The 65,193-nt window shown below is 36.8% G+C and overlaps 1 protein-coding gene across 1 annotated transcript; it reads left to right on the forward strand.

Moving 5' to 3' along the window:
• Nucleotides 1-2,424: 2,424 nt before the first annotated feature.
• LOC131072502 (uncharacterized) lies at nucleotides 2,425-49,409 on the forward strand. Its single transcript, XM_058008670.2, has 7 exons — nucleotides 2,425-2,708; nucleotides 2,855-2,929; nucleotides 13,452-13,509; nucleotides 18,297-18,352; nucleotides 41,141-41,203; nucleotides 48,595-48,660; nucleotides 48,888-49,409. The coding sequence occupies exons 1-7, from the start codon at nucleotides 2,661-2,663 to the stop codon at nucleotides 49,149-49,151; spliced, it is 630 nt and encodes a 209-aa protein (XP_057864653.2). The 5' UTR covers nucleotides 2,425-2,660; the 3' UTR covers nucleotides 49,152-49,409.
• The last annotated feature ends 15,784 nt before the right edge of the window (nucleotides 49,410-65,193 follow it).

Below are 65,193 nucleotides of genomic sequence, written 5' to 3' on the forward strand. Positions count from 1 at the left end.
TCACCTCTAGCGACTAGAGGATAGGTTATGTTTTTTTTTTCAATTAAATAAATAACAATATTTTTATTTTATCCTTCTTTTATTTTTAAGGTTACTTAACCTTTCTGAGATTATTGTATAATATATATTCATATATTTACATATATACACATAAATATATAAACATATAAAACATGAGCCTTTGCGAGATTTAAAATAATAATTAATTAAAGATTCCTTAAAAAATAATAATAATAAGTTACCTTGAAACACAAACATAACCTAGGGTTATGTACCCTAAAACCTTTGCATGGACCATCTAGGGTTACCTGACGCGACGACCAACAAGGTTTGACACAGTCAAACATAAGTCTACTTGGCTCAAGTTAGGGTTTCAGATGACATTGAGTTCTTTCTTTCCTTTATCTCCTGACTTGATGATACTTTCCCTCCTTGCGGAGGATGACGATCTTCTGCACACACTTGGCCAATTAGATCAGTTAGATCCAAAATCTTGTCTTGTTCTGACAATTCATAATTCATTGACAAAAGTAAAACATCTTATCAATTCATCAATTTACCAATTAAGATTCACCAAGTCATCATTATAAGCATAGTTGACATCATTCAAATATGCATAAACATCTAAACATATACATTCAATTAAAGCATGAAAAACTAGGGCACACTCATTCCATTTAAACATGAAAACTAGGGCACGTTAAACATCTTGCAAGTATAGCATAAATGCACTAGGGCAAACATATAGCAGGGTGTAAATACTAAATATTAACAACTAGGGTACAAGTGGGATGTAACATTGGCATTCTTTAAAAACTGCCAACATTACATCAGTACAACGGATTTCATATGAAATTTACCAAAAATGAAACCCAAACTACCAATGCTATCCAAAACTACAAACTGTTCGAACCCTAGACTTCAGAGACATCGTTACATACGACTGTTAAACCATGAAAAAATGACATAAAAGCAGAGTATACCAAAGCGAAATTTACATTATTTTGTAAACAAAAAGAAAGAAACACATGCCCTTGTCCTCCATGGCGCCATCCTTTCTAGAACCAGGGCACTCTTGAGGCGCTTCCACTCGACCCTTCACTCACATTGTTCCATACACCACCACCTGCATCAGCTTCATTGTACACTTTTGCCCTTTTTTCCTGCTTTACCCTCCGCACACCCATCACCTTCCGCTTGCCCTTACCCCTATCCTCCTTCATTACAGAGACACCAATTGCAGAGCCTCGGGATTCCAACTCTTTCTCTTTCAAGTAGAGCTTGAGAGAGTCCCACCCAATGGTTGCTTCCACTTTATGCTCATCTCTATCGAAACCAAAAGGCCAATAGATAAAGGGAACCAATTCCCTCAGTTCATGGATTTCATTAATATCAAGCCTATCACCCACATCAAAACTAGCCTTGAGCATTGTTATCTCCAACAACTCCATCAATCCACACAACCAATCATCCTCCACACACTATCGCAAGACTTGGATCACAATGTCCTTCTGTTCACCTAGCTCCAAGCCCCATGCCAAAATCATCGTCACCACATCCACATTTGTTATGTATATATGCATTATTTTGAGGAAGCACTCCCCTAACAATCTCTCCTTTATTTGGATAAAAGCATCATCACAAAGCTTAAAAATGCACTTAATTCTCTATGTAAAGACGTCTCCCACAAACGCAAACTGCTGCTTTGTAGTTTACAATGTAAACATCGCCTCCATACCTGTCAACATCTTAAAACAACCTTCATTGATTACATCCAAACTTGGCCCAAACCCCTATAAATAGCACCCCACCACATCCCCACATTCTCGACCTTACCAAAAAATGAGTGCATTTAAATGTCCCATCGTACTTCGCCATCCACCTTATTCTCCATTAGATCTCTAAAATATTCAACATGCATTTTGTGCACTTCCTCAAATGATGTTGCCCATTTGGACAATCCATCAACAACTTCATTTCCACCCCTTCGCACATGTGAAATGATGTAATTTATGAACAAATTTAAATCATTTATAATTTTGCAAATAAATTTATTTAAAAAATCACGGATTTGTTTCACCTTTCATGATTGCATTGGTAATAATTTGTGAATCTCCTTCTAGATGTAAATTTTGCACACCCAGTTTAATCCCCCATTGAACAGCCAATAGGGCCGTTTGAACCTCTGCCTCATTATTAGTACCATGCACTAGCTTTTGAGCTCCCATCACCAAAATATTCTCCTTCCAATCTTTGATTACAAATCCCGCTCTTGATACACCCAGATTACCTTTTAAAACACAATCAAAATTTGCCTTATGCCATCCATGTTGTGACTTTACTAAGACCTTTCAACCAAGATCGGATTCACCCCATCAGGCCCGACGTAATAGAAAACTTTTTAATGTCGAGAGAACGTAAGTAAAGAAAAAAAACCTATAGAACGATAGACCTTGCTAATTTAACATTGTGACTTCAAGCACTTTAGAATGATTCCACATCTTAGGAGGCCTGGTTATTTGTGCCCCTTAAAAAGATTTAAAAAAAGTAGCATTCGCTGAGCTAATTACAACGGTTGTTCTCCTTGTTTGCCTCTCTGGAATCGCGTGAAGTTATCTTCCGATTTCTCAGTTGTATTGACAACAGAAGCAAAATAAAACATGGCGGAACCTCCCCTTAGGTTTATGAACTTCATCTCTGAACAACAGGTATGCAAATAAAACCCCCGTTTTTTTTCAGTAGTTTCATATCAATCCGTGCTCTTTTGGGGGACTGAAAATGATTCAATCATTTATATTATTCTTATATATTCTCTGGGTTTTGTTTGTATTACTGAAATGTTAATGTGGGTCAGTTGGAGGAAACTAAGGAGAAGCGTGGAGAACGTGTTGAGGACGGGTCTGCTCAGAGAGACAGACCACTTTTCGAGGTAAGGTTTTTGTAGGTTATTATTGGTTAAATTGTTATATATTCGTAATGAATATATAATGTAATTTGTATACCCGTGTTGTGCATGCTTTTTAAATTTATTATTAGGTTTATTTTTCCCCATCTGCCAGCATATACCATTGTCTGCATTGTCTTCAGGGGTTTGTTTGTTTTCTGTACTTTGAACTTTGATCCCCACTTCAAAGTCCATTTGTTCTAATAATTGAACTCATTTTATTCAGCTTCAGGGGTTATAATAAGTTCAAAGACATGGTGTGCTTTTTGTCTGTGATGTTTTCATTTTATTCAACTTCAGGGAATTGGTTTTAATTGTGAAGGCAAAATGTTCTTTAGCCTGTGGTCTGCTTTTAACAACTATGCCGCTTGAACCCTTCAGGCCCCAAATCACATAATAAAATGACTGGGATGATTTTTTTCCTTCTGAATGCTATTCCATGTTTGGAGCCAGACACTTTTCCTGGGTGTGCACACGTGAGAGTTTTGGGTTTGTAGTTTCTGACCTATCGTGCCTTTGAGGAGATTCCTCTTGGGATTAGTGTAATCCCCAGATTGTTTGAATTGGCTATTATCCTACAAGCAGTATGTATCACTTGTTAGGGACATTCTGTACAGGTGGTATTTGAACTTGGGTACCCCAATAAGTGCTGGTAATCAGAAGGAAAACATAAAGATAATTTTTAGGTCTATACCATATTTCACAAATTTGTGATTATTTTACGAAATTTCCCAACATGTGATCTTTTGTAAACTCTCCAATATGTTTTTAACCAAACTTTTTTCTTTTTTGATTGATAAATGTGACCAAGGGGTCCACCGCAATTTACGGTAACAATTGGCACTATATATGAGCCATTACAGCCCTGCGCCATAATATGATATCAAAACTGACACAAAAGTCATAGATATTACAAAAATGCAGAGACCATTCCACCTCTCCGACCAGTCTGACTCCCGTGGAAGCCTTAAGAAAACCAATACCACAAGTAGCTTGGTGGCCTCTAAGCTCAGCATTCATTCCAATTTCCCACGTTATGAAAGGAATCCAGGGGCCCTTGTAGAGTGAGTTGACCTGTGTCCATTCTCTTCTGTTTGGTTGCAGGCCGAAACCCATATCACGCGTTGAAGATATTCGCACATTCCCCATCGCCATTGAGGCTAAACCAGAGCCGCTATCATTCTCTCGATTTCTGCAGTCTCCTCCCTTGCCTCTTACAGCATAACCATGAACATCGATGCAACATCTGTATCAACATGGTATTTTCCAGCCAAATTGACATATATGTTGCTCAAAACTAATCAGATAGCATGTAGGACTATCCTCGCTTTGGTTTTGAAGATCTCCATCAACCTTTGTGTAATGTCCCTTATTAGGACTTAACTTGCCCTAGAATTCTTTAAATGAGGCCTGGATTAATGCCTTGATTTAGAGCCTGCAAAAAGGTTAGTTTTCAATAGATAAATAAACATATATTTTATCATTGTTTCAAAGATATTTTTAATCATTATCATAATAGATGAGCAAATATAGGTAATTCTACAATGTTATTGAAAGAATCCTAAACATTATTATACTTAATATAATATATGATTAGGATTCTCTTAAGATCTTTCCCAATAACCTACCCACATCATGAAGTACCCCGGGGATCATACAAGGTTCCTTGAGCTTGTCCATCAAGCCCAGGAGCACAGAATGACACTTGTCACTTAGCCTCCTGGTCCCTCTCAGGTCACCACTACTCGAATGGACCTTATGCTACTTGCCTTCCTAAGTTTCTTGTATGTCCTATCCCCCCTCCATAATGAGACAGTTTAATGGTGGTAGGTCTTAAATGAACCTTATCATCATTACACATACCTACTATATTACTAATTATGCATATATTAAAGGCAATTGAAATATCTGTCCCCCCTCCATAATGAGACAGCTTAATGGTGGTAGGTCTTAAATGCACCTTATTGTCATTTCACATGCCTACTATATTACTAATTATGTATATATTAAAGGCAATTGGAATATCTGTATTTATTAAAGGAAGACATTTAACAAATTAACCAATCTATCATGTACTGCACTATTCTTCGTACCAAAATATCACACACACACAGATATATATATATATATATATATATATATATATATTGAGTTTGCAGATTATATTGTATTGCTGATCACTGGTGTATATTGAGTTTGCAGATTGTATTGTAGTGCTGATCGATCTTCCTTTTCCTTCAATATCCTTTTATACTATACTATTTTATTGAGGAGACACCTCTCTTTGGAAAGAGAAATCCATTTAAAGGGTCATGTCTCCTCTTTGCTATCTTATTATTCAAATCAGATCTACACTTCTTATTTAAATCAGATCTGCACTTCTTATTCAAATCAGATCTGCACTTCTTATTTAAATCTTATTTCACATCTCTCCATAAACTTCTGATCTGAATCTGCTCTAGATCTCCTCTAATTCCACTTCATTCCCTTTCATGACATTTGATCCTTCTTCCCCTTTATATCTTCCAATGTGGAAGAAAGTTCACACTTTTTCATCATGTGTTCCTTTTGGCAATGTAAATTTTTGTGTCTCAGACCAGCAATCAGACTTTCAGTATTGAATTTCAGATTAACATTAAGTAAATGATAAGCAAGTAAACGAAAGAAAGAAAACAAGTGCACAAGAGACCAACTCAATTACCCTGGGAAAACCTCTAAGGAGGAAAAACCCAGCACTAAAGACCCACAGGTCTGATTATGTATTCAATTCTGAATTGCAACAATACAATATTTAGCTCAAATCACGTGACTCAGATCTGGGATCTTCAAACTGCACACTTGAATGAAACAGATCTGCCCCTTTTAATACACCAGGTCTGCACTTCTATATTCACCAGGTCTGCTCTTTCATTACAACTGAATCTGCACTTTCAAGTTTGCTTCAGGTCTGCAAGTATGAGTCTCTCAGGTCTGCACTTTAATGCAGCATCTAACAGCAATAAGGAGCACCAAAATTCGCTATATCTTCCTTGGATAAATTTGCCAAGTTCACTGATTATTTTCGCACACCAAGAGGCAGATGAATTTCGCTAAGAGCATGAATGAATGATTGTATTTAAACTTGCCAAATAGCCTTTATTTATATGGTGCATATACCCTTTTAAGTTGGCTTATTTAAATATATATTTTGGCGCCAATTTGATTTAGGACTTTATGAGTGTGGTGTGGTCATTATAGGGCTGGCCCTATTTAGGAACACGCTATCTTCTTTGGCATGAAGGGTCCATCTCTACATGTTACCCTTTGGCAAAAGGGCCCAGTCCTTTAGGGATTCGGATGTTGAGAGCATTCACTGAGAGCATTCACAGCATAACAGATATCTGGTCTAGTATTGACTAGATACATCAAGGATCCGATCAACTGCCTGTACTCAGATGGATTTGTAAAATCAGAGTTAGCTGCAGAAACATTCAACTTGTTTAAGTTAGATTCCATAGGAGTAGACATAGGTTTACAATCTATCATTCTAAATCTATTCAGAATATCAATAGTGTACTTTCCTTGACCTAGAAAAATTTCATTGGATATTTGCCATACTTCTAACCCTAGGAAGTAATGCATTAGACCTAGATCTTTCATTTCAAATTCTGAGGCTAATTCTTTCTTACATCTCATGATCAGTTTATTTTCACTAGTGAGAAATAAATCAACCACATAAAAAACCAGAATTAGCTTATCATTATTACATATTTTCAAGTAAAGGTTAGCAGCAGCATCATTCTTACGAAATCCTAAGCTTAGTAAGTACTTATCAATTCTTTCATACCAAGCACGAGGAGCCTGTTTGAGCCCATATAAGACTTTCTTCAACCTGCAAACATGAGAGTCTCTTTTATGGATTACATAACCTTCTGGCTGCTCAATATAGACTTCTTCCTCAATAACACCATTAAGGAAAGCTGTCTTAACATCCATTTGATATAGCTCCCAACCTTTAGCTGCAACAATAGCTATTATAGATCTAATAGAAGAATATCTAGCAATTGGAGCAAATGTTTCCTCATAATCTATTCCTTCCTTTTGAGAAAACCACGAGCTACAAATCTAGCTTTATATTTCTCAATACCACCATCAACATTATGCTTAATTTTAAATAACCATTTGGAGGAAACAACAGACTTACCTTTGGGTCTAGGTACAATGTCCCAAACATCATTCTTGATGATAGACTCATACTCTTCATCCATGGCTAACTTCCATGCATGATGAACCATAGCTTCTTTGACATTGTGAGGCTCAGACTCAATGAAGTTGCACATTAGTGCAATGTAGTTGGCGTGGTTTTGAGGTCTCTTGCTTTCTCTGAAAGTTCCACTAGGAGCTGCAAATCTTTCAGCATCTTGAATGGTATTTCTAACCCAAAGTGGTCTTTTCTTGTTGACCACAATATCTCTAGGAACATCTGTTGGATCCATGGGTTCAGATGGATCATCCTGCACTTCCTGTTTTGGAGGATCAATAGACTCCCTCTGAATCTCAGGGTTAGGATCAACATTTACTTCTTGATTTTTAGGCAAGACATTATCATTATCAGACAATGAACCTTTAGATCTCTTGAATGCAATATCCTCTTCAAAAGTAACATCTCTACTTACCTCGACATACCTTTGACCTGAAATGTAGATCCTGAAGGCTTTAGAAGATTCACTGTATCCTACTAAGATACCTTTCTTTCTGGAAGGTTCCAACTTGGTTCGTTTTTCCTTAGGCACATTAACATACACAGGGCTCCCGAAATTTTTTAAGTGGTTGATATCAGGTTTGATTCCTGTAAAAGCTTCTTCAGGAGTCACATTCTTTAGAGCACGATGAGGACATCTATTTTGAATGTAAACTGCTATCTTGGATGCCTCAGCCCATAAGAAAGGTTGCAGGTCCTGATCATGAATCATAGCTCTTGCTGCTTCAACGATAGACCTATTTTTTCTTTTAGCAACTCCATTTTGCTGTGGATTGTAGGGAACACATAACTCCCTCTTAATTCCTGTTTCAACACAAAAATCATGGAAACTACTCGAGGTGTACTCACCTCCATTGTCAGACCTTAAACATTTAGTTCGCTTTCTAGAAATATTTTCAACCAAAGCTTTGGATTCTTTAAATCTATTTAAGACTTCATCAGATTCTTTAGACTTAAGAAAATATATCCATGTTTTTCCTAGAGAAATCATCTATAAAGATAACATAATAAAGAAATCCACTAGGAGAGGTTATAGACATATGACCACATAGATCCGAGTGAATAAGCTCTAACTTCTCTTTAGACCTACTATCACTTTTATGAAAAGGACTCTTAACATTCTTACCCATTGCACAACTTTTACATGAATCGTCATGAGTTAAATTGAGTTTAGGCATACCTTTAACCATTTTACCAAGAGTGGGAAGAGCCTGGAAGTGCAAATGTCCAAGTCTTCTGTGCCATAGCTCGCACGATTCAGGGGCCTCATTAATGAGGGCTTGAACTGGGTTAGCTGCAAGCTTATACAAACTATCACATCTATTCCCAATAACACAAGCAGATTTGAAACTAGATTTCTTAGACCAAGCAAGTACTTTACCTTCAGAAAATGCTACTTGCAAACCCTTATCTTCTAGAGCAGAAATAGAAATGAGTTTTCTTTTAATTCCAGGAACAAAGAGAATATCACTGGGTTGTAAGGAAATACCAGAATCTAGTTTTAAAGAGGTAGTATCGGAACCTTTTACCGAATATCGAGCATCATCACCGATTACCACATGAAGGTTGGTATCCTTTTCTATCAGATCTGAAAGATGCTCACGGTAACTTGAAATGTGTCTGGAGGCTCCACTGTCAATTATCCAAGTATCACTATCCGTAGGAACATTGCTCGATAGAATAGAGATAAGAAGATAGTCCTCATTTTGTTCAACGACTTCATTTAAATTGGCTTCCCTTTCCTTAGGATCATTCTGACAATCTCTAGCATAGTGACCATACTTATTGCATCTGAAACAACGAATGTGGGAGGAATCTCTTGACTTCTTTCTTGGATCGTAAGAAGAGGGTCTAAAATCTTTGCTTCTCTTTTCTTTCTTCCAATGCCCACCTTTCCTAGACTTAGTTGTGAGAACATGATTATCATCTTTGTGAGAGTTCTTGTGTTTTCCTCTTACCTCAATGCGAGATTCCTCTTCAATGCAATCAGATTGGAGACGCTCAAAGTTGGGTCGTTCAGCTCTTCCACCAATGCTACGAACGAATGGTTCATCAGGTAGGCCATTTAATGCAATCATAGCAACATCTCTATTTGAAATTTGGCAATCAAGAGTACTTAGCTTATCCTTCAGTTCATTGATCTTCATGAAGTAAGCCATGATTGAGTCTTCTTCTTTCATTTTGATGTGAAGTAGCTGCTGCCTTAGAGCAAGAGCCCTGCTGAGGTTGGTAACTTCATACATTCCTTCCAAGTGTTTGATCATTTCCCTGGCTGAAGCAAATTTTGATATGACAGTGACAAGATGATTCTTGACTGATTCAATTATGATCTTCCTGGCCTTGAGAGTGTCTTTCTTGAACTGCTTCAGTTCTTCAGCATCTTCATGAGGGGACAGCTTTTCTTCTTCTACAAATTTAAGTAGCTCATTCTCTTCAAGAATCAATAGAATACGAACTTTCCAAGCAGCAAAGTCAAGGGCTCCATCAAGTCTATCTTCAACCCTCAAACCTGACATTTTAATCTGAAAACAAACAGCAACTAGATGCAACCAAATAATTTACTGAAATCTGAAGTTAGTAAAACCTTAACTCTGATACCATTTTAAATTTTTGTGTCTCAGACCAGCAATCAGACTTTCAGTATTTAATTTCAGATTAACATTAAGTAAATGATAAGCAAGTAAACGAAAAAAAGAAAACAAGTGCACAAGAGACCAACTCAATTACCCTGGGAAAACCTCCAAGGAGGAAAAACCCAGCACTAAAGACCCACAGGTCTGATTATGTATTCAATTCTGAATTGCAACAATACAATATTTAGCTCAAATCATGTGACTCAGATCTGGGATCTTCAAACTGCACACTTGAATGAATCAGATCTGCCCCTTTTAATACACCAGGTCTGCACTTCTATATTCATCAGGTCTGCTCTTTCATTACAACTGAATCTGCACTTTCAAGTTTGCTTCAGGTCTGCAAGTATGAGTCTCTCAGGTCTGCACTTTAATGCAGCATCTAACAGCAATAAGGAGCACCAAAATTCGCTATATCTTCCTTTGATAAATTCGCCAAGTTCACTGATTATTTTTGCACACCAAGAGGCAGATGAATTTCGCTAAGAGCATTAATGAATGATTGTATTTAAACTTGCCAAATAGCCTTTATTTATATGGTGCATATACCCTTTTAAGTCGGCTTATTTAAATATATATTTTGGTGCCAATTTGATTTAGGTCTTTATGAGTGTGGCATGTTCATTATAGGGCTGGCCCTATTTAGGAACACGCTATCTTCTTTGGCGTGAAGGGTCCAGCTCTACACGTTACCCTTTGGCAAAAGGGCCCAGCCCTTTAGGGATTCGGATGTTGCCTTAGGCAATCCGAATCCCCCTTTTTCTTAGCCTAGTTACAAACAACAGGCAAGAGTCGCACCTTTTCACAATTAGCACCCTTTGAAAGAGTACAACCCTTCATAATTTCTGCCCTTTTGAAAGAGTAGCTTCCTTATTTACTTCCCATCCTCTTCTTCTTCCCTTAATCCTTCCTTGATTCACATGCTCCCTTTTTTCTTCCTTTCTCAATATCCCCCATTCAAATGAAGTTCTCTTCTCCCTTTTATATCTCATGTTTGAGAGAGTCACAACTTTTCATTTTATGCCTTTTTACCATTCATTAAACTTAATTAAATTTTAATTATTTTAATTTTATTCTTTAATATTTTAATTTTATTATTAGCATTTATTATTAAATCCTATTTTAAAATGGGGACATTACACGTCACACTGAAATCATCTTGAGGAAATCCATTTGCCTTTTCTTGGCTCTCAGGCAATTGGCGGTCTCCATCTTGTAGGTGCTTGAATGAAGAAAATTCATTTCCATTGGGCAAATTTAACATGGATCTGCCATTATGAAGTTTTATGTTGGCATACTCCTCTGCATAATCCTTTACTTCTCATTATTTACTATCCTTAGCTATCTTTGTAATCATGGTCTCTAACCTTTCGGCCATATTTGCTTCATAGATTATCTCATGCCAAATATCCGTCAAGTCCAGGATCATTTCATTATTTTCCATATCGATCACCCAGTTTGTAGCACAATCTGCCCCATCACTCCCCTCTCTGAACACATGAGAAATGCAGAAATTGCCCATCTGGCTTTAACTCCTCCCAAATTGGTGTTAACCATTTCTTCAATTTCCAGTTTGGTTTGTCTTTCTTATGAAGGGCATTAATTTTAATCTGTGAGTCACCTTCTAGGTGGATCTTCTTAAAGTTAAATTTCCTGCAAATTGTTAGACCTGAAGTGCTGCTTGGAACTCAGCATCACGTCATTTCATTTGGGAGTTTTTAAACAGATAATACTAAAATTTTGCCCTCATGATCCCTTATTACACATCCTGCTCCTGATAAGTCTGGATTACTTCGAGAGGCACCATCAAAGTTAATTTTGATCCATCCTTGATCGAGGGGATCCCATCTAACATTGGCTTTAGGGTTTGAAGCATGATCAACCGGCTGAACCCCATAAACTGGAGGTTTTTAACTGAACTTTCATTTAAATTTAAGTGTCAGATAAAATTATTAGCCAAAATAAACATATATTCATATACATTGATTTTTACCTTCAACACCAACCAGTGATATGTATATTCTGTGCTTTTTGAGTTGTTAATGTTTTGCCACTATTTTTTAGTTTTACTTGTAAAATAAGTTCATCCCTTGAAAGCTAAAATTTTCTATGCAGTCTTATTAGTTAGCTTGCTGAGATGTAATCCTGGACCTCTTGCAGGAACATAGAAACTTTCTCACTTTACTTTAAAAACGATGCTTCAAATATGCAAACTTGTGTTTTGGGACTTCATTGCTGTGATAAAAATGAGGAGTACAGTAACCATTTCTCATCCACCCCTAAATGCCAATCGATCGCTTAGCCTCACAATTAAATCTAAAAATCATAGTTACCAGGAGACCCGTCTCCTAACCCCGGGGACCCGTACTGGTACCGGAGACGTGTCTCTGGTACTGGAGACTTCTTCGGAAACTTCTTGATGCATAAGGTGTTTTTGGCTGCCATCTCCTGCCGTCTCTGAAGTCTCCTGACCAAAAATTGACATCTTCTCCTAGAAAACTTAGGGCAAAATGCAGTAAAAAGGCAAAAAAAATAAAGCAAACAAATAAGATAAGCTTCCAGCAAAGCAAAGTTGTAGGGAAATGACTAATAAGGAAGGTGTTTCGCAGGAAGACAAAAATCCATGCAAAGTTATAGTGATCGGATCTATTGACAGTGTAGACTTTTTCAGAGGACTGATTTCTTATCATTGTAATAATCTAAATAGAAATTGCCTGTACTATTTAGCCAACAATATTGAGTGTACTCAACATCTATATTACCTTACTTTCATTAAACAATTTAAACTGGCTATGGTTTCAGCAATATAAGCAATTTTAATTTCAATCTTTGTTCAATTTTAAAGTTAATGTTAAACTTTACCACTATTCTTGTTTTCAAAGTTCTCTTGTCATGATTTGTTTTGGAAATAATTAAATTATATTTAAAAAAATTGGCGTCTCCAAGTATCCCCGTCTCCTATTTTTGAAAATTAGTTGTACCAGTACCAGTACCAGTCTCTGGAGTCTCCAAGTACCCCCGTCTCTTGGTAACCTTGCCAAAAACCAAGTGTGATTCACACATATTAGGTGGATGCTTCAGTTTGGGGAATGAGAATCCTTGTCCATTTCCCCTGATGACCATATTGTTTTAGTTTTTCTTGTGTTCTCTTTCTGAACTGCAGGTTTCTCCCATTACTACTTTGCCAGTTTCAAAAGTTGAACTATTGAAAGAATAGTACAAGATAGATCCTAGTTGGTACTGATTAGCTGCATGGACCATGACGAACCAGCATCCTAATTTGTGGCATGCTGGTGAACAAGACAATAAATTGTATTTTTTAGCAATTCACAATTCTGAACTATTATTTGAGATTTGAACAATAAATAACAAGCTTCAAATTTTTTAATATTTTCCTAGCAAATAATTGAATTATTCTACAATGATCTTTCGAGTTTCTAGTATCTAGATTTTGTGCATCAACAAGACTATTATTATTCTTAGAAAGGGTATTAGGTTGATTGTTTCTAGGAGTTCAGGTTTTAGTTTCATGTTACATAAACAATATTTTGTTCCTTTTCTTGTTGCTAGTTTGATTTGAGGGACTTCTATGGTACAGATTTTGGATTTAGATATACGGTTCTTTTTTCTGCAGATTCTAAAAGAGAACAAGGACAAGCAACAATCAGAGTTCAATGAGCGATTGAAGCACAGTAAGTTTCATAGATGGAAATAAACTTGAAACTTTTTGTTTGCTTGACTTTAAGGCATCGCAGGGTGACTGCTGAGTGATGCTGCTTGAAAAAATCTTTCAGTTGTATATGATTTTACATATTGTGAAAGTTGTATGGAAGATATGTTCTTCTTAGATAATCATCTTTACAAACTTCGACATCAGACCCTTTCTATGTTGGATAGATTATTATAAAGTATAAACAATAAAGGTAACTTTTTTACTGTGGATTTTATCAAATGCTGTGCTTCTTTCTTCTTGAAATCATTCTTTACTATTTATTGAATTTCACAGTGCTTCTTTCTTCTTGAAACTCAGAATTACTGTGCTAGAATATTTGTTTGCTTGACTGTAAGACATTGCAGGGTGACTGCTGAATGATGTTGCCTGAATAAATCTTTCAAATTGGCAGCTTTCTTGTATATGATTTTACATATTGTGAAAGTTGTATGGAAGATATGTTTTTCTTAGATAGTCAATACGAGTCATCTATACAAACTTCGAAATCAGACCCTTTCTATGTTTGATAGATTATTATAATGTACAAACAATCAATTTTCCTTTTTCCCGTGGACTTTATCTAATGCTGTTTTTCTTTCTTCTTGAAACCATTCTTTCCTATTTATTGAATGTTACAGTGCATTTTAAAACTCGGAGTCCTGTGTTGAAATATTTCATGTAGAAGTTGCCTACAAATGTATAAAGATGAAAGAGCTAGGGCTCACCACATTTAATGGTTCATAAAGCACAAAACTAGCTTAAGGTTTTGAAATTGGATAGCAATCTAAGTGGACCTGATTGGGAGGGAGACTCCATAATTAAATGTGCCTGAGCTGGAATAGTACTGGGATGTGATCTCTCTGTACGTCTTGATGCCTCATCCCATTGAACATCACACAGAAGAAATAAGTGCCAAGTGGACCATTCAAATTCATGAGAGATGGGTTCTTGGTAACTACTAGTTGTGAAAGGTGTACTGGAACTTCACTACTCAATATTAATGCATGGCTGAATCTATAAAAATTATATTACATGATGATGCACTGCAGAAACACAAAATATGTAAAAGCATAGTTTTAAAACCCTGTGAGTATTCGCTCAGAAAATTGGCTGGTGAGTAATTGCTTGGAAAACTCGTGGCTGATTTATGGTTAAATGGAAAGAATGGATCAAAATCGCTCTGATTCATGGGAAATCACATACTTGGCCAGATTTAGAGATTAAAAAGTATCTAAAACTTTGTCTTTTTCATTCATTTTTGTGTGACAAACCCTTCAAGCAATGGACAGAAGAAAAAGATGATGGCTAGGGCACAATTTCAGGGCAGGATTTTGACTGTGCATTTAATTTTGATTATTTACAATTGTGCTTGGCTGGATTCTAGAGTCCTAACTCTCTAGGAAAAATTAATGAAGAAAAAAGGCTTCAATTGTAACGAATAAGTTTGCATGAAATCTGGCTACAAAATGCAAAGTTTTGTGAATACGTTATATAGGGTTGTTTGATTCCTTAACTGATTCATATGTAACACAAAATTAAATCCATTAAAGACTTGTATTCATTTGGAGATGTAATAGGATCCTATCATGTGATCCATAGAAATGTACTGCATGTGAAATCTATTTTGATTAGAAATTATGCTTAAAATAATTTCAAGCTTCAGAGTATACCGTGTACTGCTGGTAAAGCCTGGGTCCTGGCATGGGTATGGATTGGGTTCAGCCTTGGGAATGGCTTGGGTACTCCCTGGGTGCTCAGGTTTGCTGCAAACCTGGGCACCCAAGAAGTACCCAAGGGCGTTACCCATGCGAATATACCAAAATATGTGCATGCATATGAAATAAAATATGCAATACTTTTAAATTCTCATCAAATCTTTGTATGGATCATTGAATATAGCAAGCAAATATCTGTATGAAGCCTTTAAACATCTAGAAGCAAACCTGGGCACCCAAGAAGTACCCAAGGGCGTTACCCATGCGAATATACCAAAATATGTGCATGCATATGAAATAAAATATGCAATACTTTTAAATTCTCATCAAATCTTTGTATGGATCATTGAATATAGCAAGCAAATATCTGTATGAAGCCTTTAAACATCTAGAAGCAAAATATGAAGTACCCAGGATTGTGTATGATGCTTAAACCTGGGCACCCAAGAAGTACCCAAGGGCGTTACCCATGCGAATATACCAAAATATGTGCATGCATATGAAATAAAATATGCAATACTTTTAAATTCTCATCAAATCTTTGTATTAATCATTGAATATAGCAAGCAAATCTCTGTATGAAGCCTTCAAATATCTAGAAGCAAAATATGAAGTACCCAGGATTGTGTATGATGCTTCAGATGAAGAAGAATATGAATATAAAATGTCGATTCTAATTTGAACTTTCATCGTGTAATGACATTTTGGGACTTGAGTATTTTCATTTTGGCAAATTATGAAAATGAGGTATTTAAATATTCAATTTTTTGGTAATTATGAGTATCACTGTTCTTTTAATTTATATTTTTGAACATAATATATATACATATATTCCCATACCTGTACCCAAGTGAAAAAAAATGTGCCGTGCTGGGTTCCGGTTCCTGTACCTGCACCTGCACCTGCACCTGTACCTGAATCAGCAACTTACAAATTAATGTATTTTTAAATTTATTCATGTTTGATAAATTTGCCGTGTTATTTCCTAGTATCTCCCCAATTTTTTGCTGAGTTTTTCTGAGTTTTAAAATTTTTGGGTCAGCTGAGTAATTGCCAAGTCCAAGTTTTTAAACTGTGTAAAAGCAAAAGTTGTCTATTTAATAGTTACGAGGCTTATCTGGGGGTTCTACTTTTTGTACAGTGAGAGCCTATACATCCATGCTGCTTGGTCTATAATTTAGATTTAAACTTTGTGTTTTATTTGTCTTAACAGTAACTGGGAAGACATATATTTGGATAGGTAATTGATGGAGTCTCTTTTGGATGCCCCTACCATTGATCAAATATTGGTGGTTATATAAAGGACAATCCAAGAAGCTAAAAAATAAGGGAGGTTCGGCCAGTAGGGCGAATCATTGAATTCATGGCAAACCTGAAAAAGTCCCTTTATAGCTGAAAGAAAAAACTGAGACTGAAGCTAATTGGGAAACCAAGTTCATTGCACTTAACATGTCAAATTTGTAGCTGTAGCATATTGTTGCCTGTGGTGGATGACTTCATGCTGCTAACAAGACTTTTGTAAAAGTCGCATGACATGGTTCACAAAAGATTTGCAATTTTGTATCTTTCTGTATGACACTGTTGAACCTTTCCATATAAAACTGCATATAGATTTTTTTTGGATTAAATATAAGATAAACGCCAATACATATCACCCAGCTCAAAAAAATGAAGTGCCACGGAGGCCTGAAGCCATCACACAGACTGTCACAGCAAGTACATAGCGTAAGTATTACAAAATTATCTCACAAGGATGCGCAAATTGTTACAAAGAGAAATGACATCAGGTGAGTTCTATTTCACCCTCCGGAAGACTGTTCTTCCCAACTGGAAGAACCCAAGCAACCCAGCCATTGACCCCATCATTCCAGACCTGTACTCTTCTTTGTGTAATCTGCTCGATTGGAGGGTGGACCATTATTGATCTGATCTGATCTTCTTACTTTTTAAGCGCATCCAAGTTGTCTTGCCTCTGCTCCAGGAACTTCACAAACCTGTGCAATGCTTGCTCAAATGGGGACCTATCACTGTCCAGCCTGTCCCATGGGAAGCCATGGGATAACTCTTTGGTGTGTACTGTGGTAGAGCCATCCTCAATCCACTTGAAATGGGAAGGGGGCAACTTGAAAGTACAGGAAATAACATCCCAAGAGATCAGGGTCTCATTAAAGAAAATGTCCTCAAAGTTCCTGATGCTGTAGTTAAACCATTTCAAAGCAGAGCAGCCTTGCAGAGTAGCAAACAACTTATCCTTGTGCAGCGTATTCCACCATATAGATCTATTTGCTGCAATCTGACCCACTGAGATACAGCATTCCGTATTAGTCAAGAATTGGCTGATAGCTTCCCATTCTTTCCATAATGATTTGAATACCTCAGACCCATAAGGGGAGACAACAAATTTACCTGAGAGGAGGTCCTCGATTGGCAAGTTCTTCCATCTTTTAGCATACTTTGGGACAGACCTTTGAATATTATTTCTAATAAGGACCTTCCACGGTTCATCCCCTTCAAGAGCCCTGCAGATCCATTTTGCTGCAAGAGCAATGCCTTGACATTTAAGATCCTTAAGGCCCATGCCTCCCCTAGATTTACTCATCACACACTAATCCTATTTAACAGCATGGCATTTTCTGTTACCCTTGCCATCAGACCACAGGAAATTTCTGATTTGTTTCATAATATGGTTGGATTGATAATTGCAAAAGAGCCATGTAGAGGAAAAATAAATATTGAAGGACAACAATATTTTCTGACACACTTTATATCTGCTTGCTAATGATAGGAAGTTCCTATTCCACTTGGTAAGCTTCTTATCTATCTTGCTCGTAACCCATTCCCACATCTCCTTTAAGTTGGGTGAGACAGAAAACGGGATGCCAAGGTACTTGACAATTTGATTGGGCCCTTCCCACTTTAGAGAAAAGCTGCTTATAGATTTAATTAAACCCCTACTGAAATATGTTTTTTAATATATCACATGTAATTTGTATTTCTAAACAAGAGAAGCCTGTGCTATCCATTTTGATGTATACGATGCTTTTCTTTTCAGGGCCTCCAAAAGCACTCGATGATGACGAGACAGAGTTTCTGGAGAAATGGGAGATGGTGAGCATGGATTTTAGAGCTGTTCGTTGATTGGGTATGGATAAACTAAAGGCATTTATATATTGGGTTGTTTGGAAAATTAACTGTGGATCCCTATAAGTATATTGAACATAGAATTGCAGGTAGGTGATGATTAGAATGGGCTTATGCAACTATTAGAGAGAATTGCAGCTAATTGAAAATAAGAAAGGTCGACTACAGAGAATGAAAACATTTTGTTGTGGTAATGAAGAAGAAGGCATATTTTGGAATCTAGTTCTCAGAGTAATGTAAAGAAGTTGCAAACCATGCATACAGGTCCTCAATGGTTGTCACTCTCCTTAGAAGATGAAAATTTAACCCACTGTGACTGATTCAAAGTTTCTTCCACCTATTTAATTCAACAATTGATAGTATGAACTTTTGACATTTTTCATTCTACCTTTGTTTCAATGTTATTGTTGACGAGGTGATTTGAGGGAGAGAAATTTTCATGTTATGTGAAATGGTCTGATTCCCTTGTGAGTTGTGCGGGATTTGTTCAATTTGTAGTTGAGGGTAGTAGGGTCTGGATTTATTTCTTGCAGCTCTATATTTGATGCTTGGTGTGTTTCACTATCGAATATCTTTTTTATTCATCACTTCATTAGATAGATGATGCCTTGAACGCTCATGTCATAAACTTATAAAGGATGCTTTTCCCTTTACTTTTAACTGTATTTGCTTTCATGCACATTTCCAGTGGGATGCTTTGCAGTTTAATTACGTCCAACTGACTTTGAACCTTTCTAAGAAAGTGACTGGTGTACAAACAGACCATTCATGAATTGATGGACACAATTGTTTGACATCTTTGGAATCCATCAATTTCTGAAAGATGGAAGAAACAGTCATATTGAATTACAACAGTTTGCATGACATATCAATGTCATTATTGGGGATTTCACTCCCTGGCTACCCCAAATCGGCTGTTAGAATCCCTGATTGCAGATGGCCAGTGTTTTAATTCTGGTTGAGTGTCTTGGCTCTTAATATCTGTATCATGTGATAAAGGGGCCGTGATATGATTGAAATAGCTGAAAACCTCTTTTAATTCTATTTATGCATCTTTGACATGCAGACCTTATCATCATCCCTTTCCTATTATGCCAATGCTGCTAATCTTTTGTTGTCTTCTCACATTTGGGTTGCCTGTCTTGCTTCCTTTATCTGAAAAGTGTTAATCTGTTGACAGTGTTGTCTGCTTTTGTTTTTTGTTTTAAACACTTTCGAATGCCCTCACAGTTGCTCTTTTTTTCCCACCACAATTTCCAATGCCTCCGATGAAGCCACAATTAGTTTTTCACCTTCTTGTTTTTCCCAGTTGAGGTGTATGATCAGTCAAGCTGTTGCACTTCTTTGTATTAACTGCCTCAAATGTGCTCCGATTGTGCTCTCTCAAAAGCACTATAGAGTTGGAACAAAATGTGGATGATGAGGGTTTGGAGATTAGGTGTCGTTGCACGGAATTTTATCTACCACAAATATGTAATGACAACATTTATAACTTTGTAAGCAACTTAGTAAACTTAAAGATAAACTAAAATTAAACATTTAACTTAAGTCTCAGCTAACAGAGATTTTTAATTTGGCTATAGAGTTGTTCTCCTCTAAATACATAGAGGTGACGAAAACAAACTCCAGTCCACACCCTTATAAATTTGTGACCTATCATAAATAATTTCTCTAAGAGTTTTGCTAGCAACTAACCTCTCCATGTGTGTGTTGAGGTCATTCATAGCCTCCACATTTGCCTTGAATGATTTGGAGAAGAAAAGTTTTGGGTTCCAGGCAACAACCTGAATGTGTTAGTGGGATTGTTTGTTTCATCTCTGATCAATAATGCACTAAGTGGGTTCAATAATGCACAAATGTTGGATGACTTCCTTGGACTTGCCCATCACTCCATCTAGAAAAACCATGGGGGATTTGTCCCAATCCACTATATATCAATGGTTTTGAGTCGGCTTTTGACACCTAAAACAAGAGAATATGTAAAATTCAAATCAGAAAAATAATAAATTAGAAAATAAAAAAAATACAACAAACTGTAAAATAAAAAAATTAAATAAAAATAATCTATCAAAAAAAATAAAAAAATAAAAATCAGGTATTTTTTAATCTAAGCTTACCTTGATAATCCCATCCTCTTCGTTATCCTCTCCCTTTCAGCCTTTTTCGATTAAGGATTGTCCAACCACATGGCATTCACAAATATCCACAATGAAGCTGCAGTACTTCGCAATGTGATGAAATTGGTGGCAAATTGTGACTCATAGACCGTTCCGTTCATTTCTGTTGGTGTTCTCTCTCACAAGATTTAGAGCCCATGTGTGATTATGGATATATTTCATAATGTTCCTGCCATTCTTCACCACAGTTTTGATCCATCCAAATTTCCATATATCTTCAAGAAGGTAATTGCAATGAGTGATACAAAGGGTCTAAAAGGCGCCTCGCTTCAAGAACCCTACTAGTTGTCATATATGCAACTACATTGCCCATTCCAACCTCCACACCCACCTCTATTAAAACTTCATCCAACATATTGCATAATGCTGCATTTTTCACTTACTTGGAGGCATCGATTGCCCATTTGAAGCCATGAGGAAGTTGATTACTGATGGGTTTCCACCATCCATTTTCATGTCAAATAAAATAGTGCGGCCTCTCTTTGCTAAACCTCCTTTTGTTCTTGAATTAGAATGTGTGTTTTTTATGACATCCTCCAACAATGACCTATATAAGGCATAAGGGCGTGGTGCCTTGAGTGTGAAAATCAGATTCACTGGTAAAATACTTAATTCATTAAAATGAGGGAAAGTTACATTTATAGAAAATTAAAATACTGTAGCTATTAATTAAACTAACTAACTGCTATTGTAAACATTTAAGATGTCTGACAACACTAATTTGACCATTAACAGTACATAGAATTGTTATTCTAACACCCTCCCTTAATGGTCAATATGTCAAAAACACCAAGTTGCCCCTTGAATTTTAAAAATTTATCTGGGCTCAGAGAATGTCAAAAACACCAAGTTTCCCCTTGAATTTTAAAAATTTATCTGGGCTCAGAGATTTGGTGAGAATATCTGCAATCTGATCTGCTGTTGGCTTATACCGCAACTGAACTGGTCCGTTTTCTACCAGCTTGCATATGTAATGACAATGAAGTTCGACATGCTTGGTACGGTCATGGAAGACTGGATTTTTGGCCAGTTTGAGCACCCCTTGATTATTAGTATACAAGGGAGAAGGACTTATCTGTGGCATGTGCATGTCAGAGAGCATCCTCTGGAGCCAAATTGCCTCACATGTGGCCTTGACTGTTCCTCGGTATTCAGCTTTGGTCGAGGAAAGAGCCACGACCCGTTGCTTCTTGTTGCTCCAAGTGACGGCACCAGTACCCAAACTGAATACGTACCCAGAAGTGGATTTTCTGTCATCCACTGATCCTGCCCAATCCGAGTCAGTATAACCAATCAGCTTTGGATTGTTGCACCTTCCATACAGAATGCCATAGTCTGAAGTACCTTTCACATATCGCAGTACTCGCTTTGCTGCAATCCAATGATCAGCTTTTGGGGCTGTCATGAAGCGAGAGATGTAGCTGACAACAAAACATATGTCAGGTCTAGTGGCAGTGAGGTAGATGAGGCTGCCTACTAGTTGCCTGAATTCGGTTTCATCTACTGTAGGTGAATCAGACTTGGCTGATAACTTCAACCCTTTCTCCATAGGTGTGGAAGCAGGTTTACAATCTTGAATTCGAAACTTGTCAAGCAAAGTGCGGGCATACTTGGACTGTGAAATAAAGATACTGTCACTAGTCTGCCACACTTTGACACCTAAGCAATAATGGAGAAGCCCCAAATCTGTCATGTCAAAAGCTTGGCACATGTCTTGTTTGATGGCTGTAATCAAATGTGCGGAATTGCCAGTAATGATCAAGTCATCCACGTAGACAACAAGAAAAAGGATATTAACACCGGAGAGTTTGACGTACAGATTAGTGTCAGAGGGAGTGCGCTAAAAACCATGTTCAACCAAATACTGATCAATCTTGAAGCACCAAGCTTGAGGGGCTTGCTTCAGGCCATAAAGGGCCTTTACCAATCTACAAACCTGATGTTCCTTACCAAGAACCTTGAAGCCAGGAGGTTGAGTCGTATAAACTTCTTCTTGCAACTCACCGTCGAGGAATGCACTCATATCGTCCATTTGGTGAAGGTTCCATCCAAACTGAGTTGCAATGGCGGGAAGAAGACGAATAGTGCTCATCTTCGCAGTAGGAGCAAAAGTCTCCTCATAGTCAATGTCCTCTTGTTGTGTAAAACCCTGAGCGACCAATCTGGCCTTGTACTTATCCAAAGTACCATTTGCATGATACTTGACTTTGTAAACCCATTTACAGCTGATAGGTTTCTTCCTAGGAGGCAAATCAGAAAGAACCCAAGTGTTATTCTTCAAAAGACTATGGTATTTTGTCTCCATAGTCTTTTCCCACTCAGGAATGCCTTTAGCTTTGGAATACGTTTGGGGCTCATGGATGCTGTGGATTTTGGCCATAAGTGCAAGGTCCACTGTATTTTGCTGCTTTCTCTTGCGGTGAACTGATCTATCCTCAAGAAGCTCATCATCACGAAGATCTCCTATAGTCTTGGCCCACCATTTAGGCCTAAGGGTAGAATTACCTGAGCGTAGAAGTACCAACATCTGGCACTGGAGGAACAAGATCCCCTGGAGTTGCTGGAACAAAGTCTTTTGGATGCGAATCTTGTGAAAAATCAGGTGGTGCTGGATCAATAGATTCCTCATCTTCAGAGTCAGATTGCTTTGAAGTGCTCCCATCATGGGAACCAAGAGGAAGACGAACACCAACATCAGGAGTCTGCATAGACGTAGTCGTAGGACTAGGAGTAGTAGGCATGAATGGGCTAGTAGTCTCATCAACCACAACATCACGACTAAAAATGAGACGATCTGTCTCCACATCAATCAACCTATAGGCCTTGTGGTTGTTGCTATAACCAGTGAACATAAGTGTTTGGCTCTTTGAATCTAGCTTAGCATGCTTAGCGTCTGGAATCCATACATGAGCCGTAGAACCAAAGACTTTCAAATGGCCCACTTTAGGCTTGCGTCCTGAGCAGGCTTCTTCAGGAGTCATCTTCTTAACGACATGTGTAGGTGATTGATTTAGAAGGTAGACTGCAGTGTGAACTGCTTCAGCCCAGTATTTCTTAGGAACATTTCTATGTTCTATCATAGAATGAGCCATTTTAGTGATGGTGCGATTCCTACGTTCAACGACACCATTCTGCTGAGGGGTGTATGGTGTGGTGAGTTGGCGTTTAAAGCCATGTGTAGCACAAAATGTAGAGAAGTCATTGGAACAAAACTCCCCCCCATTTTTAGACCTTAGAGTGACAATCTGAGAACCGGATTCTTTCTCAACTAAGGCTTTAAACTGCTGAAATGTACTGAACACATCTGATTTATTTTTTAGAAAATACACCCACATTTTATGACTGAAATCGTCAACAAATAACAAGAAGTACCTACAACTAGTAACAGAAGGTGTATTCATTGGCCCACATACACATCATCGTGAACCAACTGAAGGACCTTGGAGGCTCGCCAAGAATCACCATCCGAGGAATGGTGTCCGATGCTGCTTCCCAGCTTGACAGGCTCCACAAACTCCATGATTTTGAGGTTGGATCTCAGGTAGACCAGCAACCAAACCCTCCCGATATAACTGAGAGAGTTAGTGCACGTTTAAGTGCCCATAACACTGATGCCAAAGTGTTCTGATGGATGTAGTCCTAGCAACCAAAGCGTGCTCCTGAGAATCGTCGGAAGCAACAAGTCTATACAAACCATGATCCTCAAGTCCCATATCGATTGTAGTATGAGTCTCCCTATCAACAAATCTACAAATGGACGAATTGAATACAACATCTAATTAAGGAGAATGTCTCATGATCTGACTGACGGAGAGGAGATTATGTTCCATGCCTGGAACATAGTAGACATCAAGAAAAAATAAATTTCTACCTCCTGAGTGAATCTGGATAGTGCCCTTACCAGCAACTATGTACTCTTCTCCTCCGAAGATTACTGAATTTGAGAATGGTTCAAATTTCGTGAATCAATCCCGATGATGAATAAAGTGTCGCGAAGCCCTTGAATTGATATACCAGGCAGAAGAGTGGACTGGATCTGTTGTTCTCTTGGCCATAAAAGCATAGAAAGCAGATTCTTTCTGCTCAGAGTGCTCTGCAACATTTGCCTATTGTTGAGGCCCTCCTTGCTTCTTCTGTTCAGAAGCCAAACGAATTCGACACTCGGCCTTCATGTGACCAAACTTATGACAATAATTGCACTGAACATTCTTCTTCTTCTTGCTGTCGTGAGAAGAACCAGAGCCTTTCGGCTAAGGAGATTGAGCCTTCTCTTTGTTCCTAGCAAAAGATGTGGTAGAGAACGCTTGCTTGGTGGAGGTGGAATGGTACTACTTCTAAATTGTTGGCACCACCGATCTTGTTGTAAAAGCTTGTTACAAAGATCAGAAAACTTCAAATCGACGTTAGTGGAAGTGATACTCAGCATTTCAATGAAATGCTCATAAGATTTGGGCAAACTCTTTTGTGTGATGATGACCATGTCCTCTTTCATCTTTCTCCATTGTGCAACCAATCACCTCAAGTTGGTCATGAATGTCCTTGATCTTTGTCAAGTGATCCTGTAGAGGGTGTCCTTTCGTCCATCATAATCGAAAAGGGCATGTTCTTCAAAAAGAATGCTCTGCTTTTGTCAAAGGTTTCATGTAGACTCTTCAAATGATCCCATATCTCTCCTTCTGTCATGTCCCCTCTTTAGTATGACATGACACTTTACGTGGATTTGCTTATTCCAGACTCTCGTAGGCAGATGGTTGTGATGAGAGAGTCATTTTGGCGTTTATTTGGTGATTGGATGGCTCATTATGCTCTTGGAGACATTATATTTATTATTACTTTTTATTTGGGGCCAAAATGTTATTGAGGTGCACTTTTTATTTTATGAAGTAACTTTTTATCTAAAAAGTGCAATGAGGCTTCTAGAAGATTCTATTATGGATACTTCTAGAAAGTCATGGATACTTCTAGAAAGACTAAGAGGCTTCTAGAAGATTCTATTATGGATACTTCTAGAAAGTTATGGATACTTCTAGAAAGACTAAGAGGCTTCTAGAAGATTCTATTATGTGTATAAATAGACCCCATGGGTCTCTCATTTGGCATCGAAGTCTATTTTCTCTAGTGCATCTACTTGAGCATTTGTGGAGCTTGAAGGTTTGCAAATATCATTGATCTTTGGGAATGATAACTCCCTTAGATTAGCATAACTGAGGAAGTGAAATATCTTCTGAAGGGTTGCGTTATTGGAGATGGTACTCAGCCATTTCATGTTGGATTTCAATTGAAGGTTGATTTGAGGGCTTGTATTTGGTAAATAAGGGTTTTGAATTCATCCCAGCTCAAAATTTGGTACTGCAGCGGCACAGTACGACCCAGGTACGACCTGCAGCAAGGACAGTACGGTAGTGACAGCAGGGCATTCTTGGGACAGTCCAGTCCTCCTTTCATCAACATTTCATAATCGGAGTTCAAGGAGCGATTTCCAGGTTCCATTGCATGGTTTTTGTTGTCAATTTTTATGATAGAAGTGCACAGTTGTAACAGTCATATATGTATTCAGAAAACAGTCCATTGTAATCAGACATTGCTATCTTGTAGTTGGATTGATATAGTAGAGAAGGTGCATTGCAAGGTCATTGTTCATGTGTGATAGTTTATACATTCTCTTGTCATAAATTCAGTGCTCATGTGTAAGAGTTTGTAACAGTCATACATTTTTAGAAAATTAGTCTACTAAACAATGCAATCAGAATTTGGGAAATTCATGATATATTAGCATTGAAGTCCTTGCATGAATATTTAGAGTTTCATTTTTGTTTATTGTGTTACATTTCAATATTGGTATTGTTATCTCAATTGTACTTGATGCTCAAAACAACTATCATATTGAAACACTACATCACAAACAAAACAATTCAGTGCATGCCAAGTGTTTGACAAATTGTCTCAGTTCAGATTTGGGGTTTATTAGTGGCCTTTATAGTAAGGGTCATTACACCTTCATTATTTTGCTGGATAGTACTTGAGGTAGTTGCTCATCGGTGACAGAGAGTTTAATGAGCATGATAGCTTCTCGGTTGCGCTCATCCCATTTGTCTTGATCTTTTCCGGTAGTGGTACGTGCCCAAAACAACTGCATCGAGACATCGATACTAAAAAATGGTCAGCATATGCTGCTTCCGAGTGTTGTAGTTGTGATCGGTGAATTTCTGGTTGCTTTCGAGTATTATATTTGTCAGAGATGCCATCACGTACCTTGAGGTCGAATTGGTGAAGGCACGAATTCCAAGAGACAGAAACCAGCAGATGAAAACTGAGGGTTTTTATTCAAAAATTTTGCAAGTCAGATTTTTAAGGCAGAAACTGAAACCTTGGCACGGTTTTCAAGGCAAATTTTTTTCTAAAGATCCAAAAAAAACTGATTAAGACCTAGAAGAGCACTCAAAAAACCCACAAGGAATTTGTAATTTTTTTTTGATCGGAAACGAGGGAGAATTACAAAACCTTAGCACATTTTTCGAGGTAAAATTTCCGAAGACCCAAAAAAATCTGTCGACAACCTAGTTCAGATCTCGAAAAACCCACCAAGTATCTGAAATCGTTTTTTTTTTTTTTAGTTGAAACAGAGGGTTAAGACCCTAGATGAATTTTCTAAAACCCTAGGCAACAAAAAAATCGCTATGTTACCCCAAGTTTCCGGGACAGGGGGACAGGGGGACGAGTTTCCGGGATGGCAAAGGGGACGACTATATAAAATATAGGGAAATTTTAAAATATATAGGAAAATTCTAAATGTTCATATGAAAACATGGATAAAGCATGCATCTATACATTATATTCATATGAAAACATGGATATAGCATGTGTATGATACTATGAAAACATTTTAGAATGCGAACATCGAACATACAACATTATCAATAGACTCAATACTCAATATGCACTCATAATTCGGAATTTCAATTCATTCACATTGTCAATATGCATATCATAATAGATATTAAAGAAATAACATACAAAAAGCCCAAAGGCTACATTGCTGCCATATTGTTTCATTGTCAATTGCAATATGGAAATCAAAATAGTACTAAGTAAATACTAAAAAGCTAAGTATAATATTTATTATTTAATTTATTTTCTATTTATAAATTTTAAAATTTATAATATGAATTAATTTAAAATTATAAATATTTGATATGAATTAATAAATTTAATGTTGCCTTTTAATTTTTGATAGAGGGCCCATATTAGAAAAATATAGATAGTTGTATTTTGATTTCATAACCTAAGTCACAGAAATTGGCGATTTTCAAAGACGAGGGCCGATTTTTATCGAATTTCAAACTAATATGAAAAATTCGTTCAAGTTCGACCAAAAAATCGGATGGCCATGATGTCATTTTTGTTTAATTAAAGTTAAAATTTTAAAAACATTTTTCTAGGGTTTCTGAAAAGCGTTTAGGGTTTTTTTTAAAGATTTTCAACGGATTCTCTATAAAGTGCTGTTGCGGGTATGCTTTGTATCTGCAACTGCTGGGTCGTGATTCGCTGGTATTCTCCGCAACTGCTAGGTCACACTCGGGTATTCACTTTCGTGGCTTCAAAGGTCGTCGTGGCCGTCGGATTTTCTCCAGTTGCCGTCACATTTTCTCCTAGCTGAGCCGTTGCCGTCGCATTTTCTCCTACTTGAGCCGCTGCCGTGCTGTGTTCAGGTTGAGGTAGGCGCCCGAGCTCATTTCGGTTTTTTTTTGTGTGCTTTCATTATTTCGTATATTTTAAAGAAATGGTTTTTTTTGTGTGCTTTCATATGTTTTGTTATTACCCATATTATAATACTGTACAGAGATTTTATTCATTTCGTTTTTTTGTGCGTTCATATATTTTATGTTTTTAAAGAAAATGGTATTATTTTTTTTGTGTGCTTTCGTATATTTTATTATTATCCATATTATAATACTACTGTGATTTTTTATTTTACTACCGTTCATGATCATTTGTAGCTTATTTTGCTATAGTGATTTTATAATAGTAATTTTATTACCATTTGTAGCTTATTGGACTCCGATATATTAAAGTTAGGCTGATTTTACTCCAATGATTTTAATTTTTAGCTACGAATGGTCTTGAACTGTAGTGCAATATTTTACTACAGTGATTTTATTCTAAATATTAAACATATTATTATATATAGTTCAAGACACCATTATATTTTAAAACATATAAGTTATTTTATTATATATTTTGCTTTTTAGAGTTAAAAATTAACATATTATATATTTTTTGTTTTAATGTTTTTAAATAAAATTTAATCCATGTTTTAAATATTAAAAATCAATTTTCTTCTAAATTGTACAGATTGTAATGGCTCCCAACAAATCAACTTCAGAGGGATGGAAACATGTGACCCGCAATGGTACTTATCTTCATTGTAACTTGTGCCTGAAAGTTTATACTGGAACTTTAACAAGGATAAAGGACCACTTGCTTGGTATTTCAGGGGCTAAAGGTGGAGGTGTTACTGCATGTCCAAATGTGTCCAAAGAAATTAGAGAGATTTTAGAGAAAGAGCAAGCCTCTTTGATTTCAAGAAAGATGCAGGTGGCACAAAAGAAACAGAGAATTGAAGAGGATGTGTCTAGATCCACATCTATTATGTCTTCCTCTTTGAGTCTACTCAAGGCCACAGAGACATCCAAAGAGAGTGGAACTTTGAAGAGTCTTTGGAAAACCAGTAGAGAAACAACAGGTGGATGATGCACTAGCAGATTTGTTTTACACAAGTGCTATTCCATTCAATGTAGCTAGAAATCCGCATTTCGCAATGCAATTCAAAAAGTTGCAGAGTTTGGCAAAGGGTACACACCTCCCACTTCTAAGGCTTTCAGGACAAGTCTTTTGGAGAGGTCAAAGGAAAGAGTGACTGAGAAACTAGCTGAGGTAAAATCCTCTTGGAAGGCAACAGGTTGCACCATATTGAGTGATGGATGGTCAGATATATGTCAAAGGCCATTGATCAATGTTTTGATGGCTTGTCCTGAAGGTGTTGCATTCTTGAAAGTGGTTGACACCATGACCCACAAGAAAACTTCTGAATACATATTTCAAATATTAGAGGAAGCCATTCTTGAAGTAGGGGTGGAAAATGTGGTTCAAGTGGTAACTGACAGTGCCACAAATTGTGTGGGAGCTGGAAAACTGATTGTTGAGAAATACCCACAAATATATTGGAGTCCATGTGCAACACATTGTTTGGATTTGTTGCTTCATGATTTGGCTAAGTTTCCATGGATACATGAAGCAATTCATAGAGGGAGAGCAATTGCAAACTTCATAAGAAATCATCGTCTCACATTGAGTCTTTACAGGCAGCATGCATCTAGGGAGTTGTTGAGGCCTTGTGACACATATTTGCTTCATTTTATATCACTTTGAAAAGAGTTGTTGAAGAGAAAGCAGCTTTGAGATTAGTTGTTTGTTCCAATGAGTGGGAAAATTCAGTGCTTTCTAAAAGTGCCAAGGGCAAGAACATAGAGCAAATTGTTTTAAATAGTAGCTTTTGGGAAAGTGGAACAAAGGTTTTGAGTATATGTGAGCCAATTGTTGATGTGCTTCGTATGGTTGATGGTGACAAACCTTGCCTTGGGATGCTTTATGAAAGCATGGATCGTTGTAAGGAAGCTATTCAGAGAGCACTAAATAATGTAGATGCAGAGTACATGGAGATATGGGCAGCAGTTGATTCCAGATGGAAAATGATGCATACACCTTTACATGCAACAACTTGCTATTTGGAGCCTAAGCTATTTCATATTGATCGACAAGCTGATTTTGAAATTATGGCAGGGTTTCATGAAGCCATTAGCAAATTTGAACTAGATCCAACAATTGCATGTCTAATCAGAGACCAAAGTTGGCTGTACAAGAGAGCAGAAGGGTTGTTTGGAGTAGCAGGAGCCAAATATGATATGAAACGAGATGTAGTACCTAGTTATAGATGGTGGATGAGCTATGGAGATGAAACTTCAGCGCTTTGCCATTAGAATATTGAGTCAGGGAGCAAGTTCATCAGCTTGTGAGAGGAATTGGAGTTGCTTTGACCACATCCATTCCAAGAAGAGGAACAAATTGTTGTCTGGAAAGTTGGGAGATCTTGTCTATGTTCGCAGCAATTTGAAATTGTTCATGAACAAATCAGCAAGCGACTCCACATCTTCACAACAACGCATTCCACAAGACATAGAAGTCCCAGTTGCAGATGAGCCTGACTTTCTTGATGAGGAATTGGATAGTGATACAGATGATGATGCTACACCATCTGAGCCAAGTGCTCTTGATGACTTAGAGCTTTTCTGAAGTTCTAAAGTCTTAACTTTTTATTGTAACTTTTTGAAAAGAAAACATCTTCGCAATCGTGATTTCACATGCTTCTTATGGTTTATATTTTATAAATGTGCCATCTTTTTATAATGACTTCAAATCTATTTAGCAATGTTAAGTTATTTTGATAATTTATTAGAAGTATACATATATTTAAAAAATAAATAAAATTATATAAGGCAATTTTTATCCGATTTTTTTTTCTTCGAATTTTTCCCTTGTCGAATTTCATCCAAATTTCATGGCCGTCGATTTTGAATTCGAATTCGAACCTTGTGACTTAGTTCATAACTATTCAAATTCAATAATAAAAAAATTCAGTCGTTTTTAAAATTTTTTCAATATAGAGGGCCCATGTTAGAAAAATATAGATAGTCGTATTTTCAATATTTTTTTATAACTAACATGAAAAATTTGAATTGATAGAGGGCCCATGTTAGAAAAATTAAAAGAAATTAAAAATACGACTTTTTTTTTTTTTTTAATATTTTTCCCTAGCCCTAGATGTGGGGGACGTCTAGCCGTCCCCGGGACGACTGGGACGTCCCCAATCTATCCCCGTGATGTACGGATGTCCCCCATAGCTAGATAAGCCGTCCCCCCGTTTCAGGGACGTCCCCTCAAAATTCTGACAATTTGGGGACGGGGGGGGGGGGGACGTCCCCTGGCCGTCCCCGGGACTGGGACGAGGGTTTTCAGGTAGAAGACGCGTCCCTGAGTTACGTAAAAAAATTGTGATTTGTAGACACAACGGCAAAACCCTAGGCACTGCAGCCGAAAAATCGTGGAATACAGAAAAATCGCACGAATATTCGCAGGTCGCAAGTAAAAAATCGTTTTTTTTGAGAAAAATCACACAGAAAATACCAGATAAATCGCAAAAACGTGATTTATAGGTTGTGAAAATGTGATTTACAAGTCGTGAAAATACCAGAAAAAATGGAATCGCGTACAAACAGGAAAGAAAATGCCTAGAAAAGTTGACGCTCGGGAAAAAAAACAAAAACCGCGCAATCTAAGAAAAACACGACCAGAAAAATTGCGGGTTGTAGGTTTCTTTTTCTTTTTCTTTTTTTTTTGGTAAATTACCAGTCACGTGAGTTGCAGGATTAAAACAGACACGCGAACCCTAGCACAAGAATCAGGTACAGAAAACCCTAGATGGGTTTTTGAAAAATTTTGAAAATATTATACTCACAGAATTTTCGAAAAATTTCCTAACTTGGGGCTGTGATACCATGTGAAAATCAGATTCATTGGTAAAATACTTCATTCATTAAAATGAGGAAAAGTTACATTTATAGAAAAGTAAAATACTGTAGCTATTAATTAAACTAACTGACTGCTACTGTAGACATTTAAGATGTCTAACAGCACTAATTTGTCCATTAATACTAATAGTACATAGAATTATTATTCTAACATTGAGCTCCTTTCTTACTACTGTCAATGTAGGGACCAATTCCTCCCAATAATGGCTCCTCGCAACATTTAACAGTATATTGTGGTACCAAAAATAGGCACACATCAACTTGGCTCAATGATGTTTTTCTTGATTCAACACAATACCTTCCAGTAAAGGATGTGCTTTTGGAGTGTTATCAGAAAAGTAAAAAAGTTGAACTACAACTACTTGTAGTATGAAATCCTTGTATTTGTGGGCCAATGCAAGATGGAGAGGCCCATAAACTTTCCTCTAACCTTGTGGAACTCATGACAGCTACCAATGCCTTAACTGCCCACTTTTTCCTTTTCTTTTGCATATAAGACTAAAGGATAGGTTTAACCTGTTGCTCAACCTCTTCAACGTTGCATTACATATTGCAATCTCTTGGATATTGATCTATGTAAGATGAAATTTGATACAATATACACATATTATATATATGTTCAAACAATGATACAATAAAATATAAACTGTCACTCCCATTATTACAATGATACAATCCATACAATGTAACTTTCCCATACATAAATCCATAATTGCCAATAAATTTCATAATTTGCAAAAATGATAATATTCAACTTTCAAGTCTCTAAATGTTATGACTTTACATTCAACATCATTTGAATCACAATCCATTGGTTTGCCACTCCCACTAGCTACGTCTCTGCCAAGTTCCACAGCTGCTTCATCTATAGAGACTTGGGCAAGTTGTGCAATTGTAGCATCTAAATCAGCACACTCAGGGTCTAGATCCCAATTCCTTGTCGCACCCACATTTTATTAAGGTTTCTTATGTGACAATAGACAAAGGTTGGAGTTTACGTAAACCAAATCCTTTGCTTTTTTTGCACCCAAACAATTATGCTTGATTGAGTGGATGAAATGTACTCCAATTTCGCTTTGCTGAAGAAGAACTTACAACCTGTTAAAACATAATTATAAATTTATAAATTATAAAATAAAAATATTTTAATATGATAGCATCGAATGGAATTGGAAAATGATAAAAATAAAAAATACATACTTGGGAGAGAATATTAATTGCAAGAGGTTGCAAAAAAATGGAGCCTTGACCATGTACAGACCACCACTCATCAACATACATCCCATATCTGGCTTAAGAGCTACAACATCATGATATTTTGTAGATACGAATTGGCCAAACTCTCTCAAGATAATATTTCTATTTGCCTCAATTAAATATATCTTCTTAAATGCAGCCCTATAGCCAGTAGCAACATCTGCATCTATATATGGTGGCACCCTCCTTGGCAATGCAAGCATCTCTACGCTATAAAACTTTGGCATCAAAGCAAATGCTAAGAGATGTAAGGGGGTTGTCATCTTGTTCCAATGGTCAACAACAATTTGTTGCACAACTTTGAAAAATGTTTCTATTGGGTCATGTTCATTGGCCTCTATTATTTCTTTTATTTTATCCACCATGCAGTCCATGCCATCATAAATTTCACCCAAACATGGGCAATCGGTATCAACATACCTAATCATGCTCATGATGGGCTCGGTGAAACTCAAAATATTTTACATGATCCCACCAATCATCATCAAGGTTCAATGCTCTTACTTTTGGGCTCTTTCTGTGTTTGACTATTCCATACACTCCACAAGGTGTTGATGACCAATAACACTCAAGGCCTCTCGCACCTTCACAACTCATCTTAAGATGAGTGTGTGAGATGCAAATCCCGTTTTGGCAACTTAACATGGCATAAAAAAATACATGTCATATATCAACTATAAAAATTAATACTAAAAAAAATATATATTTTTTTAAATTACCTTCAACAACTCCAACTTGGAGAAGGTCTTGAATAAGGCTTGTGACATGTGATGATTAGTCCCAAACATTTGAATCTCCTCGCCCTTTGTGTAAACTTGTTTCACCCAATCAATTTGTGTGCCAATCTTTTGCATGATTAAATTGAATGAGTGGACTGCACATGGTGTCCAAAAAATGTGACCATATGTAGCCTCCATTATAGACCCAGCTGCCGATCAATTTTTAGCATTGTTTGTTATGTCTTGGACAACATTTTGAGACCCCACCATGTTAATGGATTCCATAAAGATATTGGCAGTGAAACTTGCATCTTTCATGTGCCCCTCACAATCCACCGTTTTCAAAAACATCGCCCCTTTAGGGGACACTGGTATAACATTGATCAAGGCCTATTTTTGCAATCTTTCCATCCATCAAAAACGATGGACACACCTGTTTCCAGCCATGTATTTTGATGACTCTCAATTGTGTCTCTACGAAAGCATTCTCCTTTGCCAATAAGGTGGTTCACACCCTTTCATACCTGAGACAAACATAATCAGGAGGTGTATTGCAAAGGGTATGCACCACGTCCCAAAAATAAGGTGATCAAACAATGTTGAAAGGAAGCCCATTGCCATAAATGCAATGGGTGATGTTGTGATCCTCAATCTCTTTGATTTCATTTTCGAAGGCACTATCCAATGGGCCTCTTTTTTGTGTAGCCACAACATTCTTTGGTTAGAAGGTGGTGCCATTGACATGAAAGGATGTGGGCCAGCCGGTCTTGTGGAGCCACTACTACTAGGAGGCCTCTTCGAGCTTGCCTTGGCAAGAAGATGATCAGTCTTTAATTTGTTGCTTTTCCTCTTGGCTTTCTCTTATTCTCTAATATATTTCATAATTAGAGCTTTTGGTAGCCCTTTGCCATTGGACCCCTTTCAAAATTTTATTCCACGTCCAAGGATGGCACAAAAGTGACCTTTTACTCAATAGTATGAGCTGGTATACTCTACGCTAAAATTTTTATACCACGAAAAAAAACTCCCACCACCATGCATTTGCTTAATCATTGTTGTATAGTGCCAAAGTGGCAAATCGACACCAATTTTAGAAGGGTTCTGTTGAGTTCAAGCCTAGTCAATTGAACTAGATCTTGCACTTGCACTTCCAGCCATTATGTATGAATAATGAAGCTAAATGAAAACGGAAAACTCATTATTATTGAAAAAAAATCAGCATTATAACCCCTATTATGCATTCAAAGTGTAAAATATTCAAAACTTCTTAAAATTGTTTTAAAAAACAATAATTTTTTTTTAAAAACTTGATAAAATATTGAAAACTTGAAAAAATGAAGATTCACTCACCTTTGATGGCTAAATCTTCCTTTTCCAATTATTCCTACGCCTTTGATGCGTGTCTCACACCTCTGTAGCCTTCACCTTTGAAGAAAAATGCAATCACCTTCAAAACCTACTTGGAGAGAAAAATGTGAAAAATGCAAGTATAATGTGAAGAATGAGTAAAAAGAGTAGATAGAGGCATTGTTAGGACAAAATTAGAATTTTGCAAAAATTTTTAAAAATTGTTTTTAAACTTGTGGGCCCCACTTTTGGACACCCATGACCATGGGTTCCCCTAGGTACGCCCAAGTTAGCCCTCAAGTTTGTCCCTGGCAGCTGGGCTCTCTATGGATACGACTTAATTGGACCCACAGGGAACTAGGTTGCTCGGGATGCACCCTAAACGAACCTGGTTCGTACCGGGTCCAAAACTGTACCCGGCTCCAATTTAAGGCCTTCCCTACAAATGAAACTATTAAAAAATAACATTTCTATAATATTTACTATACTATTTGAAGTAAGAAAAAACAAAAGAATTACTGAAATAACGATGGTGGCTTTTCCATAAGTAAAAGTAAAAGTTATAGACAAAAATAAATAGCTGTTCAAATAAAATTTCAGCAAACATGTTGATAAATAAAATAATTTTAACTCAATTAAAATTAATGTGTCCATGTATGTATGTAGTAAATAAAATAGTCCTAGAGTAAAGTAAAATAACTCTATTACTCGAAACTGCTATTCCAAAGCATTTTTTAGATAATTTCATTTAAAGTAATGTATACTAGTCAATTTATAGGTGCACTATATATGTAAAATACCGTTACCGGGTTTTGTAGGGAAGGCACAAAATCAGAGCCAGGTATGGTTCGGGTCCCAGTATGGGCTAGGTTCACCCTTGGGTGACCAGGTTCCTTGTGGGTACGACTAAGTTGTACCAACCATATCCATAGGGAACTCGACTGCCTGAGGTGCACCCAGGATGAACTCGGGGGCGAGCTTGGATGTACTCAAGGAAATCCAAGCCCGTGGATGTCTAAAAATGTGGCCTACGTGTTAAAAACAATGTTTTTAAACTTTAAAATAGATTTTTTAACTTCTTAATTTTTGCAAAACCTTAATTTTGTCCTAAAGGTGCCTCTATTTGCTCTTTTCACTCATTCTTCTCATTATACTTACATTTTTCACATTTTTTTTCTCTCCAAGCAGGTTTTGAAGGTCATTGCATTTTTCTTCAAAGGTGAAGGCTATAGAGATGAACCTTTATTTTTTTCAAGATTTAAATTTTTTTTTTTCTAAGTTTTTAAATTTTTTTTAAAGAAGTTTGAAAATTTTTTTTACACTTTGTATGCATAATAAGGGGTTATAATGTCGATTTTGTTTTTCAATTTTTTTCAATAATGTTGAGTTTTAATGGCTTGAAGTGCAAGTGCAAGCTCTAGTTCAGTTGCCCAGGCCCAAACTCAATAGAACCCTTTTAAAATTGATGTCAATTAGCCACTTTGGCATTATACAACAATGATCAAGCAAATGCTTGGCGGTGGTAGTTTTTTTAGCAGTGTAACCATTGTGGCGTAGAGTATACCAGATCATACTATCGAGTGAAAGGTCACTTTTGCGCCATCCCTGGACGTGTAATAAACTTTTGTAAGGGGTCAAATGGAAAAGGGTTGTCAAAAGCTCTAATGATGGAATATATTAGAGAACAAGATGAAGCCAACAGTAGAAGCAACAAACCAAAGACTAACCATACTCTTGCCAAGGCAAGCTCGAAGAGGCCTCCTATTAGTAGTGGCTCCACAAGACCAGTTGCCCCACATTCTTTCATGCCAATGGCACCACCTTTTGAACCAGAGAATGTTGTGGTTACACAAAAAGAGGCCCATTGGACAATGCCTTCAAAAATGAAATAGAGAGGTTGTAGATCAGAGCGTTGCTCGTTGCATTTATGGCAATGGGCTTCCTTTCAGCATTGGTAGATCACCTTATTTTCAAGGCATGGTGCATACCCTTTGCCATACACCTCATGATTATGTTTGTCTCGGGTACGAAAGGGTGTGAACCACCTTATTGGCAAAGGAGAAAGCTTTTGTAGAGAATTGAGAGTCATCAAATATACATGGCCGGAAACAGGTGTGTCCATCATTTTTGATGGATGGAAAGATTGCAAAAATAGACCATTGATCAATGTTATAATAGTGTCCCCTAAAGAGGCGATGTTTTTGAAAGCGGTGGATTGTGAGGTGCAAGTGAAACATGCAAGTTTCATTGCCAATATCCTTATAGAATCGATTGAAATGGTGGGGCCTCAAAATGTTGTCCAAGTTATAACGGACAATGCTAAAAATTGTAGGGCAGCTGGGTCTATAGTGGAGGTTACATATGGTCACATTTTTTGGACACCATGTGTAGTCCACCCACTCAATTTAATCATGCAAAAGATTGGCACAAACAAGTTTATAGGGAGGGTGAGGAGATTGAAATGGATATTTTGAGACTTGAAAGTTGAATATTATCTTTTTTGCACATTATGAATATGATATTACATTTATGATATTTAACCTCATTCCACGGGGACGCGTCCCCCCCCTTTTTGGGTGTGTCCCCTCGTCAGAAACGTCTCGGGGACGGGGGGACGGGGACGCGACGTCCCCCGCCGTCCCGCCACTGCCACCCAAGCGCCGCCGGGATGTGGAGACGTCCCCGCGTCTCCCAGGGAGACGGGGAGACGTGGAGACGTCTCCTTGGGAGACGTCTGGGCGTCTCCCAAAGAGACATGGAGACGCCTCCATGTCTCCTTGGGAGACGTTTGGGCGTCTCCCCATCCTTCGAGAGACGTGCAGACGTCTCTCCAAGGACGGGGAGACGCCTAGACGTCTCCTGTCGCCCCCACGTATATGCAATATTTAATATTAAAATTAAAAAAAAAGTGACTTTTTAAGTTTTTTGAGGGTTAAGGGGTAACTCTAATTGGACGTGGGCCAAAAGAAAAATAACACCCGACGCCTTTAGAAAATAATAAAAGTATTTTTGGCCTCGCGGGGCGCTGCCCCTTGACCCCGCCCTGTATCGCGACCTTGACCCCGCAAGGGGCGATGCCCCTTGACCCCAACTTGGGGGCGCTGCTCCCAAACCCCCATTGAAAAATATAGGGGGAAACCGCGCCGATAGAAGTAGGGAAAATCTAACCTCCGAGTCTGATTAGGCTCCATATAACAACAGAACGCGCAAGGGGCGCTGCCCCTTGACCCCGCAAGGGGTGATGCCCCTTGACCCCAACTTGGTTGAAAAATATAGGGGGAAACCGCGCCGATAGAAGTAGGGAAAATCTAACCTCCGAGTCTGATTAGGCTCCATATAACAACAGAACGCACAAGGGGCGTTGCCCCTTGACCCCGCAAGGGGCGATGCCCCTTGACCCCAACTTGGGGGCGCTGCCCCCAAACCCTCGTTGAAAAATATAGGGGGAAACCGCGCCGATAGAAGTAGGGAAAATCTAACCTCCGAGTCTGATTAGGCTCCATATAACAACAGAATGCGCAAGGGGCGTTGCCCCTTGACCCTGCAAGGGGTGATGCCCCTTGACCCCAACTTGGGGGTGTTGCCCCCAAACCCCCGTTGAAAAATATAGGGGGAAACCGCGCCGATAGAAGTAGGGAAAATCTAACCTCCGAGTCTGATTAGGCTCCATATAACAATAGAACACGCAAGGTGCGCTGCCCCTTGACCCCAACTTGGTGGCGCTGCCCCCAAACCCCCATTGAAAAATATAGGGGGAAACCGCGCCGATAGAAGTAGGGAAAATCTAACCTCTGAGTCTGATTAGGCTCCATATAACAACACAACTTAGAAATCTTGGTATTTAGATTTAGTATTTCAAATTTCCTATAGTCTCATTTGAAATATAATTCTTACATTGTAATACCGTCATACATCTTTTCCAAACTAGTTTTTCAAGTACTATATGTATATGTATAACTATATCAGCACCACCACCCCGCCACCCCCAGCTGCCATCCCCCCGTCGTCCCCAAACTTAGGCCCTTGGTCCCCCCGTCCCGGAAATGCGTCCCCGCGTCCCCGCGTCCCCAACGCCCGTGGAACAGTGTGATATTATGAATATTTATTGGCAATTATGGATTTATGTATGGGAAAGTTACATTGTATGGATTGTATCATTGTAATAATGGGAGTTATAGTTTATATTTTATAATTTTGATGTTTGAACATATATATGTATGTACAAACATACTTGCACCCGTACCCAAGGAATTTTATTTTTGTTGTACCTGCGAATCCATACTTGATTCTGTATCCGTACCTAAACTGGTAACTTTGTTAAATACTATAGCAATTGATGTTAGATTGGTTAAAACTAGAAGTAAGAAGCATACAATAATAAGAGTAAGGCTATATAAGGGTATTGCAAAAATTAGTTTGGATGACAATAGAAAAAGGATTGCAAGAGGAAGGTCCAACCAAAAAGCTATTCATCTGAAAGTGGGGGTGGGGAGGAGAAGGATTAGTTGTGGGGGAAGGTAAAAATTTGTAAAGGTGTTAAGAGAAAAAATGGCTAAAAAGATTGTTATTGTTTATAAGACCTATTGTTTTTCTTATCTTTGAGTGCTTTTATGATCGATTGCTAGGAGAAGCTTAAACCCTACCCCTTATTTCTATTAAGATTGTGCAAGTTTCATTAGCCTCCCTTAATTATCTCTTGCAATAGTTTAATTCCTTTACTAGCACCCTAGTGGTTTCAAGTCAAATAAATCCTAGTGGTTTCAAAGCGGTTCTAACATTGTGTCAAATAAATATTTTGCTAGTGCAAAATTGTTAATGTATTCATGATTGATGTTTGCACCGTGTACCTTGATCCTAGCCCTAATAGGGCAACTCGTTTCTCCAATGTAAGTGGTTCGACATGAGCATTCAATTTTATATACACTAGTGTTGTCAAACGTCACTTTGATTCTTCAGGGAAAAATCAGATTTTTAACTTTCTTATGTTGTTTTGATATTTTTCTTTTCAATTATTTATAAATCTAATTAGAGATGGCTTCAAAATAAGTAAGAATTTCCATATTTGTGTAAATCACATGCCGTCTTTGGCTTGTCGAAACACTCTAGTAATGTGCTTATTACTGTACCTATTTTTTTGAAAAATTCAAACCAGTTGAGAGGTTTCCTGTTCAATATGCTTGTCATCATCAACTTAAAAGGTTCTCATAGCCAAGAATTTTAAAACAATTTTAACTTACCTGTTCTAAAAGAATTTTCTTTAATTCATTGAATTAGTTCCTGGTAAGTGGCTTAAAGTTAACCTTATATTACACCCAGGCAAGTTATCTGAAGTTGTACAAGCACATGTGATTGTTCAAAATTATTCTTTGCATACTATTGGACCATGCAAAATATTTTTTGTTTTTTACTTAAGTTTTTATTCGAATTCAATGACACATTTAATTAGAAAATTGGCTTCAAAAGGTTCAATGCCATCTTTTATAACTTTCAGTTTCTTGTGATTTAGAGTCTAAAGTAACATTTTCCTGGAGAAGAAATAAAGAGTTTGTTTTGTTGAATTACTGTTTCCAATTTAAGTTAACAAGGCATCCCATAATTTGTTTTGTACAGTCTAAGAGAGATTATGAAAAACATGTTGCAAATGAGGAGGCACGAGAATTGAAAAACTTTCAAGTATGCCTCTTCTTACTCTTATCTACTTCTTTGTACTCACATTTTTTTTCCAGGGTTGATATAACTAGGACCATTCATATCTATGTTCAATTAGGCAATGTACTATGAACACAATTGAGCTCTCTTGGATTTAAGTGAATTAGATATAATTTGTAGGGCTTGGTTTATTTGTATAGGTTGTCTGCCTTATATCGTACTTTAAGTACAAATTACATTATTACAATATATTTGTAGCAATTTGGTTCCTCCACTTCAATGATTTTTCCTCCTCTTTCCTGATTAAAAAATTCCTTTATCTGTAAGTTGTGTACATGATTTCTAGTTATGTTCAAGTAGCATCAAATTTGTTTTTCATTATATTGGAAAATTTAGCCTCTCTGACCCATTGTTCCTGGCCTATATATACAAGGTTCAACTTAATTTCATTTGATTATAATAATTGGAACTTGGGTTCTGTTCCGGAGGATCCAGTATTTTCCCTTTCTAATGTTACTTGATACATCCCCTCCATATGCCAGATACTGTTTACAGATATGATACTTCTGGATATGGCATGAATACTATATCTAGACATATCTGTATTTGGGCTGTAGCCCCTATTTTTTCGATAGTTTACCATACCATCTGGTGCTATAACCAAACTAGGGTTATGAAAAAACATTCAAATATTGCAAAGAGATAAAATATAAAAAATTAATTGTTCATGTATTTATACTTAAATTACTATAAACATATGTAATATAACAAAATAAATATTATAAACAGAAAATATAAAAACCAAAAATATATATAACTTAAAGGGTTTTGAAAGTTTGCCTTATCCATATCTGTATCTTATTCAGTGTCTGTTCCATGGAACTCTGCTCCTATTTTACGGTTTAAGGACTTTCTGGGAGAAATGCAATCATACTATTTACAAATGCAACAAAGATGCTAGATCCGTTTAAGAGGTATTTCATTGTTCCATAATTTTGTTCACCCAGTTTATATCGAGTCATTGTCACTCCCAGTTGAACTTTGAGTTTTTAGCTAAATATGCTACATCTGTACAAGAGGTATTTCATTATTTCATAATTTTGTACACCTAGTGTATATTGATCCATTACCATTTCTATTTGTTAAGTGCACTTTCTTACCAATCTTAGTCTCTGTAAAAGCTGAATAACATGGAACTGTCATTATAAGCTGTAAAGGCAACACTTATGTCCCCCACTCCTATACAAAACTGTGCACAATGACAGTCACTCTACTGAAAAGTTAACACACTCAAACCATAGGTCATCACCAGAAATAGAATCAAGCTCACATTGGCAAGCATCATTATTTTCAGAGTTTGAGAGCCACTTTGCAGCTGCTCCTGAAAGGCCGCATGGGTATTGCAAACAATTTTAAACTACTGAGGTCCAAGCACAAGGAGGTGCACCTTTATTAGTTCTGTACATAATCACTTGCCTGTGGCATTAATCAGATTCATTGCCAAGGGGTTGTAATCCATCATTATCATTCTAAACTAAATGGAGACTTAATAAATTTCAATTTCAACAGGTGCAGACCTTATGGAGAATGTTTCACTTGATAACTATTACTAGGGAATTGGTCTAAGCATTAGTACAATAAACAGTCGCATCACACAATTGGAGCCATACTGTTGGTGTGATTAAGGTGTTGTACCTAGTAAGCTCTTCACCTAGGTCCTAATCACACATGTTACTTAAGTTTACTTAGGGACCACATAGGAATGTTCCCACTTAAAGTGGAATTTCCACCTTTAGTGGACACTTATCACATTATCACTATTTTATTTGACAGTCCCAAGATGGTCAAATTTAACCTCGTGATTTGCTGATGTCATCATGACAGTAGAAGGTTTTTCAAATGCCACCCCCCCCAAACTTACAGTTGAGCTTTTTGATTTTGCAGTCAATCTTCAAATGCCCATAACTTGGTCATACGAGCTCCTTTTTCAAAGCAATTTATTTTTCATTTTTTATTTGTATCGGGTAGAATTTCGTGCTCTTCGTTTCCGATTTTGGTGCATGGTTTTTTTAGAAAATCCATTTTTTCACAAATGTTGCTGAGTCCTGTTTCTACAACTTTTGGGGCTTCGTTCGAGCTCATACAGACTCCTTTTTAGGTGCAATTCTTTTGAAAATGCATAATTTTCCTTGTACTTTCAGCACATGGCCTTATTTAACATATTTTGGCAATTGTAATAATGGATCATAGTTTGGTCTTTTACATGTTGATCAGAGTCTGATTTTGTCTAATTGTGGCATTTGTAAGTATTGAAATCAGAAGTCCACTTAGCCTTTGTTTTGCAAGTGGCCATAGTAATCGCACTCAGTATAAAGTGCAAATCATTTGATTTGGGGGGGGTTCCTTGATTCAATGCATTTGACGGGTTGTGTTGTGTGATTGTGCTTTAAGTTCTCTCTTGTGCTCTTTAGATTTTCACCCATGGGTCATCCTAAGTTTCCTCTTTTAACTCCACATAACTATGCAATATGGAAAATAAATGCATGGAGTAAACGAATGGAAAAAGGATTAACTCCCTACATTGATGGAACCATTCAAGAACCATCAGATCCTAAATCATACTCTAATTTGAAAATGGATTGGCTCATTAAAAGTACTATGGCTCCTGGAATTTTGAGAAAATATGTGTGTGCTGATCTTATCTTTCATATTGATAAGTGTAAAATAGTTAAGGATGCTTGGATAAACTTGCACTTTTGTATGTAAAATTTGATGAGATTAGGGGATACAAACTTGAAAATGATCTCACTAATCTTGATCCTAAGAATTTTGATACAATCCAAGGCAAATGAACTAATAAGAGCACAACTCAAAGATTGTGGCATTGATAAGAAGGATGCACAATTGGTCTTCAATTTGTTGGACAAGCTTCCTTTAGAGTGCGCAGCTTTTGTTTCTTGTTTCCAAACTTATCGGTTGACTATGGGGAGCGCTTATATTACACCATCATTTGATTCATTGATGGAAATGTTGATGGATGAACAATCAAAGTTGATCACAATGGGTATTCTCAAGTCACCCAAGTCACATGCTTTGGTGGCTAGTCATGAGATAGGATCCAACAAGAAACAAAAGCAATCTAAGAACAAGCCTAAGAAGAACACACAATCCACATGTAATTCCATTGAAGAATCTAAAAGTTCCTCTTCTAAGGGGGGGGAATAATCTAAGAAGGAGAAGCCTAGTTGTGCATATTGCAAGAAAATAGGGCATGAAGAAGACTATTATTTGAAGAAGGATCTTGATGAATTGAAGCATCTTCTTCAAAAGAATAGAATTAGTTTGCTTTCAAGAATGTTTACTTCAGCTTCTTCCAAACAAACAAAGTTTGATAAGGAAAAGAGTCACACTTTTGGGACAAGTAAGAACGAAGGACAAACTCTTTGTGCTACTACAGGTCATGGTTCAAGGAGATGGCTTCTAGATTCGGGAGCTTCTTATCATATGTCATCTTCACAGTCTTTGTTCTCTTCATTTGAGCCTTGCAACATGCCCTCTATTTTGATGGGCAATCATACATATATGAATGTAATTGGAATGGGATTTGTTGATATTGGGGATGACACTTTCAATGATGTTTTTTGTGTTCCTCTCTTGACAAACAATCTACTTTCCATCTATCAAATCACTCATGGTGCAGCAAGGAAGACTATGGAGTTTACTCCTGATTTAGTTGTTCAAAGACTTGGAGAGTAGAGTGGTCATTGCTATTGGGGTAGGTGGATCTTGCATCGTGGTCTTACTCCTTTCCAAACTTTGTTCCTATTGATGACTTTGATTCTTTAGATGATGATCACACTTTTAGTGTGGATTCAGATTTTGAGGAGAATTTTGGCTACTTCAACTTGTGTATTTTCTACGTTACCGGGGGACGCGTCTCCGACCCGAGGACTTGGGGACGACGAGGGGACGTTTCCCCCTGTCCCCAAATTGTCCTGTATTTTGAGGGGACGTCCCCGAAATGGGGGGATGCCTGCCCTAGCTCTGGGGGATGTCCGTACGTCCTGGGGATGGCTGGGACGTCCCCAATCCATCCCGGGGACGGCTAGACGTCCCCCATATCTAAGGCCATTAAAAAATATTAAAAAAATAAAAAAGTTGTATTTTCATTTTTTTAAAAAATATTCTAATATAGGCCCCTTATTAATTCAAATTGTTATTAAAAAAAATAAAAATTAAAAGATAACATTAATTAAATTTTAAATTTATTAATTCAATTCATAATTTTATATCAAACGTTTAAAATTTTAATTAATTCATATTATAAATATAAATATTAAACTAACAAATTGTTAAACATTTAAAAATTTAAAATTAATAAATATTATGATATCCCTATTGACAATGTGAATGAATTGAAATTCTGATTTATGAATGCATAATTGCATATTGTCTATTGAGTATCAACAATGTTGTATGTTCCGAATTTACATTCTAAAATGTTTTCAACTTTTCATAGTATCATACACATGCTATATCCATGTTTTCATATGAATATAATGTATATATGCATGCTTTATCCATGTTTTCATATGAATATAATGTATATATGCATGCTTTATCCATGTTTTCATATGAACATTTAGAATTCTGAAATTTTCCTATATATTTTAAATTTTTCCTATATTTTATATAGCCGTCCCCTTTTGCCGTCCCCCGTCGTCCCCAAGTTTGGCCAAAAAAATTGCCATCTCGGAAACGCGTCCCGCCATCCCGGAAACGCGTCCCGCCGTCCCCTGCCGTCCCCGTTCAGGAAACTCGGGGTAACATAGTGTATTTTCAATTGTGATCTAGTTCTTGAGCCTTACATTCTATCTCCTCCTATTGAGATCATATCTATTGTTGCTCCTAATGATGCTTGTGTTGCTACAGTTTTGGGTTCTTGTGATTCGGTGCAGCAGGATATACATTGTCTTTCAAATACAGTGCCTTGGGATGTTTACTTGACAGACATTGCAAGCTTGTTTATAGTTTCCCATCTTGCAGATTTGGGAGACACTGTTGATGATATTCATCTTCCCTTTGGTGGAGATGATCCTTCTTCATGTTGCGAGGGAATAGCTGACCCTCTTCTTCATTCTTTACATTATCATTCTTCACAGTTTGACATGAGTGTGGATACTTTGGAACAACATTTGGAGGTCTCTTTATCTTTAGAGGAGACTCTTGAGTCTTTGGATCATGTTTTGCATTCATCTTCGCTAGATAATGGATTGTCTTTTTCAGCAGTGTGGCCTAGTACACTTGATTTGGAGGGGGCATCTTTCATCATTGACATGGGGACACTTGAGTAGTTATCAAAGACTCCATACGTATTGAAATTTCTTCCTACATGTTCCTTTCAAAATTGGGAAGACTTCATACATACACCTTTGGTTTTGTTTATTTCTAAGGGGAGGAATGTTGTTCGACGATCAAAGACCACCTTATACACCCAATTTGGAGCATATTCTACATTGAAGGGGGGCTACAAGGTCTCTCTTATGGGGGGGGGAGGGTTGCAGGGGCTTTTTCCTCACATGGGGTTTTCTCCTTCTCAAATAAAGGGGGAGGGTTGCGGGGGCTTTTTCCTCACATGGTGTTCTCCTTCTCATTCTTATTTGAGAGTATATTATATTTTCATCTCTCTTTTGGGGAGGGGTTTTGTGCCTCTAGGTTTTCTCCTTTTCTCTATTTGTAGGAGATTGCATTGCATTTGTATATGGGTAACTAACATGATCTAGTAGTCGGGACCCATCTTGCATTGTTTGCATTTGTGTACATTCTCCCTAAGTTGCATTTACGGGGGAGGGGGGGTGTTGGGGGTGTTGGTACAATTAAGGTGTTGTACGTGGTATCTTCTTCACCTAGGTCCTAATCACATATGATACTTAAGTTTACTTAGGGACCACATAGGAACATTCCCACTTTAAGTGGAATTCCCACCTTTAGTGGACACTTATCACATTATCGCTTTTCCACCTTACGTGGATGATAAATTATCACTTTGTCACATATCATAAGATTAAGACACTTGTCATAATCTTATGCTATCCTATGTCTCACCTTGGCCTACATAACCAAGGGGTTTCCTTTGTAATCTAATTTAATTCCATTCTATTGCATTCTTGATAGGAATACAGTTTATTCTTGTCATATTGATCTTTTCATGTTGTGCTTTCCACTAGGCCTCTAGATCTTGGGTGGCTATCTCCATAGCCAAATCTTACACATACAATAAAAAGAAACAGGGGGACAAATATTTATCTTTGATTCAAAATATCCATAGAACAATAAATGCATGAACTGGAAAAAACTATCTAGTAGAAACAAAAACAATCATTTAGATAACTATGAACTGGTTTCTCTTCTAAAACCAGTGTACTGTCCTTACATGTTGACGCATTAACAACCAAATCTTTTAAAACAATACTGCAACAAATGTATTGTCATGTGTGTGCCATCTATCTTGCACACAACTAAAACCCAAGCATAGTCACTTTCTCCTTATGTGTTGTGCCTTGTTGTGGAGAAAATTAACAAAACACTCTGCAACAACCTTAATTATCATTTTTGTATGTTTATGTGAGATGCAGTTACATTTTAAGGTTCTGAGATTCTTGAGACTATTCTGAAAATAGCTTCAGTGATATCATGCATGGTTCTCCGCATCAAACTCTCTTTATTTATGTGCTTGATTTGGCCCTTCACTTTGGAGCTGGCTTTTTTGAAAGTTAAATGAATATTTTGTTCCTCTGGTGGCAAGTATGGTCCATGGTTTCAGATTGTAATGTGTCGTATTTAAGGTGCCTTCAGGAAAAGAAATCAACTGAAACTCTTGATGAAAATCATTTTAACAGAATTCAACTAGAATGGATACGATCTTTATGTCCCTTTTTTGAATAGGTGGAAATGCAGAACGCATATTTGAGGGGAGAGAATTAATGAGAGGTGAAAACCTCTGAATTTTTTTTGTTTCTTGAAATAATATTTCTATGCAACTTTTTTTTGTTGTCCTTAAAATAATTAATATTTTGTTATCGAAGCATGATTCTTCGCATTTAACGTAGTAGGGCATTTTCTAAAAATGTAAATTGTGGAATTTTTTTTGCTATATTGGTTGATCGAGTTCATAAATTTTTTTAGGGCCATGAGGTTTTCACCATCATTCACGACAGATAATTAATGTGTACGGTAAAGAGCTAACAATAAAGAGGAGGTTCATGTGGCAAAAACATTAATGTTGCTATATAATTTTTAGAGAAAGTCAAGAGTGGCCAGTTTAAATAACTATTTATCCCCAGGTCTTATTCATGTTTTTTCTTAAATATTTTGAATGAGAAAATCAAGCTCATAGCTTTTTTTTATAATACCAGGCTGCTGTAGCAAGTCATACTGTTAATAACATTGTCTCGAAGGAATTGGTTCCACCAAAAACAGAGGTAAATTCCAGCCTGTGAATGTCAATTTATTTTCAGGATACACGTTTAAGTTATTTTTTGTACTATTAGTCATATTCATTGGCACGCTGCTTGCCATCAATGGTGTCTTGGAGCAAGCACAAGAAATATTTTAAGTAGAATAGGAAACAAAGAAAAGATGCAATCCATAATTACGGTTTGCTTCTTGTTTTTAGTTCTTACTTTGCTGTTTGGGATGTCTACCATAGGAACGTAAACTTCCAGAAAAAAAGGCAGAACAAGCGCGACGCCCTTTGAGCAGTTTAATTAAATTCAAACCACAACCTAAAAAATTGAAATTGGATTCAGAGAATCACAATAAACAATTTGAGTCATCTACAAAATTACATGAAGTTAATACGAAGGCAGTAGATGATGAGTCAAGCAAGCAGGAAACTGTGACAAGTAGTGTTGGAACCAAACTTATGGGACTGGTATCTTACAGTGATGAAAGTGAGGAGGATACTGAATAATAAATTGATGTCAATTATTGTAAAACTATTACGTTTTGTTCATGATGGTTCTTGTAGTATGGATGAGCATGGGCTTTAGACAATTTCTATTATGCTCATCTTAGATATTGCCTGTGAATAATGTGTCTGAAGTTGACATGTTGCATTCATATTGAGATGCATATTATTTCCCCATTTTGTAGGAGTTATCTGTATCACTTTGGCAGAAATGTATTTCCTTACTATAGACATACCTGGATTTAGTTTCTGGCTCTTTCATTATTTGATTTTGTGGGTATATTTTACAAAATGCAAGAATTTATTCCATTGGTTGTCTGTAAATGTCGCTGAAACTATGAATGACATGGTTTAACAAATTAAAATCTATTCTTTTGGGCTACAATACAAACTCTTGTCTATGCAGCCATCAGTTCTACAAGTTTTTCCCGCATCTTTCCCCTTTCTTCCTTGTGGAATTCCTTTGCACCTTTGCACTTATTATGTTCCAACCTCCACTTCCACCATTTGATTCTGCATGGTTTCCGCACTTCATCTCTTTTCATGTAGACTTTAAGTGGACTACCAGAATTTATTCTAAAATCCTACAAAGAATCCCCATGACTTTATATTCATTACTTCTTGTGCAAAGTTCAAGCCGACTTTTGGACATCTTATTTTTTGACTTGGATATCAAGTCTTAGTATGCAATTCCACATACTTTTCCTGCATTTATCCATGGTGCTTTCTTTGCTCGTTTCACTCCTTTTGTGGAGTTGCATTGGACTTTAGGACCTCCATTCCCTCATTTAGTTTCAATCTGTCGTCTTGACCTAAAACCTTGCATGTATTTTTCTCACATCCTGTTTTGCTTTTAACTTATGCATTTCTTCTAGATTGCTTCTTGCACTCACCAAATCCTCTAGGGCACCATTAATGACCAAATTTGACCCACTGACTACCCAATTAGGATTTTTCTGCCCAAAAACCATTATTTGCTACGTTATCTGGGGACGCATCCTCAAGTTAGAATCCCTCATCCCCATACAAGGGATGTTTTGAGGACTTGGGGACAGCCAAGGGACATCCCCCTGCCATTCTTAAAATCGCAAAATCTGTGGGAAACGTCCCGCAAACTTGGGGACAGCAGTGATTCTCAAAGGGGACATCCCCCCATCCCTTGGACGATTGGGGATGCCTTTGACATCCCCTAACCATCCCGGGGGTGGCCAGCCATCCCCCTTTTCCCACCACTTCTAAAAATAAAAAAAGGCTAAAATTCTTTAAAAAAACATTTTTTTATTTCTTTTTGGTTCCCCACAGCTCAACAATAGTACATTTTTTGGGATGGGGGATTAACTATATTTTGATAGTGAAATATTGATGGTTGCTATTTTTGTTCAGTTTGTTTCAGTAAATAAGTTATTACATATTCAAATCTATTGGTTGGCCACATTTTGGAGGACATGTTGCATTATATTTACAAATCAGACATTTAATAAATATTGCTTTACAATCAAAGGAGATTTAAAATTGAAGTGCTACAACCTGTAATCTCTGTGAATACTAATATTCTGTACTCGTTTACAACCCTTACGTCCTGAATGTTAAAGTGGAAACTTCATTGCAGCCTTGCAAGGCCATGATGTTGGAGACTGATTTTGTTGGAATCCTTGCATTTGCCATGATTTCAAAATCTTATGTTTATACTTTGTTTTTTGGTATTTTGAAAATGAAATTGTATGGCAGCAGTGTAGTCTTTGGGCATTTTGTATGTTAGTTTTTTAATATCACATGCATGACAATGATTTCTAATTTCTGAATAATGAACACATATTACGTTATTGAGTGTTGACAAAGAACTTAATGCCAGTAGATTTCCACAATTCACGAGATTGATGTGTGTTGCTTTTGGATTTGATTGTGAGTGCTTTTTCATCAATGTTTCAGATCACACTCGTTATAATCTCTATCTCATCCTAATGATGTGTCATAGAGTGTGATTCAAAACATTGATGGAAAAACACTCTCACAATCAAATCTAGAAGCAACGGATATCAAAGAACTCAAGGTTTTCTAATGTTTTCATATGCATGCTATATCCATGCTTTCATATCAACATTTAAAATTTCCTTGTATATTTAATTTTTTTTTATATTTTATATAGCCATCCCTTTTGCCGTCCCCAAAATTGGCCAAAACAAAATGTCGTATCCAAACCTCGTTCCCTCTCATTCTTGTCTCGGAATCTCGGGTAACATAGATTATTTGTCTTAGGGGCGAAGATTTGCATACACTTTTAATGATGGAGGATAAGGGCAAACCATGCCACAATTAATGTAGGTTTTTAACTTCATATGTTGATGGTTCTCACAATTGATCTAAATTGCCTATCTTGCAGATTCCATAGGATTTCAATTGGCATTGTATCTCCAATTCTTGGTTGAATTCTTGCAAGTGGTTGGGTGACCAAACATATCACTATTAATATTAGCTTGTTTTCCATAATAATGGTTTTCCATTTCTTAATTGCAAGTGCCAAGTAGCATCTAGGGTTTCAACTCTTGTAAATTTTGTTGACTTCAAGGCATCATGTTTTGTAAATTAGAATGAGGTCGTTATGTGTAGATGGTTTTAGGAATTGAATCTCCATGGCTCTACTTTAGATCTTTAGGAGAAGTCTATGTTTAGGTTCTTTCTTGCCACATTTGTTGGTATGAATGCAGTAGTGGCTTGGTGAATGAGACATTATTCTAATTTGTTACAATCTTTGTAATGGTCTTTTCTTAATAACATGTATTTCTACAATGTGATGATGGATTACTAAGTATGTTCAACTATTTAATGTCATACATGTGCAACTCATAATTTTGCACGATGTCAAGATGTTTCTCATGGTATGGTGCAGCTTTGTAACGATGGATTAGGCACTAGTCCTGGAAGTAAATAATCCATCATGCACTGCAAAGTAAATATCTTTCACTAGTAGCTTAGGAGGAGGACATTAGTCTATATGTAGTAAATAATACAAGATTAAACCCAAAGAAAACATTTGTAGTGAGCTTGAAGAGTTATTATCTAAGAGTTATGTTTTGCTACCCACATCTTCTTGTTATGCAATGATGTCAATATTATTTTAATAAGAGGTCTTATGTGTAGTAGGTTAGTTCTTTGGTCTAGTGCTATTGCAACATTTTTAGTTAATTCATCTTGAGTCATGATTAATCTTATTAAAGATACCTCTAGGGAAGCCCCTCGGCTCTAGCTAAGTTCAAAGTGAAGGAGTGATTACCCACTCTCAACAATTGGTCCATCATTGCCTTCCTTGATCTTAAGTTAGTGATCTATTGCTTTGAGTTTAACACTTGTGCTCAAAGATTTTAGCACTAACAAGAAGAATGGTTTTAGAGATATTCCTTGTTAATTTTTTTTTCTTTCTTATTTGTAAGCTAGTTTTGACAATGGATTCCTTGGTTTTGACTTAGACCAGCATGGGGGAAAGATGCTAGGTTTGTGTTGTTATGTGTTAACTCAAAATTGAAAATGCAGTGTTGTATGGGTTTTGTATTTTAATTAATTGAAGTAATAAAAATGTATTAGATGATTAGCTAGCATATTTTTTTGTTAGAATTCTAGCCTAGTCTATGGTTCAACACACAAAAAAAGTAGAGGACAATTGTTCATTTGGGCAAATTGTCTTATAGAGTGTGCATGTCAAGTCAAGCATCACTTTGCAAATTTGTGTTTTGAGATTTCTTTTGAGTCTTGAGAGTCGCATGACATGACTAATCGTTGTAAGAAAGTATTTGAATTACATTATGTTGTGTTTATTCAAATTTTTATAAAAGATTGATGAATCGAAATAATGCTCTCTCTCTCTCTCTCTCTCTCTATATATATATATATATATATATATATATATTTCTTTTGGGTTAAGTAGAGAGGGATCTAGTGGAGCTCTTGTCTAAGTATTTTAAGCTATTTGCTTTTGGTATTGCATATCACTTCATATTTATATAACCATTGGTTTTAGCAACTAAATTAATAGAAAATACAAATGAATTTCAAACATGTTGGAGTTCTAATGGTCCATACAAAATTTTGATTATACTTATCTCTTTTACTTGTTATTACGTCGAAGGCCTTTCTTATATAAAATGGATGGGTTAACTTCTTGAATCAATGGTCCATATTAATTGAAGGATGTGCAAAACGATTGCAACGTCCACTACCATTGATCATTTTACCTTATCTTAATACGTTTTTTATTTACTCGTGTTTATGCCTTGCACTTTTCATTTCACGATTTTTTTGTCACCGCTCATTAATTGTTTACTGTGAATAGATTACAAGCGAAAAGGGTGAAAAGATTGGTTTGTTTCATCTCATTCTATATTTAAAAAAACATAACCTTGTTCTAAAAATAAATTCCCACCATGTAAAAGCCATAAAACGATATATATATAGAAACTAGTACGACCGAAGATGAAACTGGTATGCCTGTGAAATTGGTCAAAGGAGAAGGTATGGTCGAAGGTGAAACTGATGAAACTGGCCAAAGGAGAAATTGGTACGACCGAAGTTATAATTGAGCCTTATTATATAATATATCAATTATAGAACAATATTAATATTTTATAATAAAAAATAGAAGATTATTATAATTAATTATAATATAACCAAATTAAATCAACATATAAATATAATATATATAATTTAAATTAATATGTACAAATTTAATAGGTTTATCTCCTCTCTATGTTTCTTTCTATCTCTTCTTTATCTCTATCTTCTTACCTCTTCTTGCATCTCTCTCTCTCTCTCTCTCTCTCTCTCTCACTCACTCACTCACACACACACACACACACACACACACACACACACACACACACACACGTCTATCTCTATTTTATCGTTTTTATCTCTCCTCCCTCTCTCCATCCCTCTCCATTACTTGTTTATGTCACCTTCTATATCTCTCACTCTTTCCCTCTCTAGATCTCTATCTTTGCATCTCTTCCTATCCCTACCCTTGTCCATCTATATCTCGTTAACTCTATCTCTCCCTCTCTTGCTCACCTATCTCTTTATATCTACCTTTCTCTCCCTTTCTCTTCCCATGTATCTATATCTCTTCCTCTCTCTCCCTCCCTCCTTGTATTTCCCCCTATTTCTCTATCCCTCTCATCATCTCTATTTCTCTTTGTTTGTTTTTTAACTCTTTGTTTATCTCTATATAACATCTCCTTCTCCCTCTCCCTCTTCCTATATATTAGCTATCATTTTGGTGAATCCATCTGCCACATCATTGCCCTCGTTCCACTTTGTACTCATCGAAACTTGCCAATGCATCTTGTATTGGTCTGAGCCAATAAGCTATAGTCCAGTTGGGTGTGTCTTTTTGCCTAACATAATTTATTGTGATTAGTGAGTCCCCTTCTAAATGAATTCGGCTACTTTTCAACTCCAAACCTAGCTACGACCCCACCAAAGCCGCTTTGAACTCAGCTACATTATTTGTCATTGATCCAATGTGCTCCAATTTTAATGTGACTTTCTTTCCATTATAGTCATTTGCCACATAATCTATCCCACTTGGTTCCGAGTTGCCCTTTGATACCCCATCAAAGTTGACCTTGATCCATCCAATTTTCGGCGCGGTGCACTATATCACTTCCCTTGGGTTTGGAATTTTGTCATTTCTAATTCTCATTGCTGAGGTAGCTTTAAGGCTCTAGAATACCTTCATCATCCTATCATCCCAATTTGTGAAGATATTTTGTTTCAAAATCTTGTTCCTAACTGCATTATTGACCAGTTCCTTAGCTTGTTCCTCAATTTTTCGACACAAAGCTTCATTTTACATCCATTTTCCTTGGAATATCCTTCTATTTCCTTCTTTCCACAATTCCCAAATGATTGTTGAGGGAAGAATGCACCACAAACTACGAAAAAGGGCTCTCCATTTATGAATTGGTCACTAGATGAACCATTCCTCAATAGCATTTGGCATTGGACATTGTCAGTCCAACTTTGCCATGAAAATTTTCTGGCATTTCTCTACGAATGGACAATTGAGGAGGGATGTGATTCACATATTCACTATCAGCTTGCCATAGAACACATCTCCCAGCCCCTTGAATGTATAATTTTTGTAGTCTGTCCTTTGTCAATATTCTCTTTTGGACTACTGGCTAGGCAAAGAATGCTTGCTCCAAATTAGTTCATTGGGCCAATCCTTCTTGGCCATTGCAACTTCCTTAACCTTGTATCCCAATTTGACTTTATACACACCTGTAATAAACCTGCACCATCGAATGGTATCCTATTCATTTGATGGTGCAAATTGTCTTCTTTTTAAAATGTCTGTTAAGGCCTCCAACTGCTCTTTTCGTGCATTGATATCTTGAAATGATCACCACTCCCATACCTTAGTTCCATCCTAACCAATTACCCTCCCATAGTCGCTAATCTCGTTTCACCAATTTGTTAGTTTCTTCTCTTATTCTTTCTAAGTTTGTATGTAAAGCAATTGGTACCTATCTAGCCAAGAATCCGTCCGGAATAAAGTCCTGTTGCCATTTCTAACTTCCCAAGTGACGTGGTGTGAGATAATGTCTCTACATTTGAGGATGTGTTCCAGATGGCCGAGCCTTTGCGGGAATCACTTATTTTTAGAACTCTAATTGGTTCAACCGAGTCCAAGTATTTCTTCTCAAGATTCTTGTCCACTTTTGATTGCAATCTGTGCTTAAAGTGTACACTAGTTTGGTTCCCATTGCAAGGTTCATTAATGTCAATTGTCTTATGCCAACACCCCTTGTCTCCTTCGGAGAGCATACTTTGTCCCAAGCCACAAGTGGAAATTTGCTTTGCTTGTTTGGTTCACTCTAGAAGAATTTCCTTGTGATATGTTATAGATTGTTTTCTATCGCTCTCGGGAACTTTAGGCACGACATTGAGTGTATTGGAATGGCTGAGAGAACAACCTTAATCATCAAGAGTCTACCTACCGAAGGCAACCATTTTCCTTTCCATGTTTCCATTTTGCTTTTGCAGTTGTTTATTAAATCTTCCCAATAGAATTTCTTATTTACCCCTACAAACAAAGGTGTTCCCAAGAACCTCCTTGAGAGAAAAGCAACTCGTAGATGTCTCCTTCTAATCTTAGATGGGTGTTTAAGAAGAATGCCTCAAATTTCCTCCAATTGATACTTTGACCTTGACAGTATCTATCCAAGTAGGTTTTGATCATGTTCACCTCAGCCTGACTCGCCGCACCAAATTGGATGGTGTCAGTTGCAAATTGTTGGTGCGTGGTTGGTTGCATTCTAGTCATGACTTTAATTTCGTTCCATTTTCTTGCTTCCCTGAGTTGTTTGATATCCCTTCCCATAGCCTCAACCATTATTATGAATAGGAAGGGTGATAGGGGATCCCCTTGTCTAATCCCCCTAGTTGTGGAGAAGAAACCGTGAGTAGATCCATTCATTAGAATTGGAAATTTTGGGATTGATATACAACTACTAACCCAACTAATCCAATCTTGTCCAAACCCAAATCTCCCTAGTACCTCCATTAGACACTACTAGGTCATGGGCTTTAAGTATGTCCAATTTGAGTAGCATGTTGCCAACTCTTGTTTTCCTAGCTATGTGTATTTCTTCATGGGCAACTTTAACGCTTTGACTAAAATCAGGAAAACTGACATCAATTGTCAGGCTTTGACTACAATTGGGGCAATTCAACCAATTGCACCAGATTGTCCAAACCATTGTACCAAAACTATATTGATCAATTGAACTACATCAATCATATGCACCACAATACTACATTTGCATCATATCTCCTGCATGACCTAAGGGTACTTATCGACTTACCAATTTCCTTACCAACTTCCCATTCTCCTCTACCGCTCGTCGTTCGCCGCCAATCGATCCTAAATCCTCCATTCTACCATGCCTAATTTTCTTAAATTTTTTTGAGAGATTGCCCAAAATTTTGAACTTTTGTCCCATCTCTCGAGGGGGCATAACTAATCACCGACTTAGCACATGCTGGGGCATGTGCCATGAAGTGACTTGTTTTTCTTTGAAACATTGCGATAAATCACACCGTCTCAAAGAGGGGCAAATGTAGACACCCATTTCTATCCACTTAATTAAGTGAATATTCAATATTTATTTGATTATCTAACTATGTTCTTCTATTAATTAAATGTAGACACCCATTTATGTCCACTTAATTAAATGAATATTTAGTATTTATTTGATTATCTAACTATGTTCTTTTATTAATTAAACCAATTATTCAATTTATTTGATTTAATTCATTAAACCATGTTCTGACTATTAATTAAATAAATAAAGCATATTTGTTTAATTAACCCCCCTTTCACATTTAAATAAATCAATATTTATTTAAATCCCTAAAATCCCATCTTTCACATTTAAATAAATTAATATTTATTTTAAATTTGTAAAATCTCTCACCCACTTACACTTTCTAGAAAATGCAAGTTGCAAGTTAAACCCTCCTTCTAATCATGTCTAAACCCCTATTATTAGCCTAACCCCCCTTTAATGGTTTGCACATTCCTAAACTAAAGGATTAGGGAATAGTCACTTCTCAAAATATCTAAGGCTCTTACAAGGCATTAAAGGCCTTCTCCTTTCCACAAGCTAACCCACATGGGTCTTTGACCAACCAAGCCCACCTTTAACCCTTGCACATTCCCCACTCCTTGTTTAAAGACTTATTCATTAACCCAACCATCCATGGCAACCCTCAAGTCCCCTTTAACCCTTGCACATTCCTTTAACCCCTAGGTAAAAGATTTATCCATTAACCTAACCATCCATGGTAACCTTCATGTATCTTCAAGCATTTAATGGTTTGTCCCCCTCTCCTCTCAAGCCTTCCCTTGTTGACACTTGTCAACATGTGATTGGCTTGAAAGTGAACACATGGATTGAGGATCAACACTTCCTCGGGGAATCCTAACCCTTCCTCAATCAATTCAATCTCAACCTTTCATTTTCCCATTTTCTCTATAAATAGAGCTCATTCCTTCATTGTTGAGGTCACACACATAAGAGTTATCCATGCATTGTTATTTGTATCATGTTTTAGCTCTTCCACTCATTGGAATTGCTAGTTGATATTAATACTTCATTCACATCTTCAAACATCCACACTTGACATAATCAACCATCTCCCATCCTCCATTTGACATCGTTTTGTGCTAGTGCTCAAGTTGAGGGCATACTTCACATAGCAACAGGATCTTGGAGAGGAGGAGGATAAGGAAGAGCCATGGCATAGGGAGCATCATGAGGGAGTAGTATTCATGTTTGTTTATTTATTTCCTAACTAACCTCTTGTGCTAATCTTCTTTGATAATGCTTTGGATGGATTGTTTTCATGCAATACTTATGGTTGAAAGCTCTCTTCAAACATGATTTCATATTGATTTTTACTAATCTTCGTTTTCATTTCGTTTCATTTATTTTATTTTTTTAATTATTATTATTATTAATATTTTATTATCATATATTTTGATGTTACATTTATTTTATTTTTTAATTTAGATTTAAGTTTATATTTTATATTAATTAGTTATTTTTTGATGAAATTACGAATACTAATAAAAAACTATTATAATTAATTCAATTTATAATTACTTTTGCATTCATTGCACATGGTTTTATAATAGCATAGTTTCTGGAGGTAGATTAAAGAATACCATTATTATAAAAAATTAGTACATTAAATAACTATATAATATAAATATACAATTCTATGATGATATGTTATATTAATAATATATTTAAAATTTTATATTATGTTAATATGTAATGATAAATAATCACAATACAATTTCTATAATAAAATAAATCTATAAGTAAATATTAAATCAATACAAATATTAAAATTGTGATGTATTTATGTTAATTTTGGTAACGTCGGTCATACAATTTCATAATTCCGATGCTTACATGTTAACATATTAGTTTATACAATAAACACTAAATATTATCTTATGCCACCGGTTACACCCTTTCATGTTAACGGGCTGGGGTTAAACGATTTATAATAAATCGTGATCATTCAAGCAAGCAAATTGTTTGTTAACGTGCAGTGACATTAGGAGTGGTACGTAGGAAAGCGATGTGTCTTCCTATGTGGGAAGACATCTCTCTTCTCTACGAACCCTCACATTCACATATGTAACATGCATACAATGGGAGGATGACAATACTGAACGTGGGAAGACACATCTCTTCTCTACGAACTCTCTCATTCACATATATAACATGCATACAATGCGAGGAAGACAATACCGAAATTAATAAGTGTTGTGCTTCCGTTCCATTCACACTACTGCAGTTCGAAGTAAATTCCAAACTATATCTTCATCTGTTCTAGCCTCTTGATCACATAATTTAAATAAACTTAACATGGTATCAGAGCTATGTTAAGGAAGATCAAATTAAATTCTGTAACGATCATATAGACCATCACCTGGCTCTTAGTAGATCACATTCCTATAATCCTAATGGCAATCAGAGTTAGGTTTGAAGATCGACTAGATGGAGCATCAAATTTTGTATCTTGGAAATTCAGGATCATGCTTATTTTGAAAAAAATAAATTTTTGACTCCCATGTCAAAAGTGAAATTCCTGAACCCTCTGATGATACAGAGAAAATTTAGTGGAGTAAGGACAATGAGAAGGCTCTTAAGATAATTGTGGATTCAGTGAAAGACCACATTGTGCCAGTTATTTCTAAATATGAGATGACTTTTTAGATGTTCAAAGCCCTAGTTGACATTTATGAAATCAACAACACTAGCAGGGCTCTCACCTTGAAGAATCAACTACACCATATGAAGATGAATAAAGGAGAGACAGTTACATCCTATTTCTTGAGGATCATTGAGCTTAGGGATCAACTATCCACTATTGGACATCTAGTAGACAACAAATAACTTGCTATGATGGCCCCAAATGGACTTCCTACCTCGTGGGAATCGTTCATTAAAGGAATCAGTGCTCGTTCTAAATTTCCTAAGTTTGATAGATTGAAAACTGGTTGCATTCAAGAGGAATCTCGGCTTGTCACAAGAGGAATAAAACAAAACAATGGTAATGAGGACATTCAAGTTCTAAACTCTAATTCCCACAAGAAAGGAAAGAAGAAGAACTTTAAGAGAAACAGGGACAACGACTCAAATGGAAAGAGGTCTTCAAAGAAGAAGATAGACATTTATGAAGTACAATGTTTCAGATGTGACCAATATGGGCATTATGCAATGAAGTGCCTAGACAGGATCAAGCGACATACTTCAATGGTAGAAGTTAAGAAAGGGAGTGATTATGAGAGACTAGTCTTCTACTCAGCCCTCTCTAGTCAAGTCACCTCTAGTTCCAACACATGGGTGATTGGCAACAAAGCATCTCGACACATCACTGGATTTCGTGAGCACCTAGATACACTTGTGGAAAATTCAAATGAAGAAGTGACAATTGGCGATGACTCAAATTATCCAGTTATGGGAATAGGAACCTGCAATATCAACCTAAAGTCAGGCATATCCCTACAACTGACTGGAGTTCTATTTGTACCTGGTATAAAGAGAAACCTTGTCTCAGTTTCTGCACTTGAAGATAAGGTTTACAGATTAACCTTTATGGAAGGAAAGGTACTTGCTTGGCCAAAGAACTCCACCATCAAGAAAGCCCACACCATTGGAGTAAGACAAGGGATCCTCTATAGACTTTGCACCACTCCACCTCAAGCCTTGATTCATGAGACTCCAGATTCGAATGAACTCTGGCACAGAAGATTAGGGCACCTTCATTTCCATGCCCTACCTAAGATAGAGAAGATGGTGATTGGCTTACCCAAGCTAAGTCGCAGTTCTGAAGGAGCCTGCAAGGGGTGTGCCTTGGGAAAGAATACTAAAGGGTCCTTCAATTCTAGCAACAATAAATCCAAAAATGTATTAGAATTAGTTCGTTATGATTTATGTGGACCCATGTTTGTACCCTCCTTAGGGGGATTTCTATATTATGTAATATTTGTAGATGATTATTCTAGGAAGACCTGGATATATTTTCTGAGGTACGAAGAGTCTGAAGAAATCCTTTCTAAATTTAAGGAATTCAAAGCTCTTGTAGAAAACATGACAGGTAAGAAAATCATAACCTTAAGAATAGACAATGGGGGGAATACACTTATGATATATTTAAAGATTATTGTATAAATGTTGGGATTAAGAGGGAGTTAACTGTACCTTAAAACCCACAACAAAATGGGGTAGCTGAAAGAAAGAATAGGACTATAGTAGAAGCTGCTAGGGCTATGTTGTTCGACCAAAATATAGAAACCTCATTTTGGGTTGAAACATCTAGGACAACTGTGTACATTCAAAATAGATGTCCTCATTTTCTTCTTGATAATAAAACCCCTGAAGAAGCCTTTACTGGTAACAAACCTGACATAAGTCATCTCTGGATCTTTGGGTGTCCAGTCTATATTAATGTTCCCAAAGAAAAGAGATCAAAGTTAGAACCTTCTGGAAAGAAAGGGGTATTTGTTGGGTACAGTGAAACCTCTAAGGCTTACAAAGTATACATACTTGGACAAAGGCAAATTGAACTAAGCAGAGATGCCATCTTTGAAGAAGACATAGCATTCAGGAGGTCCAAAAGCTCTAATGAATTAGAACACCAAGATCCTCCTACAAGCATGGATGAGGATCCCACCCCTCAGATTCAGAGGGAGACCCCTGAAAACGCTAAACATGAAGTTCAAGACTTACCTTGGGAAGAACATTATCCCGAAACTAGAAAGAGACCACTTTGGGCTAAAAATATGCTTCAAGAAGCTGAAAATTATGTTGCTCCAAAGGGGACCTTCAGAGAAAGAAAGAGACCTAACCTATTTTCCAGTTATGCTGCCTTGATGAGGGAGACCATTGATGCAGAACCTTCCTGTGTTGGAGATGCTCTCAAGCATCAAGTTTGGAAAGATGCTATGTTAAAAGAGTATCTGTCAATTATGAAAAATGATGTTTGGGATATTATGCCTAGGCATAAAGACAAATTTGTGGTATCTTCTAAATGGCTCTTCAAAATCAAACATGCAACAGATGGCAACATTGAGAAGCACAAAGCAAGGTTTGTTGCTAGAGGTTTCTCACAGAAAGAAGGTATTGACTATGAGATATTTGCTCCTGTTGCCAGATACACTTCTGTCCGAGCAGTTTTGGCTATTGCAACATCTAAAGGATGGAAAGTCCATCAAATGGATGTTAAGGCTGCTTTTCTAAATGGTAAGATTGAAGAAGAAGTTTATTTGGAGCACCCTGAAGGTTTTGTGATTCATAAGGTTGAATCACATGTCTGCAGATTAAAGAAAGCCCTATATGGACTGAAACAAGCCCCTAGAGCATGGTATGAAAGAATTGATCACTATCTCTTGGAATTAGGGTTTTCCAAGAATGAAGCAGATACAAATCTCTACTACAAAGTAATCAATGGTGAATTATTAATTCTTATTCTTTATGTTGATGATCTACTAATCACATGAGATGATAATCGTATTTCTCGATGTAAGAAAGAATTAGCCTCTGAGTTTGATATGAAGGATTTAGGAATTCTTCACAACTTCCTTGGATTGGAAGTTTGGTAGCAGGCAGATGGTATAATCCTTAATCCAGGAAAATACACCATTGATATACTCAAGAGATTTGGAATGATGGATTGTAGATCCATGACCACACCTATGGAGACAAATCTCCACAAGCTAAAGGAAGCAGGTTCAGAATCAGAGTTTGCAGATCCTACCCTCTACAGACAAATTATTGGATCTTTGATGTATTTGGTAAACACAAGACCTGATATATGTTATGCTGTTAATGCACTAAGTCAGTTCATGTGTGAACCTAGGGAAATACATCTTGTTGCTGCAAACCATATTCTGAGATATCTTCGAGGAACTATTGGTTTTGGTCTGAAATATAAACATGTAGACCTTGACCTACATGGATTCATTGATTCTGATTGGGCAGGAAGTGTAGTTGACAGGAAAAGCACATCAGAATGTTGCTTTAGTTTAGGATCATGAATGATCTCATGGATATGTAGAAAACAGTATGCAGTTGCTCAGAGTTCTACATAAGCTGAATACATTGCAGCCTCCATGAGAGCAAGAGAAGTAGTATGGCTCTGAAAATTGCTTGTAGGACTGTTTGGTTAGCCCTTAAATCCTACTGTCATCTATTGTGACAATCAGAGTTGCATCAAGCTTTCAATGAATCTAGTATTTCATGACAGGTATAAACACATTGAGATTCCTTATCACTATGTTCAAGATATGGTGGAAAGGAATGTGACCCAACTGAATTATATTAGTACAGGTGATCAGATTGCAGACATTCTTACCAAGCCCCTCTCCGGGATCAAGATTGAACACTTTAGAGATAAACTTGGTATGGTTGAAAATGTTATTTAATTTTGAGATAGAATATCATTTATTCCGATATACTAATATATTTAAGACGTTTAATGTGTAAACTCTTTCAGTTTCCATGTGTGTGACTCCATGACTTCATGGCCCCCCTGTGAACATTATTGAAGGGTGATGAATTTTCAATAATGAACACTTGTTTCAAATTGATATTGTAAGGTGAAGATTTTACAATTATCAATTTATCTATCTTGATGGATATCATGTGACTTGATATCTGTGGACATGTCATGATAGTATATATCTCTGAGACATTATGGTAGATATCAGTTGGTTGGTATCATTAAATAAACCATAATTATGATAGAGATCTTCATGGTAAATATTATGGACATAATATTCGTGGACATGCCATGAATCATTATCAGTATGGCATGCATCATGTGACTTGATGCCAATGCACATACCTTACTTGATAACTATGAGTTATGGTGAGTATCATGAGACTTGATATTCATTGTTGAACCATATCTCTGAATATCACTATGGTGTGATATCTCTTCTCTTCACAATCAATGGATGAATTGTGATTTTTTCTCTAAACATGAAATATGTCCTCCCTAGCTAAGAGGGAGTGTTAATTCTGGTAACGTCGGTCGTACTATTTCATAATTCCAATGCTTACATGTTAACATATTAGTTTATACGATAAACAATAAATGTTATCTTATGCCATCGGTTACATCCCTTCATGTTATCGGGTTGGGAATGTTATCTTATGCCACCGGTTACACACGTTCATGTTAACGAGTTGGGGTTAAATGATTTATAATAAATTGTGATTAGTCAAGCAAGCAAATTGTTTGTTAACGTTCGGTGACATTAGGAGTGGTACGTAGGGAAGAGATGTGTCTTCCCACGTGGGAAGACATATCTCTTCTCTACGAACCCTCTCATTCACATATATAACATGCATACAATGGGAGGAGGACAATACCGAAATTAATAAGTGTTGTGCTTTCGTTCCATTCACACTACTGCAGTTCAAAGTAAATTCCAGACTATATCTTCATCTATTCTAGCCTCTTGATCATAGAATTTAAATAAACTTAACAATTTACTATTTCTCTTACCTTGCAAAAACGTTTTAAAAAGAAAACGTATCTCATGTTGTTGATAGACTAGAACTAACCCAATATTTTTAATATTTGCAAACATGGATAAGAGTCAAGTGTAACCTATAATTAACACATGATAATTCACTTCACATGCTAGAACAATGTAATTGTAGATTACAATCAATTGTAATGCAGAGTGGACATACTGCAACTCACTTGACTCTCTCTCTCTCTCTCTCTCTCTCTCTCTCTCTCTCTCTCCCCTTCCCTTGCTCCCTCCCTATCCCCCTATCTATCTCTCTATCACCACCTCTCTCCTTTTCTCTTCCCATATACCACTCCCTCTCTTTCTTTTCCTATATATATCTATCTCTCCATTTCTATTTGTCAATCCCTACTTCGCTTTGTTTCTTCGTCTCTTTATCTCTCGCCCTTTCTCCCTATCTCCACATCTCTTTATATCTCTCTCTAT

This window comes from Cryptomeria japonica, chromosome 1 (genome assembly GCF_030272615.1).
Source record: "Cryptomeria japonica chromosome 1, Sugi_1.0, whole genome shotgun sequence".
Lineage (NCBI taxonomy): Eukaryota > Viridiplantae > Streptophyta > Pinopsida > Cupressales > Cupressaceae > Cryptomeria > Cryptomeria japonica.

Bases quoted from the DNA above. Each gene is read 5' to 3' on its own strand.
- LOC131072502 (XM_058008670.2), top strand. From the start codon at position 2,661: ATGGCGGAACCTCCCCTTAGGTTTATGAACTTCATCTCTGAACAACAG. The intron at 2,930-13,451 runs GTAAGGTTTTTG...TTTTTTCTGCAG, and splicing joins GAGACAGACCACTTTTCGAG to ATTCTAAAAGAGAACAAGGA. The intron at 41,204-48,594 runs GTATGCCTCTTC...TTATAATACCAG, and splicing joins GAGAATTGAAAAACTTTCAA to GCTGCTGTAGCAAGTCATAC.